This window comes from Cinclus cinclus, chromosome 15 (assembly GCF_963662255.1).
Source record: "Cinclus cinclus chromosome 15, bCinCin1.1, whole genome shotgun sequence".
Taxonomy (NCBI): domain Eukaryota; kingdom Metazoa; phylum Chordata; class Aves; order Passeriformes; family Cinclidae; genus Cinclus; species Cinclus cinclus.
Window position 1 is genome coordinate 8,116,187 of NC_085060.1, and position 60,948 is coordinate 8,177,134.

At 43.6% G+C, this 60,948-nt stretch overlaps 3 protein-coding genes across 14 annotated transcripts in view; 1 reads left to right on the forward strand and 2 right to left on the reverse strand.

Annotated features, from left to right (window-relative positions):
* Window positions 1–1,290, reverse strand: part of SLC9A6 (solute carrier family 9 member A6) — a 19,798-nt gene extending 18,508 nt beyond the window's left edge. The window contains exon 1 of the mRNA XM_062502843.1: window positions 1,008–1,290. Within this exon, the coding sequence (XP_062358827.1) occupies window positions 1,008–1,275 (268 nt within the window). The 5' untranslated portion in view covers window positions 1,276–1,290. The remainder of the gene's footprint in view (window positions 1–1,007) is intronic.
* Window positions 1,291–2,393: 1,103 nt separating this feature from the next.
* On the forward strand, window positions 2,394–7,136 carry MMGT1 (membrane magnesium transporter 1). Its single transcript, XM_062502806.1, has 4 exons — window positions 2,394–2,475; window positions 2,989–3,041; window positions 3,886–3,989; window positions 5,010–7,136. Exons 1-4 carry the CDS (start codon window positions 2,394–2,396, stop codon window positions 5,170–5,172), a joined length of 402 nt encoding a protein of 133 aa, XP_062358790.1. The 3' UTR covers window positions 5,173–7,136.
* Window positions 7,137–16,981: 9,845 nt separating this feature from the next.
* LOC134049912 (integrator complex subunit 6-like) lies at window positions 16,982–56,621 on the reverse strand. Of its 12 annotated transcripts, none has more exons than XR_009933643.1 (19): window positions 56,392–56,621; window positions 56,231–56,308; window positions 38,322–38,471; window positions 37,793–37,882; window positions 37,295–37,478; window positions 36,365–36,493; window positions 34,377–34,540; window positions 33,141–33,293; window positions 31,430–31,562; window positions 25,536–25,630; window positions 24,667–24,777; window positions 22,790–23,005; window positions 22,191–22,314; window positions 21,501–21,643; window positions 20,924–21,155; window positions 19,902–20,294; window positions 18,414–18,507; window positions 17,684–17,985; window positions 16,982–17,247 (listed from the first exon to the last, which is right to left on the reverse strand). XR_009933643.1 is itself a non-coding variant. In XM_062502660.1 (18 exons), the coding sequence occupies exons 1-18, from the start codon at window positions 56,500–56,502 to the stop codon at window positions 17,886–17,888; spliced, it is 2,700 nt and encodes an 899-aa protein (XP_062358644.1). In that variant the 5' UTR covers window positions 56,503–56,621; the 3' UTR covers window positions 16,982–17,885. The 12 variants fall into 12 exon arrangements, 8 of the variants coding, with proteins under 8 accessions (XP_062358644.1, XP_062358645.1, XP_062358649.1 ...); XR_009933642.1 differs by having other exon boundaries at window positions 17,609–17,985; XM_062502660.1 differs by having other exon boundaries at window positions 16,982–17,985.
* Window positions 56,622–60,948: the final 4,327 nt, after the last annotated feature.

A 60,948-nucleotide genomic window follows, 5' to 3' on the forward strand; every position in this document is an offset into this window, starting at 1 on the left:
CACTCTACAGATCCACAGCCTTGCTCCACTTGCTGTGGGAATACATATGGGGCTCCTCTCTGAGAGGTCCTGTCACAGCAGGAGAAGGAACTCTAAAGGTTCTAGATGTGCTTGTGCACGCAGGTCCCCAGGCAGCAGGATAGAAGGCTACTGGCTCTGCAGGTCCCTGAGCATGGCAAGGGGTGGGAGAATCCCCCAAACAGCCTCTCCACTCTTCTTGGGTAGCTTCTGGAAATCTGGATGCTCTAAACACACATCAGAAACACAGCCTCTGGCCCCAGTATGTGGGATCACAGGATCACAGAATGGTTTGGCTCAGAAGGGGACCTTGATGATCATCCAGTTCCAACCTCCCTGCCATGGGTAGGGGCACCTTCCACTAGACCAGGTTGTTCAGAGCCCCATCCAACCTGGGATGTAGAGCTCCTGACCACTGCAACAATTGGTCTGCGCTGCCTCAAGTCCCCACTCCCAGTCTGGAGCAGGCAAGAAGGACCTGCCAGTGCTTGGTGACGTGGTAGCCCATGCCCCTGCCAGCTTCACTTTGTGAGGCCGTCTGGAAAAACCCAACCAGTTCCTCACTGCCAGAGATTTGTGAGTAACTCTGCTCTGGAGAGCCCTCCATATCTAGGGTTTGGAAAACAACCAACCCTCCCTCCAGCAACACCCAGATAAGGCTCAGCACAGGACACAGCAGGACAGGGCTGTCCCGGCGACACAGCAGCGTCCAGCTGCACCCACGGGAGGATGCATCGTGTCCCCCCGCATCCCTGCACCCACCGACACAGCCCTGCCGCAGCCCCTCGGCCAGGGGCCTCCAGGCTGGTACTGACCGACAGAACGACGCGCTGCTGGTCCCCACTCGTGCTGCCAGGGGAGTGGGAGCTCGGGCAACCACCCAGCCCCGCAGCTGGCCCAGCGCAGAGCCGGGACCGGCCGGGATGGGGCTCCCAGAGCTCCCGCACGGCATTCCCAGGGAAGGGGAGCGCGGGGCGGGCGCCGCTCACCGTAGATCATGGCCAGTCCGGTCTCGTGGAGGAAGCGAGCGCGGCGGTGCTTGAAGAGCCAGATGGTGAGGATGGTGAGGGTGAGCAGCAGGATGAAAACCAGCAGGTTGGCGCTGTCCTGACGGTGGCTCTCCTCCGCCGCCTTCTCGGACACGATCTCCTCGTCCAGCGCCCCGGGACGCGCCGCCGCCACCTCGGCGCCCGCCGCTCCCCGCGCCCACAGCCCCGCGGCCACCGCCAGCACCGGCACCGGCCCCGGCCCCGCCATCGCCCCGGCACCGGCCCGGCCCCGCCGCCACCAGGAAGCGGCTCTGGGCGCAGGCGCCGGGGGCGGGAACAGCGCGGGGAGCCCGGATAGGGACGGGCCGGCAGCGGCGGAGCGGGGAAGGGAGCGAGGGCGGCGCTGGGGGGCTCGTAAGGCGAGGTTTGGGAGGGAAATGAGTACTTGGGACTGCCGTGAGCCCTGGGGAGGCTGGGACGAGTCCTAGGGGACGGCATGCGAGTGACGAAGAAGGGTGCGGGACACAGCGCAAAGGGGTTTGCAAGAGGGAAAAGAAATCCCCAGACTTGGTGCGGGGTGGATGAGCGCACAGCAGCGGGTGTTGTTCGTGCGCGGGGTGCTTTGGAGGGATGTCCTGCAGGACACGCCCGGCCCCGGCTCATGCGGAGATCCAGGGGGCTCCTGGAGCCCGGTCGTGCCTTCACACCGTGCCAAGGCTGTACGTGGTGCCGAAAGCCGCCGTCAGCCGCGAAGTGGGATCAGGGTCAAATTCCCACCTTTTTTTACCAAGAAATAGGGGGGGGGGGGGGGGAAGGTGCGTGGAGCCGGTGGGTCAAGGGTTGCAATAAACGCCACTGATCAACTTAAAGGTGACTTGTAGCAAGCGTCCTCAAAGAATTGCCTTGGTGGCTTGAAGGAATGGAAACCCAGGATACTTGGCTGTGTGGGACCCTGGTGTTCCCTCGCTTTGCCCCAAGCCCGGCTCGGCCAGGGACGTCCCTCCTGCATTTTGTTGTGTGCATTCCCTTTGCCCTGTTTTTTCCTGCACCGGTTTCTCAAGCTTTGAGGTTAAAAACGTGGAAAGCGGGAATTACCTCGGGCAACACTAGCCCTGCGCTCTGTTTTCACTGGAAAGGATCCAGCCTGGCCCGGTGGAGGGAAAAGGCTCTGTTCGAGAAACCCACGAGCCCACTCAGCCGCCTCGCAGGGGCCGCTCGCCCCCTCGCATTTTATCAATGGCCGCGCGTGGGAAAGCGGGGCGTAGCCCCGCCCCCTCGCGCTAAAGCCACGCCTCCTTTGCACGCCCGCTCTCCTCGGGCGCGGTCTGGCCCCGCCCCCTCGGTGACGCCATCATCGCGCGCCGGGGCGCCCTGGCGGCGGCGGCTATGGCGGCGGGGTCGGTGTGGAAAGGGCTGGTGGGGCTCGGCCTGTTCGCCCTGGCACACGCGGCCTTCTCTGCGGCGCAGCGTAAGTCACCGCCGGGGGGCCCGCCCGGGGCACTGGCACCCCCGCACGGCCGATGGGGAGCTCCGGGGGCGGGGACGGGGCCGGGCCGGCATCATCATCGTCCAGAGCCGCGAACCGGCTGGCGGGGCCGGCCCTGCCCTTGGGGGCCGGGCTGCGGGGAGAGCTGAGGTTCGAGGAGGAACTGCCCAGCAGCCGGGAAGGCACGGAAAAACGAAGGGTGGGAAAGGGGAGCTGCCGCCCGCCAGGTCGCGACTTCAGCCTGGCTTGTGCCGTCCCGGTGCCTCCCGTCCCCGTGGCCCGCCTCCCTCCCGCCTGCTTGGGGTAGGGCCAGCCGTGCTGAGGAGCAGCAGAGCCTCACAGCGGCACCAGGGGCGGCCCAACTGCCCGGGCAGCGTCGGGGCTGACATGTGTCTCTGAAGCAGAAACACCTTTCTCTCGGGGTTTGTGTTGCCGGGTTGTTCCTGTGCATACTCACCAGAGTGTTTGATGCGTGCATGTGTTTCTGTTTTGTAGATCGTTCTTACATGAGGTTGACAGAAAAGGAAGATGAAACGTTGCCCATAGATGTAAGTTTTTGCAATGTGTGAAAAAGTGTAACTGTGGGGTGGTTTGGTCTCTCAATTCCTTCCTTTTAATGTGCTAGGCAAGCATAAAGTGCAAAGTAGTTTTTAAGCTGCGCTTTCATCAGAGCTCCCACTGTTGAAAAGAACCACACTTTTCATCCCAGCTTCCTGAGTGTGTTGTAGCTGTCAGTGAAACCAAACCCCAGATCCAGATCTTCGTCTATTTTAGAACTACCCTGGAGCATCTTGTCTAGGATTCCCTGAATGTAGCTCAGAGAGCTTTTGCATCCATCACCTCTTTTGCAGCATAAACATCCTGCGCCCTCTGGCTCTGGTTGGCTGACACATCTATCCAGTGTGACTGGATGTTTGATCCCAGCACAACCTGCTTCAGGAAGGGTGCTTTTATTTACTTTATTTGCTTGCTTTTCAAATTTCCACTTCAGTTATCTCTTCCCCCTTTCCTTAATCAGAAGGGCAGGGAGATCAGGTGCCCAGAAGAGCCAAGCACGGTGCCTGGCCCAGGGCTCCACGGCATGTTCCTGGCAGGAGTCTAGATCCTGGAGTACACAGACCACACTGTTTGTCTCAGGCTCTTGCTGGGGAGCCGTGTGATTATATTCAGTTGGTGCAATCCAGACCTGTGCTGGGGCAGCCGGAGTTCTGTGGTGCCAATAGGAGGGATTTTAATTCTCCTGTACCTCAGTTTCCCCACTGCTGGATTTCCTACCACTATTTGCTGTCACTGGATGAAAAGCACAAGATACTGTGTGAAAGCTGAGGTTTTCTGGTAGAGGTGCAGAGCACTTGGTAATGTGTGTGTTGCACTGTGCTCCCTCTGTTGCAGATAGTCCTGCAGACTCTGCTGGCCTTTGCAGTCACCTGCTATGGAATAGCACATATTGCAGGAGAGTTTAAAGACATGGATGCCACTTCAGAACTCAAAAATAAGTATGTTTTATTTCTTCTTTTTGTATGCATCGGTATCTGCTTCTCTGTACAAGCTAAAATCACTTGTCTTTAGCTCAGTCCTTCAATGCATGCTGTAGGCAGTGACCTGAGGAGAACAGCCACATTTGCGAAAGCCAACAGTGTTTTGAGTTTTAGGGAGAGTTAGAAAACAGGCAGAAATCAAATAAACCTTTTGCTTTTCCTCATCTGAAATCTTGCTGTGCAGAGTTGGTAGAGGAATGAAATGTGCAGGTGGGAAGTAGAGTTCAGGAATCACCACCTGCTGTCATGACATGGTCTCAGACTGCAGGGTCTGGTTCACACCCTGCTTGTATTTGCTTCCTCGTGACAGTCTGAGTCACTTGAGTCTCACACAGTATATTCAAGGCAGGACATTTGAAAGACTTTAAGAAAATAAGGGATTTTGGATCAAGATTTTGAAGAGGACAGTTGGTTAAGAGCATGCCAAGGTCATAGGTTCCACTGCTTTATGAGCCGTTCACTTCAGAGTTGGACTCGATCTTTGTGAGTCCCTTCCAACTCAGGATACTCTGTGACTGACAGAAAATTGGATGAGCAGACATTGCCTCTCTGACCATTTCCAAAACTACAGGGAAGTATGGGAAGTGAAAAAATTGATGTAGTGGTATTTCAGAGTGTTCACCTAAGGCCTTCAGCAGGAGGCACCCAGGGGGATGGAAAGCTGAGTGTCATCAGGGTGTTAGCACAAGTGACAGCTGAACAAAGGCTGGCACGTGGTGTGTCCGCAGGCAGCGTCCACAGGCTGCCCGTGAGCTCCAGAAAGGAAGGGGAAGTTTGTGATGTGGACATCTTGTGGTCTTTTTCACAACTGGCTGTGTATTTCCTCAGTGTTTTAGTTTAGGAAGCTTAAAAGCAAGCAAGAGTTTTGAATTGAAAACTTGTATTTCTGTGTCTAAAGTCAGTATGCCCCTGACTGACTGTTAGAAACTCCCTGCTCTGAGAGAGTATTAACCTTGGCTTTTTACACTTATTTTGAAGGACATTTGACACATTAAGGAACCATCCATCTTTTTATGTATTTAATCATCGTGGTAGAGTATTGTTCCAGTCCCCAGACACAGTGAATTCTTCTTCAAACCAAGATGCTTTGTCATCCAGCTCGGCACTGAAATTCCGAAAACTTGAACCTCTGCGCCGCTAAGACTTTTACAGATGATACCAATAACCCAGGACACTGAGATGTAATATTCAAGTCGGGGATGTAAACACTTTTTTAATTTCTGGAGCAGTATTTATATTGATCTTCCAGACTTTATAAAATATATATATATAAATATATATATATATATATATAAACTAATGACCTTCTTTGTACACTGTTAATGAGAATGACCGAATTGTGGATTGGCAATGCAGTGTAAATTCTACAGTTATGCTGTGAAACACATCTTCAAAAGTTTCAGATATTAAAATGAGTTGCAGCTAACTTAACTTCAGTTAAAACAAAAAGCAAGCTAGTTTTTTCTTGTAATTAGTGTTCTTTGACAGGAGGGAATGTTTGAGTGTATTTATTTTTCAGTTTGCTTGCACTACAGTCTATGGACCCCCTCAGAAATGCTGTGTGCACTGCATCACTGAACAGCAGGAAAAGGGGCAGCATCTGATCCTAGAATGCCTGTGGGACACCAGCACGGTGTGGCAGGGGAAGTCAAAGAGACTACTTCCATTTTTATTTTTTTGCAATGCTGACAAACAGTTGTGTGAAGGGTTATTCTTTTTTTCCTGGTTTTTCACTACCACGTTATTTCTTCATTGCCCTCCTCCTTCGTTTCATGTAAGTTGCCCCACGTTGCCTGGGCTGTGGCTGTGCATTGGTGCTTGTGTGGGGGAGGCAACTCACGTAGATAATCTGCCACACTCTGTGTTCTCCAGCTCTGAACTGGGGAATGTTGAATGTCATGTATGTGCTGAACATGGTGTACCAGGTACAACCTCCAAGTCATCTTCATATTTAAGTATCAGTAAGAACTGTCCCTTCTGTGAATGATCCAGGGGTAGGGTCCAGCAGCTTGCTCTGTTTTCTGGCACTAATCCAGGACAGCTACCCCTTTTCTGCCAACAGAGCCTTCCACCTTGATTTTTCCAGCTGAGCCCTTTGTTGATTTAAGATTACCTTCTTGATTTCATGTATTAGAACTGATCATCATGTCCTTAACTCCTACTTACGTCTAAATTCTAATCTCCCCTCAGGGGCTGAATCAATGCTGAAGTCTCTCTTGGTCTGGCTTTTCAGCTCCTTGACACAGCAGAGAGAGGGTAGGTCGAGATACTGGTGGGGCCAGTGAGAATTTGGCCAGGTTGGGGGATGGAAAGTGGAAACTCAGCCTTTTGTCCTGGCATCTGTTGTGTTTGGTATTTTTTTAACTGTTAGGAACTGTCAAAGGCAAAAAGCTTGGCAAAAATACTGTGTAAACTGAAGCCTCTTTTTCTAGCTCTGCCCATCCTATGGAGTGGGTGCCCCAGTGCTCGAGCAATATCCATGGCTGCTGCTCTACAATCACTCTTAAGCATCTGGGTTTGATTAGAAAGGGTTACTCTGCCAGCTGAAAGCATCTGAGTTACAGGATTTGTTCCTAAAGTGTCCTGGTTCCCCTCTTGCTGGTGTCACAAATCGGCTCCAGCCAGCACCAAAGGCCCCGGAAATAGTATTGGGTCATCTCGCCATTGCAGACAGAGCTGGTCCCTTGGGAAACAGGGCTGCTGTGCTGCAGCTGCTGCACAGAGGGGAAGCTGAACATGGGCCAGGTGACCCTGTGGGGCAGAGGAGACACAGAATTAGCAGAGAGACGGAGAAGCACAGTGGGAGCTCAGTAACCACTGTAGTAGATGGGTTCTGCAGCTGTGGTTGCACTGAGCCCTTTGCAGAGCGTCTTAGAGCAGAGCTGCTCACACGGAATGTCTGAGAAGCCCTGTTTGTGATGCTGGAAGGCTACAGGGACCTGCCCGAGGTGGGAGGTGCTGCTGGGAGCAGGTCCTGCTGGGAGCACCCTGTGACTGTGTCAGGGCCCTTCTCCTGAGGAGCAGCCTCACTCTGCAGCAGCAACGGTTCTATCACAAAGCTGTACAAATTATTTTTTCTTATTGATCTCACAATGTCAAATAAAAATTGATATCCTTAGAGTGTTTGTTTGTTTATTTCTGACCATCTTTGAGTCTGCCGCAGCAAATCCCTGGTGAGTGACTATTTAAAAGTGACTACCCAGCAGTGACGTGAAGTGATTGCATTAATTATGGCAGTTCTTTGTGAAAGCGCTCTCTGACCTGGTGTTTGTTACTGGGAGATAAGATCTGAAAGGGGGATCAAAATAGCTGCGAGTAGCTGAGTAAAACACTTGGGAATATTACCAGCCCAAGGATCTGCTTGCTTGTGAGGCTCCTCGTCATCTTCTCTGGCAGAGCTGACATATTTTCTGTCTTCAATTTAACCACAGTAAAGGCTTTTCTACCATGTGTTAATCCCCTGCCAGCCCACAGGACAGGCTCCTGCAAGGTCTGGTGTTGCAACAGTCACTGGGGGAAACACTCAGGCTGCTCCCGGGGCTGGCGATAGTTAAAATCCTGGACTTGAGCAAGATCACTTTTCACTCCTTGCTCTGCTTTTCCACTGGGGGAGGTTGAAAAGTTAGCAAAGCATGGGAGGAGTTTGTTCAACTACAGCATCCATCAGGATTGCACCAGAGAGTGCAGCAGACTCATTCCTCATCTGCTTTCTGTGCTGCTGCAGTTCTGCATCCAGCACAGAATACAAGGGGAAAACACCATTAAAGATGGTGTTTTGGGAAAGGGCACATTAACCAGCTCCCAAAGCCACCTCATGCTTACCTTGCAGCATGGGGTTCTTCACAAATGAGCTTCTCTTCAAAAGCAAAGCAAGAGTTGAGCCAAGAGTTTCTTGAATTAGACTGGAGTGTTTCCAGCCTTGCCCAATGCACATTTACAGCCATCACATCATGAATTGCTTTGGCTACGAGCCATGATATTTCTTCTACATTAAATAGTAAAATAAAAAAATATGTGCTGGTAATTTCCATTCATTGCTGGCAGGTGAAGTGGCAGGTTTAATCTGCATCAGTTTTGCTGGGTTTTTGAACTATTCCAGTGAGAGTTCAGTGGGGAATTGCTAAGGAGGGCAGGAGTCATTTACACCCTTGCAGGTGAGGGGATGGGGACCGTGGTTTGTGACACAGATGGGTCACTTGTGCAGCCCTTCTTTGTGAGGCTGGAATGGCAGTGTGATGGCAGAAGTACTTATTCTAGAGGTCAGTGAGGGCTGACCTGCAGCACCATGTGTGGAAATCCCTCCTGGTCACACATCTGACATGTCCCCTGTGCATGTCCCAGACAGAGCCATTGCTGCAATCTGGTACCAGGACCCATGTGCTCCATGCCCCACTGCTGTCCAAAGCTGGAGCAGAGCTTTCCTGGGAAAGCTGATGGCAAATGGCTCCTTCCAGGTGCTCTGGAGCACCCACACCGTCCCCCTTGCTAAAGAAAGCCGGGAATGACAATTACTTTCTAGCCCTAAAATGAACTTTGGCTTCCTTATCACTTGCTTCCCATGGTTCGGGTTCTCTCACGCTTCGCCACACTGCAGCAGATCTGCCCTTCTCCATCTCTGACACCTTCAGCAAGGACATTACTGTGGGGACATCCTCCAGCTGGATACAGCCCCTCCCCACCCCAAGAGTGGCACCATTTCTGCTCCCTTCTGCCACCTGCACCAAACAGCAGCAATTTTCCACCAGACATTTTGGAAGGCTGAGGCTCACCCTGCAGCATCCAGGGCCACAGCGCTGTCCCCGGGCTCCCTGTGGGAAGCCCCCCAGCCGAGATGGAAGCTGCAGCTCTGCAGTTCCCTGCTGTCCCAGCCATGCTGTGCCAGCCTGGCAGGCTGCCTGCAGAGGGGAAGGGCAAAGCAAGGCCATTTTGAATGTTAAACAAGCAGAAAAGACTTTGGTACCAGCTTTCCACAGCCAGCACTAACAGCAAAGGCAAAACACTCCTTGGATTTGGCCTTGAGGTTCACCTTGAAGCCATAATCACCAGGGGCAGAACCCCAGGAGAAATAAATCTGATACTCTGGCAGGTAAAAGCCTTTTAATCAACCCCAGGTTGGTCTCAGTGACACAATGCCATTTCAAAACACTTCGGACTGCGACGAAAGCTACATCCTTAAAATGGCAGCTAATTAATTTTCCTGTCCTGCTAACTTAATCCTTTTTCCATCCAAGAAAGGCAAATGGGAGTTCACAGAGCAGCAAGGCAGCCAGGAGCCTGGCAGCATGAGCAGGAACACAAGCCCCAGGGCTCCTTGGCAGGGGCCCAGGCTGTATGGTGTCACAGCTTCTCAGGCCATTTTAATAGGAAGGGAGATGGGGAAAAAAAAAAAAAAAGGTGGCATTTGTATTGGCTCACCCTATACCAGTGGTCCTGGGGAACCCACAGCTCCCCATACACAGAGATGCAGCTGTTTATTCCCAGTTCATATCCCAGTGCTGCCAGGCAGAGCACCCAGCACTGGCAGTGCCCACCCTGTCCAGACTGGTGCTGCTGAACCAGTTTCCCCAGGATCTGCCAGAGGCAGACTGCTGCAGGGGCACTCCACTTTGGATTTCAGGGGGAAAAAAAAAAATGAAAGAAAATATTCCCCTCCTCCCCCAAGGAATTTCTGCTGTGTATTTTAGAGCAGTTCAGGGCCAGCCACAAAAGGCCAGTGCTGATGTCCCTGAAGCCCCAGGCTGCTCCAGAATCCCTTGTCCCTGCCCCAGGAGGTCTCTACTCCAGTGCAGGATGCAGGAGGAGCATCCTGTGTGCACAGCAAAGGCTGAAGCAGTGACTTATTCCCCATCCCAGACACAGAAGTGCACAAAACAGGACACAGACCAAAGCAGTTCTGGGGTGGCCAGTTTGGCAGGCAGACCAAAGAGGGCTTCCTCTTCCCCACATCCACACCAGGCTGTCCCTCCCTGGGCCATTACCAAAGCCTACAAAAGCACCCACAGGCCTGGGGGAGCCCCCAGTGAGGGCAACCCCAGTGAGGCACCACCTCCCCAGCACAATGCAAAGCACATGGATGGAAGGGGCCAAATAATGTCCCCTCCCCGCCCAAGGCCACCATGCTGCTCTACAGTCTCTGGTCACACACAGATCTCTGCTGAGGGAGCTTGGGGATGATGGCACCATTTCAAAGTCACCACCACCACTCTGAAGCTGGAGCTGGCTGCTCCTTCCATACCTGTTTAAATACAGCAGCTTCAGATCACCAAGGAAAAGCCAGAGCAGAGCAAGGCCCATGTTCATCTCCCATGGGAGGGACCCACATATCCTACAGGATGCACCAGGGCTGGTTAAAAACCCAGGTCTGCTGCTGGTCAAGCACAGCCACGGCCATGCTGCTGCCTAGGGTTGTCCTGGCAGGGAGGACAACCTTGGGAACAGCCTGAGCAGTCTCCCAGCATGGCAGCAGTGGGCAGGGGAGCTCTGCAAGGTACTTTCTTGTGTGCCTTTCCTTCTTGTACTCAGGCAGCAGCTGCAGAGCTTGAAAGGGGCAGACCCGAGGCTCAACCACACCACATTCGGCGAGCAGAAGCAATGGGATACTCCACAGAGATGAAGTGCAAGTTAAAACAGGAGCAGTGAAATAAGGAGTGAGTCACAACAGATGAGCTCCAGACAGAGCAGAGCACTCCATCAGCACAAAACCACCACGCAGGGCCCCACGCTAGCCTCACACAGAGCACAGCACCAACCTCCCAAATTCACCACTGGCCAATCCCTCTGAGGAGCTCCCACCTCATGCCTGAGCATGAACAGGGAAAGGTTTTCAACCTATTTCTGGTTTCTTATCATAGCAAGAGCTGTCCCTTTCCTTATCTTCCCAACCCCTTCTCCCTTCAACAAGGGGTGCACTTGGTGGTACACCAAGTCCAGGGGTGCAAGGCAGACCCTGGGAAGGAGAGCCTGTTGTATCTACCTTTGTAGGAATTCAGCTTTGGCCACCTGGAACCCAGACAAAAAACAGCTTTCGGCTGCCCCATGAGGTCAGAGCCTCCTCAGGGTCCTGATGCGTGAAGAAAAGCCACCACCATCGCTCTACCTATTACCCAGCAACCATTTCCCATCACAGCCTGGGCCGTGACTCACCAGCGTGCCTTTCCTGCGGGGAATTCACAGACAGTTCCCAGGAGTCGCTCTGACCCCGTTTCACCTGCTGGTAGCCGCAGGTGAGAGCCTTCCCCGCTCGCCGAGCCCCGGCACGTCCTGCCCACATCCAGCTGCCGGCGAGCCAAACGCCGCCGCCGCTCAGCGGCATTCCTGCTGACAGAACTCCTGCGGGAGGGGAGCGCTTGATGCATGCGATGCACTTAAACCAGCCTCTTCCAGAGCTCCCCAGTCTCCCACCGGCTCCTTTACCGCTAATGATCATTTTGGATAGCGGCTTCTAAGCTCTGCGTGCGCAGAGGGAAGAGCCCTGAACCCACGGATGCCAGCGGAATTTGAAAATGTGCTTTCACTGAGCTGAGAAAGGAAAGGTGCTGGAGCAGCTCGGGTCAGAAGCCAAACTCTAACGAACAGGCAGTACCACCACAAGCGACTACAGGCTTGGACTTCTATGCAGCCCTTCTACCTTCCTTTCCAAGCTCCTGTTTTTTTCCAGCTGAAAGGCACCCACTGCAGCCACATCTGTGTGGAAGCAGTAGGGAGCCTGTCCTGTCTCCACCTCACACTGCTCCCGTGCCAGACCCAGCTGGCAGGTGGGAGACCACGGGAAAAACACCCACTGACACGTACAAGAGCCCAGCAGCCAGTGTGCTGGTCTGTGGTGGGCTTGTCCACACCAGGGAAACAATTCAAGTGTGCAAGACCAAATTAGGGCACAGATTTTGTAACCATCTTCATTAGTGACACACTGTATGACCTTGGGTAAGTCCCTCCATACATCTTTAAAGACTCTCTCAGAGGAGAGCCACAAGACTTTAATTAGCAGCCCTAAAAGTGCTCGAGATAGTTTGTCTCTCTTCCAAAATAGCCAACTGCAGATGAATTGGAACAATCTTATTTTCAAATTCTACAAGCAACTGGGATCCAGGCTGCTCTCAGATCAGTCACTTCAACAACACAATCAAAGTTAAATGTGCCAGCTGTGCATGGAGGGTTTTAATATGCTGTGCAGACTAGAAAACAGCTCAAAGAATCAATGTTATTTTTCCATGGCTGGGATGTCACTGTCGAGCAGCTGCATTATAATCATCTACAATCAGCAAAATGCCCTTTTTTTTAATTAATCACTTTCTAGTTTTGGGGAACTGGGCTGGTTTTTATTTCTGTCCTACTTAGGAAAGCACCCTTGATCCCCGAGACACTCACTGCCAAGGGATCAGGCAGCCACTACAGCAGCGTGCCCTGACCAGACCTGTGGCCGCTCAAACCCCAAATAGCCCAACAGCCTCCTCAGCTCTGAAAGCTGTGTCCAGACAGGAACTGCTCACACTGCTACCACCACCTCAAGAAACAGTAAGTGCATTTCCACAAACCCAGCAAAAAACAGCTCCAGGTGCCTATTGTCACTGATCCAAGGCCTGGGAGGGTTCCAGGCAGTCCCTCCCTGCAGAAAACCTAAGCACAGCCCAGCATCCTTCTCTGCAAGGGCCACCTCTGCACAAGTACATAGGTCACAGCTGCAAGATGAAGCAAGGGGGGACATCCCCCAACTCCAACCTTCACAAAAGAACCCCTCTTTCATATATTCTAAGTATTAAATATTTACAAATACAATTTAACATTAAAATATACACCTGCTCTGGAGTAAATGACAAGAAACAGGCTGACCACACAAAAAGAGCTTTGCCCTAGTAACTACCAAAATGCTTTGTAACCCTCTCTTCCTGTTCAGCATCCTGCAGGGCTCTAAGCACTTTGTAAATGAGCACACGCAATGGGGATCGTTCCCAAAAAACTGTTCTTCCTACCAGCTGCTCAGAAGTGGAGAGTGGAGCATGGGGATGTAGCAAATTGCCAGAGGTGTCCCAGTATTTTTAGGGACATTATGCAAGACTGTTTGCATTAGAGGAGTGACAGTGATTGAGATGACAGCAAGCATATACAAATGCCAGGGATCCAGCTCTTCCACTGCAGCTGGAGCTGGTCCAGGACTAGGAAATAGCTGTCAAATTCCCACTGCAGATGTAAAGATAAAACTTCCCCAAGCTCTCAAGAACATTGGATCTCCAGCAAAAATCTCATCTGAGGTTTCTATTCTACCATCTTTCCCAGGCTAAATTATTCTCCTGGACTTCAATATAAGTTGTTAGAGAGCTTCATCACGAGCTCAAAATATGAAGAAATACGCAGTTGCTTTGAGCACTTCCCAGCTCCTGGTAAAGGGCAATTTTCCTTACATGGTAGCAGCAGTCCTTATTCCTGGCAAAGCCATGTAGCTGAAGGCATGTGCAGCTCAGTTCTTCCACTGCCTATAGAAATATCCTCCAGCATTTACCAGAGAGCTGTACAAGTCTGTACAACAATTTAACTCCTGGGGTGCATCCATCCTCTAAATTCTGAGTAATCAGCTGCTCAAGGCACCAGATCTGAGCTCTCAGCCCTGAGAAGCATCTTGTGCATTTTTAAAATGAAGGCTGTGACATGGAAGAGGTGAAGCTGAACCACCTTCCATAGCACACAAGCAGCAACTGCCTTTTTCACCAACTCCTTCCACAGCCCCCTCTGCTCCCAGCTCCATGGACAACCACAGAGCTCCCCTGCCACGCTGCTTTAGCCACTACCAAAAGACAACACCACATCACAGACTGAGAGAAGAAAATCACCAATGCCAAAGCCAAGCCAACAGTCTTTCAGTCATGAAACAAGCCAAGCTGCAACTCAACTGAATGGATAATTTCAGGAAAGTTCAATATTTTTTGTTTAGTCCATCCTCTTTGAAATTATTTCAAGATTCAGATTTAGAATACAGCTTAACAATTCCTGCAGGCCAGAAGATTTTTGCTAAATCCCAAGGCATTCTTTTTCTCCAGTTTCTTCCTTTTCCACTTAAGATAGACTTCAGCTTGTTTTTGCAGACCTGCAAGCAGCAGCTCCTTTTAATTCCAGTGACTAACATCCTTCCTTCAGATCTCTGCCAAACCTCCTGTCTGCCAGATCTGCTTAACTAGGTTGCACATTCTCAAGACAAGCACTCTCAAGTCCATTTGCTAAAGGTGTGATGTTGCCATGTTGCTGGTATGAAACACTTTAATTGAGCTTTATAGGCTTTTTTAATAATTTGTTTCTGTTAGGTAATGCATTTCTTGTATTTTTACATCAAAATTTCTTAGCAGATCCTAAAGAACAGACCAAAAGAAATCAAACTCAGCAGCCTACGCTGCTACCATTTCAGGCAGGCAGTTTAGAGGAAGAACCAGAAGAAAATTACCAGATTAAAAAAACACCCAAAAAATAGGTTTTGTGTTTTTGTTTTTTTTACAGTTCCTTGCAAAAGGAGACATACAATTGCTTGACCACAGCACAGTCAAGCACAGCCTCCGCAGCTACTATTATGGAAGATGACAATCACTCTCTGATGCTGGTTAAACCCAGGCAAGAATACACAAGCCCACCATAAATACACAATGCCCCCAAACTGGGAACAGCAGCACCCAACAGACACCTGCCACAGCGGAAAGACTAGGAAATAGTGCTGACCAGCCTGGAGCTGCATGGCTTAGGAGGAAAACCCCTCAGTATCTACAAGGGAAAAAATAAAAGTAACATGCACTGAGGAGGCCTAGTTAAGAGAGGGTCAGAAAACAGATGCAGCAGAACTCACACAGGTATCTAGACTCCAAAGCACCTCACAACCCTTCCACCCAAGGAAGGCAAGTGCTAAATTTGTTAATTCAGATTGTTAAACAGTGCTCCTTACAGCAAACACAGAGCTGTATTTCTTCCCTACTTCCCAACATTCAACTCTGCCACATTATTTCAACCTTACATAAACAAAGGCTCAAAAATCTAAGTTTGAGCAAAGCACAGATGGTTTCCAATTCCAGATTGTATCACTGGATCCATCCTCTCTTCTAAGCCCTTGCTGAGGGACACAGCTGTGAGAGGTTCACCTGTCACACAGGTCACAGCCCTGGTGACTCAGCTCTTGCTGCTGGACCATGGTCTGTACCAGAAAAGGCAAGGCTTGACACCAGTGTGGCCCTCCTGGCTGTCCCTGAAGTGTCGAACAAAGTCCCAAGCTGTGCTAAGGCAAGATGCACCCACATCCAGCAATGGGGTCTGGCTCACAAGGAATTCTCTCCATTAAGAATCTTATTAAACCAGTTGTGGAGCATTTTCTGCTTCCTAAACAAGCAATTTGCACGTGGAATTCAGGGCTGTGTGTGCTCTTCATCAACTGGTGTTGCTCCTTTTTCTTCATCTCTGCACTGCCACAACCCCTGAGGACATCTTCCTTCGTTCCTTCTTATGAAGACTCATGTCCAGTTCACTATATGGTTTCTGCTGCTCTAATAGTCTAATCCAAATTCAATCTATTCAGACAAAATAATGGTGAGGGGTAAGGGAAAATTCACACTGCTTGCACTTGAGTATTTTGTAGCTTCTGAGGTGCAAGATTCCAAAGGAGTGAATGGAAGTTACCAGCTCCCTACAGATGATTTGGCAGCCAACTGCATCCCACCAAAAGAGCAGATTTACACACTGACAAGGTCACTAGTTAAAAATATGGCCCCTGCTCAGACATGCAATGATCAAGTGAGTGTCTATGGAACTGGTGATGAAAATTGAACAGCCATTAACTATATGGAAGAAATCTGTCTCCTCTTATCACCTACTATTTCAAGAATAGCACATTACATGCAACTTGATGCGTTTAACCAGGCCATTTTACAACAAGGTATGCACAGTAAGTATATCTGACCATCTGTAAATAAAATCCCTTCTAAGAGTCCATTTGGCATGGGAGGTCCATCACAGTGACAAACAGCTGCCATGTGAAATTCAAAGGAATAAATTCCCCTTTATGTCACTTCAAGGTGTTTGTGGGGCTTTAAAAAAAATCAATTTTATTCATCTGCACAGATGAATAAAAAAGTTACTTCTAAGAATCAGGGCACACTTGTAGTAATGCCTTCCTCTATGTCACTTCATTCATATACACCATGACAGAGACTTGCTGTTGCTGTACTTAATCTCCTTGAATTTAATTTCCTTCTTGGATTTCACTGGTGCCATTCCAATGGTCAAACTGCATCTTCCAAGGAAATCAAGGCCACTGTTTCAGAAGGGATGGAAATGATGTCTCACAGGCTGGTTTGTACTAAAAATAACAGCAGGAACAGAGTACAGGCTCACCACAAGAACCTGTTTCCCTGCCAGGCCAGTCCACTGGAATCCCTGGGATATTTCCCATACGAGGCCAAAAGCACAGGTCAGCATGAGCACAACTTTAACCTGTCTCTTAAAGAAAGCTGTTAGAGGATCAGAGGAGGTTATGAGTGAACAACTGAAAACACACACACATCCCAAGAACCACTTAATACTGGCAGATTATTGGTACTGCTTTAAAGAGGAAAAAGAATTCACATGCAGGTGGCTTCAGTCTTCTTTGTATGTCCTGTCATATATGGAATTGCCTTTTGACAAAATAGTTAAGAGGAACAGAGGAGAGGACACCAGCTCAGGTAACCAAGGGCTTGGTAAACTAGAAATTATGGCCCTCAAAACTTGTGTAAAAATGTGCACCCCGGAGGCCAAGCTGAGTGACACCTGGACAGGTGCTCCAGGCTACAAACACATTCTGCAGCTAGCACCACAAGCTGTGTTCGAGAATGTGAAACACCAGGTTCAGCTGGTTTTACAAAAATATCCTCAGTCTGCTGCTAATAGACAACTGGAGGAACTCAGTGCTGCCCACTACAGACTCCTCAGATTAGCACTGCTTAAAAATTAATAAAATGGTTTATTTTATATATACATATGTTCCAAAAATTTTATACAGTTAAAATATCAAATTAGTGATCTGGTAACAATACTGTTCAAAATAATCTCTTTTGTATGAACATTAAAATACACGTTTTTAAAAGCGTTTCCTTTTAGTGCTTCCAAAGCACAGCGTGTGCCAAGGCCACCTGAAGAATCTCCGTCCTCCTCACAGGATGAAAGAGAACTCAAGTCGGGGACCTGGGAAGCCTCAGGTGCACTTTCATAATGTCTGCAGACAAAACAGAAGAGAGTCTGAGGTAGATTGTTTAGTGACCATCAGGTGGTAACAGTCACAGGGCTGTCTTTAGCTTTCATTAACACAATAGCAGTTTCTTTACTCTCAATCTACACTGAATCTCAAGTTTAAAGGCATGGCTAGCAGTTCTTGGGAACAAGACCCTTGTCTCTGTGGTGGCAACATGCAATTTTACCAGTGCAGGTGTTTCTGGGAGGGTTTTTTTGGGAACACACGGGCTCTCTCCACGATGCAGACAGTGTGTGCATTTGACAGTGCCCCATTTTAGTGCAACCTGCTGCCTATAGCACGTAAATGTCTAATGACAGCGTTCAAATGAGTAAATTCTCATCACCTGCAGGAGGGGCAGCAATGGTTATTTTCTTCCGCCTGTTGAGCAAAGAGCACCCTCCACAGGAAAAAGCCACACCTTTCATAGCAAATCCTTAAGGTTATAGCCCAGCTTCTGCTGAATCAGGCTCTTAAAGTTAAAGCTCCACTGCTTCTTCTCAGACTGTGACAGTAAAACCACTTGACTGCCGAGATGGTGAGGGCAGCAGCTACATCCTCTTCCACTCTTCTGTGGCACAGCAAACTCATTCCTGGTCCACACTCGTCTGGCTGGTACATTATTATCTACTGTTGACATGATTAACTCTGTTGGGTGGGCTGGTGAAATCTAGTTCCTCTAGTATTCTCTCTAAGTGTTGTATTAAGACCCGCTTTTTAAACCTGCAGAAGAGAAGCAGAGCAATATAAATTTCTTCTTCCAAAAATACAGTTGAACAACTCAAGAATAACCAGCCATGACAAACTGTATTAGCGGAGGCTCCCTGTTTCCAGCAGGGAAGAGCTTGCTTTATTTCTGGCATTAGAATGGCTAGAAAATCTAATTGAATACATCTGGCCCTCCCCAACCCCCTCATATTTTGAGTTGGTCTTTAATAGCAACCCGTTACTTCTCTAATTCATATTTAAACTTTGCATAAAGACCACTTCTACATAAAAATGTAATGGTAGTTTGACCACTAAAACAATTATAATTTAAATATGTCAAACCAGAAAAATCAAAATACTAGCACTGATAAAGTTTATTATGTACTACCCTGATCTAAATTAATATTTAATTATGACTGTGAGTAATTTTTATCTATACAAACCTTGCTGCCTCCTTGATAGCAAATTCAATGAAATACTTCTGAATTTCCATAGGTCCTTGCACCTCCTCAAGAAGAGAAAATATTTTTTCATAATCTAAAAGAAAGAGAAAAATTCAACCATGTATTAAAAATGAATGTTGCAGATGCAATTTCAGAAAATCTCAAGAGCCAAAAAGGAAAAAATAAGTCCAGTTTCATGTATCTCTGCATGATAAAACACATAAGGCAAGAAAACCACCTGCATTAGCTTTAAGAGCAGAACACAGGTGATAGAATAATTTAATGTAATACTGATGGCCTGAGAATTCAAATGTGGTACCAAAGATTAAGTTTCTCTTTAAAGAGCAGCAGCTAGGAACATTCATCCTCAGAAAATGCAGGATGGGTAGAGAGAAGCCTCCCATTCCCATGATCACAGTTAACATGCACAGGGCCACCAAACCCTGATCTGGCCTGGAGCCATCATTTCTGAAAGCAGAGGTTGCCATCAGATCTCTGGAAAGACAAATTGTCAACCCTTAGTGTGAGCACAACACAACTGTTCCATTGGGAAAAGGTAAATATGTCCACTGCAAAAGAACAAACTGGACACGTTAAATTGGAAACAAATTTAAAGCCAGCATTGTTTCACTATTTCCCATAACTGACTCTGCTATGAATACATTTATGGTGCTGTGACCAAGAGTCTGCTCAGAATGATGCAGTAGGCAGAGGAAGCATAAATGGTCAGACCTCTGAACAAACATACATATTCAAGCCACTAACAATTTAGCTTCTTTCTTTGACTGCTTGAATTCTGCAGCAAGACAGGTAGCTCACACTGAACACACAGTTTCACTCTACATCACCATTTACTAGGCATGAATTTGGTAGAAAACTGGATGAGCCTACCTTTTTTTTTTTTTTTGCAGGATGACACTTTTAATCTTCAGTTCTTAAGAGTTTGCAACTCTTAAAGTGTTTCATCACTAATTAGTTGCACAAAATTAAAAAAAAAAGCCACTCTGCTATAAATTGTTACTACTCCCTTTCAAGCATATTCCAAGATGCACCCTTTGTGCAAGAGATGTGCCTTTGCCCTGAAAAGGGAGTTTTGATGGACATAGAGCAATAAGTACATTTTGTGTGCACCGGAGCAGTGCAGCCTAAGGCAGAGCATTCAGTCTCATTAGAACACTGGTAACAAAACCAATGCCTCTGAAAGGTGCTGCTTTCACAGGGCACCTCTTACACCAGTTAACCTGTCTTCGAGGGCTAACAGGGTGACTTGGCACTGAACATCCCAAGCAGAAATCTAAACTTCAACTCACCTCCCCAGAATTTCCTCCATTTTTTCCCCTCTCCATTGCTCATCTATGAGCAACCAGAAATTACTCAAAATCTGAAGTTGTGTGTATATTGAAAATAGTTCCTTCCTTCCAGGCAAGTCTTCTCTCTCACACCACATGTCTTACATACTACTAAAATAAAGAAAGCCAAATAACTTACTTCTTCCAGGTTTGCGAACCTCTTTCATCACTTTAATTTTGATGTCAGCATTGCTTCCCTCCAACATGGTAGGTGTTATTTTAAATGAATTTGGCACAGATTCAGAAGTAGACTCCATGGCCCGCTTTTGGTCATCTCCACTCACACTGTAATTCAGAGGTCCTCGAACAAGTGCGTTGGTACCAGGTTTATGATCCAGCCCATCTTCACTTAAACAATTGAATTCAACAGGTAAGGAGTCTAAGTCGTTGGGTAACATCTCATCCTCTCCCACAGCAGCTGGAACCACAGGAGCCATTTGCACAGGTAAGCCATCAATTTGCTTCTCCACTGACTGACAATTTTCTGCTTTCTTCTCTCCATTGCCATCTTGGACAACACTGTTACTGGTATCTACAAGTGAAAAATACATACCTTACTGGTGCATCAGTGCAGCACCAAAAGAACCAAACAGAAGTAGTTCTGCATCCTTTCTGTCTGAAGTGCTGTGTAGCAATCTGACAGCGCTGGACAACACTCCAATACTTTTATTCAACTGTGGGTGTGACCATGGGAATACTTTCCCTTTGGACTGCTACATCTCCTATCACTACTGTGAAACCACCATGTTCTGTATTCCTAGTGTAATGTCATGACTCCCAGGTGAACTCATGTCTTCCCTCTCTTCCCCAAACCCAGCTAATGGAGTTTTCTTCTGACTCCATTTGCTGCGATAGGTGGGAATGAAAATTCCTATTTTTAGAAACAAAACAACCGTACTTTAACTTTCCTTCTTTACCACAGAACACACAAAGAAAAACTAAAAGCGGATCTGAGATACTTTCTAAACCTGATCTGAGATACTTTCTATTTCTGAACATTTTTTTTTTCAACTTCAGATTTCATTAGCTATAGCGGCAGCCTGTTCATCTTGGCCAACAAAAAACCCACTCCTACACAACAGCAAAACACAGACGCGGCGGCAGAACCTCTTCCCTTCCTCCCCAGATCCACCCAAGCTGCTGTACCACAGCTCAGTGTACCTTTATTTGCTGGGACACCCTTGAGGCTCAGGGAGGAGGGGGAGCCAGGAGCAGCAGGTGGCCCTTTGCCACCCACGTGGTTGGTGACGACGGGCGGTGACTGCGGGCGCCGCAGCAGGGGGGACATGCTGCGCCGCCGCTTCAGCGACGCCGGCGTGTTGGGCTCCCCGGGACGCTTGATCTTGTTCTGGGGCCCAGCCACAAACTCGTCAGCTTCATCTATCATCATACCCTGAAAAAAAAAAGTAATTATTTAAGTAGCTGTACCGAACAGTGACTGTTTCACCAATCCACTGATGAGCTGAGTGCCTCTGTGTTCGGACTCAAGTGGCTTTCAGAACACCTGACAGCTCTCAGAACAGAGATACCACCCAAAGTAACCAGAGAGGCCAGTGCCACTCTGTGAAGCAGCACAATTCCATACACATTCCTCTTGGACCACATGGGAAACACCCCTCCTTTCCACAGGCTGCACAAGTTAGCAATATATTGTAGTTGTGGGGGAGAAATTGTGCTCACGAATTATTTCAAGCTGCATTAAATATAAAGGCACAGTAGGCAGCCAGGCCCCTCCTACCTTCTTGTCCTGTTTAAATGGATTGCCAAATGTATGGAGTCTTTTTGGTTGATCTGGGTCAATTTCCCGAAGAGGTGAAGGCATCATTTTCAGGTATTCCTGGTAATTTCCCATTTGAGCAACAGGGACACTATGAAGGCAGTCTGCAACAGAAAAGAGACCTCAATTTAGTCTTAAAATTAAGGCAATGCAAACTTCACACCTCAATTTCAAGTGTTAGCATTTAAGAACCAGAACTGATTATTTCTTTTGACTACAGAGAACAAGCTGAAGACTACAATTGTGGAAATAAGCCTGGCAAGAGCTGAGCTTAATTGGCAGAGGCATAAAAAATAAGCAAGTTTAATTTCTATGCTGACAACAGCATCTTTAGACCACCAGCACCCCACAAAAAACAAAGCAAGCTCCACTCTGCCTTAAGCCCCCATTGCTTTATAACAAATGGTAAATGCGAACACTCTCCCATGAAACTTATTTTTAAATTTCAAAGCAAGCATGACATCTTGCATGACAGAAGGCAAAGATTTCCTTCCTTCCCCTTCAGAGTTAAGAAAAGGACACTGTCTGACTCAGCAAGAGATGCAATGGCCATGTCTGCTCCCACACCAGAGACAAAAACCACTACCTTAAGGAACTAAACAAATAGCTATATTCTCTTCAAACAATTAATGAAGAACTGTGACTCCTTACCTTCATCCTGCCCCAAGATGAGCCTGTGTGTTTTCAGAAGATTAGTTCTCATTCTAGTTAGCTGGTCTAGAAGACTGCGACGAGGAATATCATATGCATTTCTGAATGCCTGTGGCTTCAAATCCTAGTTTTGTAACAAAACAAGTAATTTCAGTTAATTCATCAATTCTCACGCATGGAGAAATTCCACTATGAACTCTAATAACATTAACTTTTAAAAGATATTCTTAAGTAACTTTAGAGTTTCATAACTGGCTACAAGCTCAGTGGCTGTCTTTCCAACATGACCTTATTCAGCATTAGCGCTTTCAGCTCCATTAAGAGTAAGCACATTAATTCATGGATGAACAACAATAGCTGTCTTTTGCAGAGATTGGCACTTAGAACACAGTAATTTTCATTTACCACCACAGGATTTTCAAACAGTGTCCCAAAAATCAAGTGCCAAAAACCTGCATTTACTCTTCTCCCTCTGTGCCTATGCTGTACTTATCATGGTTCAGCAAAGGTACTTCCTTCTACACTAAGTCCATAAAAGTTACCCTTTTAAAACAGATAAGACCAATTGCTTAGTCATGCAGGACCACAGTGATGTTTACCTTGTTTAAAAGTCCTATGTGGAATCCAGCAAATTCTTTAACATTCATTTCCGACAGTCTCAGAGGAGATTCCCCAGTGATCCCTTGCAGCAGCTGTTTAAAATCCCTACTGTGTACCAAGGAGAGGCCACTGGAGTGATTTTTCACTTTTATTCCAATTTCTTGTGGAACTTTCTTACCCACTGAACCTATTATCCGTTCCGATTCTATTTTTGTCTAAAATGGAATCATACCATGAGTTAAAGAATCAGCAGGCATTGCACATTTCCAGTACAAAACACACAGTACATTAGCAGAATAAAACTAAAAATTTAGTACCTTACTACCTACCCAGGGATATACTGGATTACATAGACTAGGTCTTAAGCATAAAGAAATCCTAATGCACTAGCATATGGAAAAATATTTAGCCAGTGTATCTAAATTTATATGCCAGTAGGAGGTCTGTGAATATCCCTCATTTTGCTGCAACTCTGACTCTCTTGTGTCCCTGAAGAACCATTTTTAAAGGGAAAGAAAAAACAAAATGGAAGGTAGGATGCCTTAGGTTACAATGAAGTTGCATCTAAAACAATAGTATTATTCAGATATAGTAATATAATTTCAGTTTATTTTTTAAGCAATCTATGAACTTAGGTTTGTCCTGTATGTTTGTATCAACATTAAGAGAGAAAAGTTGTAAAAGAAATCTGTTTTATGAGTACATTTCTAAAAATGTATCACTTCTCCAATTAGAGCAGATTTCTTTTTACAGCTACAGAGAATTTTACTGTATTAAGCTCTAACTGTATTCAGAGTTTAAGTTTTTTTTTCCCAACAGCAATACCTCCAAAGAAAAAAAACAAACACCCAACCAACCAAAACCCCAAACCCACTGTGATTGCAAGCCACTTCCCCCAGATCTCCTCTTCTGCAGAGTTTGCTTCATTATCTGTGGGAAACTGAATTTAAGGACAGCAGGAGCACAGCAGAATTCTGGAATTGCCTGTGCCTATACAGGAGTTTAGAATGCATTCCACACATTCAAACTGTTCCATGTGCTGAGAACGTCTGAGAGAGCCACTGCAGCCATCTCGGGTCAGTCCAGCTCCACAGTGCAGATAAATCATATGAATTTGCATATCATTAGATTACCAAAATACCACAGGAAGTTTTATGTCTAGTAGATTCTCAGTCATTCAGAGGCTCTGGGATGTATTTTGTGCATTCTTTAAGGCGGAGGATTTTTTTTCTTTGTAATTTTAAAGGCTGCACTGCTTCCTCACTGCCTTCTAGATATTTGAACTGCTGTTTCAAGAGCCCCTCATGCTAAGGAGGAAGAACTTCCAGGCCCTTACACCTGGAATGGCAGTCTTAGCAAAAAGATATGTAAGGAGTATTTCCCACCAGGTCACACTTAACACACAGAAAGACTTTTGTCCTGAAGGAAACAGGAAGCTCAGCTGTAAAGCTTGAACTGTGATTTTACTCCCCACGGACAAGAACACACTTTTTTTTCTTTTGGAAAATACACATTGCCAAGGAACACATGTAATTAGAAGGCAAGCCTCTGACTTCAGCTGTGAAGAACAATGGCAAGAGCAGCCATAAAACCAATTAGTGATTATCTTTGGAGTTTAAAGTCTAGCAGATATTTAAAATACAGCTGAAGACGTTTCATTTACATTCCTCTCCACCACTTACAGAAGGCACATTCACTGGCTACAGAACCACACTGGATTCATCCGTATTTGTAGTGGAAATGCTCACCAATCTTCAATTACAACATATGATGCACACCCATATGAACTCCCACAGGGATTAACTGCTTTATAATGAGATTACCACAAACTAAATAATCAACGCACTTCTAATTGCAAAGGTTTCATCAATACTACCTGTTGGCTGAGTTTTTTAAGGTAAGAGATAACACTGTAACTAAGTCCACAATCTAAATTATCTGATATCAGATTTGGAGCTCCCATCATCCTTAGGGCTTTCTTTAATGGCTATAAGGAAAACAAAATACACAATAGTAAGAGAATAAGTATTTAAAAAAGAAATTTATAAGCTCAATTATAGGAAGCTAAGGCACATAGATTAGTGCTCTAGCTTTTCCACTTTTGGCCACTAAAATTCAAGCCTATTCAGATAACATGTGACATGAGTTTGGTGTCTAACTAGCTCACAATGGACATTATGCCACATCACCAAGATACCACACAGCGTGGTGCCACTGGCAATTTCCACTCAAAGGCTCAGGTCCAGAATAGCCGGGATGATGCAAGTCCATATTGAGGTGCATTGTCCAAGCTACATGTAAAAAGTGACTCAGTGCCTCCCTCCACCCTTTATTTGGCCCAGTCAATATCAGCTTCCCAAGTTCTAGCACTTCACCCACATTAACAAAAAACCTAATCTGAATTTTCCTTATCCAGTTACAAAAATAATGCCAAATTTGGTTTCTCTAAATGTTCTGAAGTACTTTTGATAAAAATAGTTTAATATTCAATGATCAGAAGACACATTTATTAAATACTTAAGATATTAACATAGCTACTACTACTCCTCAGTAATTCTACCAATTTATTTTTAAATTCTTAAAAATGTTTCCTCTAATCTACATACCTCTGAAAGGCAAAATGTTAACTACCTAAAATGCCATCATAATTACGTAAAAAAAATTACTAGGAAGAGGTATGATGCAAAGGACTCTGGTCACACCAGCCATTATACCCCGGAGGATGAGATGAGAAGAGGAACATACCAGTAAGTAGTAAGGAGGCATTGTTTTTAAGTAGTTGTCAAAAGCCTGTCGCCACTTCAGATTTGGCTTAAGTTTGTGAACCTTAAACAAGTCATCTGCAACAAGGAAAACAACAAAAGAAGGTGTCATTTATACAGTCCTAGACCTTTAGCTTTGTCCAAAATAGCATGTTCCAGGCTTCCCCCCGTTTTCTACCCCCTCCTACCTCCCAATGGGGCTTCCCCCCAAAAACTGCTCTTAACCTGAGGTGTGAAGGATTGGGAATCCCCAGTCCTAGCTGCAGTAGGCAATCCAGAGCAAGTCCCCATTACAAGCAAACTTACAAAGTACACCAGACTTAAACACTGCACACCACTACCAGCAGCAAGGAAGGTGCAACAGATCCACCTATTAAGAGTTTCACCTCCCTTGCCTTTCTCTTGCACATCAGGTAGTCCCTGTATCTGATTAAACCAAACAACATTAATTTGGTTCAATTTCCATTTTCAAACCAGCTTTCTTCTGTTCAACCTGCATGATGAATTCTGGTCTCCAGTAAAACTATTATTTGGCATCAAAGGGAAAGAATAAAAAACAGTTCAATCAGGGCATCCTTCTGGCCAGTTTTGCTGGACTTGCTGCCATCAGCAGCAGCTGCACCTGGCAGACAAGGGGTTACCTCCAGCCACACCACCTGCCTCATGCCAGGGCAGCAAAGTCTCCCATAGGTATAGACAACAGACAGAAATCAGCTACAAAACCTGCTGTCCTTTAAGAGGGGGGCAACCAGACGTTGCTTTCCTTTGGTTAGTGTTTTAGAAGCACTTTGCTCACTCCAGGTGTGCACCTGGCTGTTTAGGAATGGCTGAGGTAAAGCTTGGGCTTATTTGCTGTGCACACTATATACTGTGATCTCTACAACAAATACAGTATCCTGCAATTCATCATTTGAAATTATATATTATCCACTGAAATAAAGGTTCTTCTTAGTAGGATAGTAGCATGCTGACAAAGTGAGGCTAATGGAAGGATATGCAGTTCTGGAGAAAGGGATGTCCAAAAATTAAGTGGGGAGAGCTGCAGGAGACAGAGATGCACAGAAGGTGTGCAAAAGACAGATGCAGCAAGGAAATTGTTTTCTCCACATTGAGTTTTCAGGAAGACATATTTGGAGAAGAAAATCCGATTTGCATAGTACTGTGCACAAACTGAACAGATGTTATGATACTACCTCCCAAGTTCTCATAGACAAACCACACTCAATTACAAGTATTTTCCAATCTAAATGAATTCTGGATTACATAAAAAAACCGTACTACAGATGCTACTTCTCTTCCCTGGCCTGAAGAAAGTGGGCTGGAGTTGGAGAGGACAAATTAAAATTCAATTTAAAATCTCAATATACTTCAAGTTTAGCACTATTAACAAAAGAATCCTGGGATGATATCATGACATATGGCAAATACAAAATAACATCCATTCTTATCTCACAGACCTATTATCTTTTTGCAGCAAAATGCAAGTTAAACTACACTCTTCTCAAAATTCAACATAAAAACAAAAAAAGAAAAACTTAAGCAACATATTCAGTATTACAGTATGTCCTAATATTTTACAGTCTATGTATGAGTTGGTTGAGTACCCCTCAAGCCCCTTAATCAGCACTTGATTATAGTGTCTCAGTTGGTGCACTGTGAGGCTGTACCAGTAAGAACACACAGGCACAGTGACATGGCACTGCCACTCCTCAGCTCAGCCAGCTGGGGTCCCAATCCACATCACAGCTCTACTCCCAGACATCAAATGAAAAAGCACCTCCCTGATCTCTGCTATCCTAGCTTCAGCTTTTTAAAATCAGAGTCTCCCCACAGCACTAACTCACTGCAGGAACTGCCACCCTCTCAAACACAGCCACAAGTTTCAAAGAGAACTTCACCATCAGTATCTTACCTGCCTCTACCTCAAGAGTTTGAGACACACACTGTCAGCAGACTGCAACACAGGCACTTGGAAGGCACTTTTCCCCTTGTGCCCCGGGCTGCACATGGTGATTTATACAAATAAGCTAACTAACAGTAATTCAGTTAACTATGTCTTTCACAGATTAAACCCTAAACTTTTGCAGATAAAAATCAAGCAGTACTGAAAAAAATCCTTACATAGTTTAGTTTTACTTCTACCTAATTATTTGCACATACTCATTTCTGTACAGTCCACTTAATGCAGAATTCTTTTTACTTCTGAACTCTGAGGGAGTTAAAAAGCACTGCATAATTGGGACCATGGTATTAAAACTCATCAGGAACAGGCTGCAAGCTGCTACAACTCAAGGGATCAGGTCAAGCCACACAGACCAGTTAACTGAAAACTGTATTGCAAAGTCTTTATCCACTTCAGATGAATGTACAAAACAACCAAATTGTGACAAACAGGACAATAATACACACTTTTAACACTCAGTACCACAGAAAGGGGCTGGATGCACCTTTTAAGATCAGTGAATAGTGAAAAAAAGAGCATGAGAGAGAGGAGAGTCAGCAGGTAATTTAAGTAGTTCAGCTGGAGCCTAAATTACAGCAGTTCATGCATCATGTAACCCAAAGTAAAACTTTAGAACTTTTTTTTTTAATTACCACCCACATTAAATTCCACCAGAGAAAGTACACACCGTTCCCTGTTGACTCCTGTAATTCTCCTCATTATGCACTGAGATACCTCCTCTGTTCTAGGTAGTAGATTCATGATTTTACATTCACAGAAAACAGTAACCTTCCCTACAAACAAACCATCTAGCCAAAAATAAGGCACAGCAACGAGGAACAGCATCCATCATTACCTCAGGCATTGTGTCACTGTTTCCCCACTGATACAAAAGGTATCAAAATGTATTTAGCTGTCCCTCCCAGAGCCACAGCATGCTGTGTTCACACTGGTGAAAACATAGCCCTTAAGTTTCCAGAATACAAAATAATCACTTGCAGGTTCTCTCACAGAGCCTGTAAAAGCATCAAAGGAAACTATCCACGCTGCAGTCCTTCACAGGCAGACATGTTCTAAATGCTCATCCTGTTGCATACTTAGACCCACAGAAAAAGGGTATTTAACCACCTTCTCAAGGCATTTCCTGCATGGCTGTTTCACTGCTGCTTCTGCTGACACTCACAATGAAGTCACTCCTACTGCCCAGCAGTGCTTGCCCTCCCACCCGTGCTGCTAAAAGGAGCCAAGGAAAAATCTGAGGCAAGGAAGAAGCATTTGGAAATACACCTCATCTTTACTTAGCTCTCCCTAAAACCCCTCCTTCAACTTCTGCTTCATGAACTTGGCCATACAAACGCCAGAACAGTACCTGAAGTACAACAGCTTTGCAACAATCCCTCAGGAGGAAATTTCATCTGTGGGCCAAGCATTCAGCATTGAAGCACATCAGCATCTGCCTGTGAAAAGCTCTGCCTTCAGCAGCCTCCCACTGAACAGAAAGAACTGCACTCCACCTCCTCAGTTCTGGGAGCAAACTACCATCATGCTAATCAGGACTTGTCTTGAGCTTTCTGAAAGCAAACTGGAGCTGCTCATCCCACATTATCCATCACTGCTGTAAATGGACTAGAGACCAGTGGTTTTGTCAGCCAACCAAACACAGAGCATGTGTCCATTAACACACGAGTCCATTAGCTTCAATGTTTTATCAAGTCCTATCAATTGGCTCCTTTCCCTTACAAAGCTTCTGAATGCAGGCTCTGTAAGTTAAAAGACAGGAGAAGCTACTGCATTCCCAAATCCACTCTTGCAGAAACCAAGACATAAAATCACCAAACATATAGGATGTGGTACAATTTACCTCCTTCAGCCACGGACCATTACAACTTGTTTCTGTTTGCTCAAGCATCACCTGCAAGCTGTCTCATGCCTACCTATCTTACCTGTTTTTAGGGCTTTTTTACACTGAAAGAGAATTAAAACTTAGCCTGCTCAGGAATGCAGGAGGAAAACAAAAATGGAAGCAAAAAAAATTATAAATCCTTAATCATCTTACTATGTATTTTTAAGGTTGAACAAATTTGAGAATACAGTAAAAATATACAGTTGTAAAGTGGTTTTGTCTCTGAAAGTCACCAGAAGGAACAGAGGTAGATTATCCATGGTACTGTCCCAACCAGTCCTCCAACACAATATTCTACCAGTAGGGCAGGAGCCACTAGAACCACACTGATGCACCAGTATGGGAGGCAGTGGCTGAATGGAGCAGACTTCTGGTCTTGGGAGTTCTCACATCCTTTTAAATCTGGGTGAGAGTAATGAAAAATTGGTTTTACACATTCAAATCGGTCCTCTGCTGAACCATAAGAATCCACTATTAGCATGTATGAAGGGGGAAACAATTCCTACCTACCTACAGAGTCAAATACAGAGTCAGTATTGCTAAAAACATCTACAAATAATTTACCAGGTATGCTGCTTATCATCTCACTCATCTTCCATACTGCTAAGTAAACAAGGACCCAGATGTACTTTGGTGTTGAAGGTATATTCCACAGAACTTAATTCTACCATGACTTAGAGACCAAGGATAAACCAAGTCCTGGATGGAGATCTGAAGGTAACACTGTGTGTGTTTGTATGAACAATATGGAATGTATGGGATTTGTGCCTCCAAGAAAACATCCACTTTACAACTCAGGCAATGTGGAAACTCTGCATTTTCCTTTGAAGAGCCTTTAGAAATGTAAGAAATGGATTACCAGGTGAGTAAACTGCAGAACAGCACTACACACACTGGAAAGCGCCTTTCCTCAAAGAAAAGGAAGAGCTTTATACCCCTGTAAAAAGTGAGGCAGGGGGAAGACAAGAGCTTGCCAGGGAAGACACAGCAGAACTGCAAATGTCAACATCAAAATGAACAGGGAAGTTAATTTAGGATCAGAGATGGCTTTTCATCTAGTGGATCTGCTGCAGTATTTCAGGAACGACAAAGCCACCGAAACTCTCATCCTGCTTGCACACTTTGGGACAATTATCAGGTTACACAGATAACTATAAAAGACACATTATCAGCAAGCACAATTTCTTATTTTTTTGGTTATGACCAGGATTATGAAAAAAAAATTCCTGAATTGTGTTCTGATTTTTTTTTTCCTAGAAACAAATAGAAAAATCCTGTGTAAGACAGTAAGACTCAATTCTCTTGGTCACTGTTGTTCTGTATCACTAAACACAAAACACCCACAAAAACCAGAACAAAAAAGCCTTACAGCATCTGCAACTGAAAGGGTTAGTGGCACCTTGGAAACTCCTCTCTGCCATTACGTTTATGCCAGATCCCTACCAACCAAAATTACTGCGGCAGTTGCTCACACAGCACATTTTCATATCATCTTTCTTTAGAAAGTAATTTCATTGTGGGAGTAAAAAAACAAAAGCAAAATCTCGTCCTTAGGGTAGGAAAGAAATGCAGACTGTTTCACTGCTCAATTCCTTCTTACTGCTCTAAACTGCATTAGGGAATTCCCTCTTCCCAACACCCGTGACAAACACTGCATCTCATCTTCCTGTAAAAAATAAGCTGCTACAAGAGCAACTGCAAAACCTGGATACACCACACCCTAAATGAGGGAAAAGAATGGAGGTTGACGCTTACTCCAGGTTAAGGAAGAGGCTACGTGTCTAGGAGGTGAACAGCATCAAACATGCACTGGAAGCAGGTAGCTCTCCTCCTCTGCTGGAGAGAAAAAAAGGGAGAGGGGGTATGAAAATCCTCTCCTCCCAAAGTACGTTAAAAGAGTTTGCAACATTCTCTACTCTCTGATCTCCATTATTTTATAATGTCTCAAACTAAGGCAGAACACCAACCATTATTGTTTTGTTTTTACTCTGAAGCAGCTGCACTGGTAGCCCAGTACAGATGTGTTACCTACCTAACAATGGAAGTAAAACGGGGTAGTTGTAAGGCATCACAAAGAGGTTTACACAGGTTAAAGTAGTGCTTGCTTTTAAATACCCAAACGGGTGGCCAAGTTCGCTGTATTTTCCACTGCTACTCACAAATACCTGACAAAGAATAAGAGAGATCACTGTATTAGAATAAAGAACATGAAGAATATTAAGCATGGGGCATCTAAAAATTCAAATCAATCTGAATCCAACTGCATTAAGACAGTAAATTATCAAGCTCGGACAAATCTGAACACATCAGGGTGAGTATGGACTTACATTCCCCAGTCACAAAACATTTAGTGCACACCCAGCAAGTGTGGAAATGCTCTTCACAGAATAATCTTTACTACCTCAGTGAAACTACTGTGAAGTGATGCCCTGAAGAGTTTTTGAAATTATTCAAAATAGATATGGGGACATCTGTTGAAGGAATGTTAAATAAATAAGCTATTTGAAATAAGTCTTCTGACTCAAAAATAGCACGACTAATATTTACAACACTGTTAAAAAGAAATGTAAGATGTTTTTAAGCATATAAATTAAATAAAACAGTCAACAACCACTCAAGAAATGTCTTGATTATGCCCAGTGCCAACTGGCAATCCTTAAAATTTACTTTATTTTTTTAAGCACACATAGATGAGGGTCTTAACCCTGGAAAGCAATACATGCAAACAATATTTCAACAGGATAAAAATGGTAGATGTTCTTTACTGAGGCTAGCAAAATAACCCACATCTAAGTCAAAAATAGTTTTCCTTGGAAAAAAATAAACCTTGCAGCAAATAGCAAATGGTTTTCCTCTGTTTTTTCAGGGCATAAGGAACTGGGTTTGTTACATGGTTTCTATGACAATGAGCCTATTTCTCTGATTTGTAAGGGTCTGATGCATAGCTGGGAGAAGAAAAGCAGTTTTTTAAAAAAGCAGAGTAATTTTAGTAACTCAAGCAAATAATGTACCTGTGAATGTTTGAAGAACATTTCTGAAATTTTTTTTAAAGTAACTTTAGCTTTTCTTCTGAAAATGCATGTCGTATTTTCAACTAAGTCGTAGTATTTATTAGGGATACAAAAACAAGACACCTCCAAATTCACCTTTCCAGCTGAAGTAGCATACTAAGCAGACCCCAGTGTACACATTAGGCTAACATTTAAAAGAACACCACCAACAAGGGAGTCTGATCTTACAGAGGACATAAAGTTATAAAAAATTACAAAAGGAACATGTGCCAAAGGATTTCAGCAACAGCACTTTGACCTCTTCAATGCCAATCTAGTCAACAGGATCAACAGCTTTCATTCAATTCCCATCAGCAGCTTCAACCATCTAGTGAAAATCATTTGCAGCTGTTCATTAGGTAACATGATGGAAACTAGTGCTGGGTTTTCACTGTAAGCAAATGGAAGCCTGCAGAGAATTTCAATTTAGCCAAAAATGGAACCTGGGGGGCATATTTCTTAGCAAAATGACATGGACCTAGAAAGATAATTAAATGAGATTACAAAGCCTGTGGAAGGAACACTCAATTCTGACTCTTGATAATTCTCTTAGAAAGGAGGTAAGTGAAACCTTGACATGTTTCTTCTCTTCTGGTGCAGAATTTGAACCAGACCCCAATTCTCCAGGCTTGCAAAGACTGAAGTACCTCAAATCACCCATTACATTTCTAGAATCAAATAAAGGGGAAGTACCTGCCAGCAGGTATGGGGAGACTTTCGTTCCAAGATGTACTGGGTGAGGGGTGAAGGCTCAAGCTCATACTTGTCAAAAGGAAGCTTGTCTATAACCATGGGCTCACAATCCACACAGGAGAACCTCACCACGGGGTGAGCTGTGCGTGGAGGCTGAAAGGGGGGAAAAGGGTATCAGTTTTCATATATTTATGGTAAACAAACCAATTCTGTTAAAAACATCCTTAAGTAGGTATTTCACCATCCTACACGTCTTAAAACATTCAGTTTCTATAGTATTCCTTCAAAGAGAATAAAATACAAGTTCCCACAACAGAATATAGATTAACTAAATATTTATCTAACTGAAAAAAAACGCTCACACACTGATACATTCTTCCCACCAGGAGAAAAATATGGTTAATATGCCACTATTTATCTTTATGTTAGAAGCCTTCACATCAATCAAGCTTCAACAATACAGATGGGTTTAAAGGAAACTTCAACTCTTCTTCCCAGCTTGAAGTTCACAGAAAAACAGCTGTGAGATGGCACTCAATTCACAAAGAATTCTCTACAAGTATTTATCCTTTTTTTTCCCCCTCCCCCTCTTTAATCAGGAGGTGAGAACAAGGGGAATGGACAGACAGTACCTTGTGCACTTGCAAAGTGCAGGAACAGAACATGCCTAACAAAACAGAGATATTTAGAAAGGCTAGTAAGGCATGCCAAATATATCATCGCTTCAGTAAGAAAAGGAGAAATTAATACTGTTTTCTCCTCATTTTCTGCAGGGACTAGCTCTTCTGTTTCAGTTTTAATTCTTCCTACTAGTAAAAGAAGAGTCTCCACATAAAGTAATACTAAGGAAAAAAACCATGGTTGATCATCTTTCCAAAACAAATACTCCTTCTTCCATGTAAATGAATTTTATAAAGCTTTGATTAAAATTTAATAGGCTCACTATGATTTGTGGTATGTGAAGTAACTTACAGCTCATTTTTATAATCTTTAAAAACCATTCAGCAAATTAACCATACACATGAAGTGAACATTATGGATACAACAAATATCACAGGTTGCAGTATCCACATTAGATTACACGACTCTTGAAAAACAGTTTTAACCTTTTCAATCAAAGTCACATCATATTATAAATAGAGAAAGTAAAAACTATTCTATCCATCCATTATCAATTTTCAGTCTGTTCAACTATTAGTGTAGAATCCTTTTTTTTTCAGTTCTTATTTTACTTACCAGTGTTGGTGAATTCTGATCAGGCCAAAAAGATTCTGGGATTGGCCAGTGCCCCACAGGAACACCCGTTTTAGGGTTAGGTCGTACATAAATGAGTTTATGACAACTATGCCACGGCTGAGAAGCAAATGAATTGATGGGCCTGGATGAATCAACAAGTCCATCTAAAATTTAAACAAAGCAAAATAACAAACAAAAAGAAAATGAAAAGCTACATGCATGTATTTGTCTGCTAGCAAAATTTCTGTATTAGCAGCCAGTAAGGCATTTCATTACTCTTGTTCCAAAGACATACAGATCTTTACATCAGACACTGAAATAACCTATGCATCCAGATGTATCACAGAATCATCCGAGAAATAAATACAGTATTTGCCCTGATCTCCTTTCTGCTCCTGTGGCACAGCCATTACACAGTGAGTGCAGCGAGGCATACGCACGTATTATGGAAAATGTATTTGCTTAAGCTCAGTGTCTGAGCTCCCACAGGCACCACCAAGCTACTGCTGCTGGTTTTGCTGCACCTGCAAAGGTTGAGAATTGGCATTTTCATCTTTACATGGGCTTCAATTCTCAGTGACTGATGCTGCCACTACTGTAAACTCAAAGAGGAGCAAAGTTTCTTGGAGAGGTTGGACCCATCTTGCAGGAGGCAGCTTTTGCCACATTTTTAATTACAATTCACAGACCACTTAAACCCCACAGCCTGCTGCAAAGGCCAGCATTCCCTACCAGTCCAGCAGCACAGACACCCCTGCACACTGAGAACAAAGAACTCATCTGTTCTAGTTTTCAAAGACTGCTCTTCAAAGCAAACAGTAAAGCAGAGATCACCCACTTAATCTTCCTTGTTTCATAAAAATTTTACACTACTGGTTTTCCTTGCTTTAGAGAACTGGCCAGTAATATTGCAGAAAACACATTCCAGTGCCACATCAGTTTGGTTTCTCGGCATTATAAAAACAGTGATTTTTGCTGTTTGGGTAAATCCTATTGTATTTCTCTCTAATTTAGGACTTCCCCAATTCCCATAGAGATGAGAAGTCCTGATATTTTTATACATTCATATCCACAGTCCATTACCATTCAAATGTGACAAAAATTAACACTTCCCCTCCTCCCCACAATTTCACCACCAATTGTTTTGCCACATAGGAGAGAACATTTGGGCCAGCAGAGACATGGGAATTTGCTGCTGTGCTGGACAGCACAGCATTATAAGAAGGCCTTCTTTCAATAAGCAAAAGGAGAAAACAAACAGAAAAAGCTGATTCCAGAATGAAAGCAGGAATAAAGTCGGCTTTGCTGGAATGTTCAGGTGATGCTAAAAGCTATTATGTTTTCTGGTATTCCAGGATCCTGACTTCCTAAACTGGAACTGGTCAGCCCTCTCCTCTCCTCTCCCTTGAAGCCATGAACTTGTGCAAATCTGAAGATCAGCTTCTCATTTAGAGTACACTTTCCTCTTTCCTCTCACGCACTTGACTCACAGGGAACAAAGTAATTCCTAGTTTTTAGCACAGTTTTTCATTCCCAGCTAAGACCATTCACCTGAAACTTTTTTTACTTTTCTGTGATCAATTAGCTGAATGAAAATGTACAGAAAATTAAGTATTGAGATTGCTTCAGATATGTTTAAATACACTACTGCTAGATTTAATTATTTTAAGTACAGTCTTGACAACACCGTAATTCAAATTTAAATGCTTCCTGCAAGCATTCACTTCCCTCAGCCATCCAAAAAGAGGTAAAAGGAGTGACACAGAGCCAGGCAGCAGTAGATGATCCATACAAGCATGTGCAGACATATGGCATCATTTAACTTATACAAGTGTTAGCTTGATTCTTGCTAAGGTGCATCCTGTACACTACAGGGAAAAGGTGGCAGGAAGGACATGGAAGACAGGATAAGGATATCTACAAACAAACAAAACATTTTGCCTTAAACCTAAGGAGCAGGGGGGAAAAAAAAACAACAATCACTGTACCTTCTCCAATAGGAGCTGGGTCTGGTCCTGACTTCTCAAAGTTAATAACAACTCCACTTTGGACTTTTTGAACTAAAGATTCTAAACACTGATTCAACATTCTTTGTGTCCGAACGCAGTACGAACGACCTATGCAAGAGAGAAATTACACGGGGATACAGAAAAGCAAATTTTGAGTAATCTCAGTTAAGAAGGGTATTTTATTACCTATGTCACACTGCCAAGGCTTGCAATTTTATCCAAAATAACAGCAACAAACTCTATACAAGTTTATGTAAAAGGCAAAGTACTTTGCAAATGCAATACAACCAAGAAAAAGCACCAAAGCCCCACAACCTGCTGAGATTCTATTTGTTACTAAAATGACGTCATTAAGGCTTCATCAGGCTGGACCAAGGCCAAGTTTATAGAGGCCCTTAGGAAGGCCTGATTTCACCAAGACTATATAATCTATCTGCTTTTGTCTACCCAAACCTCCTCCTCCCACACAACAATTTCTCCAAGCACCAATTAAAAAAAATTCTAATCAACGTATCAAGCAATAGGCTCCAGAATTAATTTTTTAAAGATTAAATTTAGCTTATCAGCCCCACAGTAGAATTAATATCTTAGTAATAGCAGTCCTGCCCAATTAAACTATTAAATTAAAAAAAAAAAAATTAAAAACTCCTCCCAATGAGCAAAGCCAACCTCCAGAATAACCAAAGAAATTTTCCAAAACCTCCTACTGCATTTAGAAAATGCTCTCATGTCTATATCTGAAATAAGAATAAGTTCTATTGTGCTACTGGAATCCAAGAAAGCACCACATGGATTCACATGGACACAGAGCAATCCAGAGAAAACAGGAAGAGGTGAAGGTGAAAAAGGAAAATAAATATTTCAAGGCAAATGCCAAACATGAAGCAAAGCAAAAAAGCATCCAGTTACCTCCTGTAACCTCACACATCTGTGTGATAGCAGATTCATCAGTAGGCACACTCCCAAGCTGCTCTGGTTCAGCAGATGCAGCTCCTGGCAAACGCAGTACCAGAGCAAACAGCCTTTGATCCCAACGGAATGGTTCTTTGGTTAGTTCACTTCCAGGCAAAGGAGAATTCAATGGAAGATGAAGCTGGTAAAAAAAGATTTAAGAACATTTTCCAGTATTTGACAAACCAGCTAAAAACATCGTATCCAAATTCATTCATCTGTCTGTAAAAGAGCCTGTTTCTCTCCAACCCACTAATTTATCTGAAGTTCTCATCTCAAAACCCTTACAGACTATGAATTTAGGGGCTGGGTACTCACAAGATAGCTGGTTTCTATTCTCCATAAAAACAGGTCAATGATGAAGTACAATTAGCAGGAAAAAAAACTATTAATATGCATCTCACCACAGCACCAACTTGCATAATCGTAACTTGAAAGAACTTAATGCAAGCTTACCTCCTCTTGGACTCCAGCTGTATTTGTCAGTTTGTTTCCATCTGTGATGGTAATCAAAATAGATGGCTCCAAAAAGAATGGATTCCTTCCCTACAGACAAAAGCACAACAATGGCAAAAGCAACCTTAACACACAGGCTTAGAGGTTTGTATTTTCGTCACTATAAAATAAACAGTAAGATAAGCAATCTTTCAAAATAATCCTGTAATTTTTTAAATAGATGTGGAGCCACACAGAACTACACAGAATGGGCTAATCCCGTGTGTCTGCAGTTGGGGAATTTATACTCTCCTTCTTTATATTTCAGTAAGGGAAAAAAAAAAAAAAAAAAAAAAATCAGCATTTTCCAGGGTCTTTTGAGTAGACATAGTAAGAAAAGAGCTCCCAGTTCAAGCTCTTACACAGAGTTATCCAACATTTAAAAAAAAAGTTAAATGCAAAGACAAACCTGAACCACCAAAATCCCTCACCAACTACAATTTAAAAAACATAGAAATATAAAAGACAAAAGACTATAAATAAATCTTACCTGTCCATAATTGTCTATTCCAGACACTAATCTATTGAGATTTAACAAGTCAAACGATGACCTGAGTGCCTGACCAAGGGTTGTTAGTCCTGAAGCCTGAAGGTTTTTCAGTTCATTCATGAATGTTGCATGGTTCTCCTTCCATCCAGCCTGTTACATAAAACAAAAAAAGCTTATTAGTTATTCTAGCAGCAAACTGCAATCAACTGCAAGCTGGCATTTATCTCTCTTCCCAACAAAAATTAATTCTATTCCTGATTAATGGATGCACTGCACCATTTACATGCTGCACACACCTAATCCAGGTATGCACAGCTTGATGTGAAACATGGTTACACCTACAGTGGGAGGCTCAAGAAACACACACACTGCCAAGCAATGGAAAAACTTTGTATTACCATGAAAATCGCTGTAGAGATGATACTGTTAATAGTAGTATTTGGATTTAGCATGTGAGTGTTTTTTTAGGAGAAACTGCCAAGTTTGGAAATCAGAAATGCAGCTGCCAAAGTAACAGCAAAGGTAAAACCAAGATAAAAGCAGCATAATGTCACTGCCTCTTCTGGCTTATACCTGTTCCCTTTTAGTCCTTTTTTCCATAAATTAAGTCTGTAAGGAAAAAAAAAAAGGAGTGGCTGCCTATGCCTATTTAACCCTATATAAGAGTTAAATCACCATTTAGTGTCTCAGTGTAACAGCTTAAAATTTTGGAAGTATTTCAAAAAAGTTATTGCTGACAAAGCCTAGGGATCAAAAGAACAGCAAGTGATAAGGATGGATCAGTCCAACCAAGCACTCTGGACCTGCTGGTAAGCAGGCCCAACAGGTATGATTCACACACCCTTCCCTTAAAAGTGGTTTGCTGCACAGTTGGGAGGCTATTTTAGAAGAGACTAGCTTACAGGGAACTGGTATAGGATTTAAAGATGCCTCAGCTAAAACAACCAAAGCTTGAAAGTGCTGGATATTCCCGTAACTCTCAGCCTTGCTATTACACCGTACTCTCCAAGGCACTCCTGCAGCAGACAAGCAGTTATTCACCTAGGCTCACTATCATCTGGCACCAGAGACATTCCTGTGCTCCACCAGGAATCCCAGCTACGCAGACATGGAGAGGATCACTTCAGACAGCCTGACTTTTGCTGGGACAATCTCTGAGCAACACATCCTCCAGCAGGTTCTCCTCCCCAGTGAGGGCAGGATTTTCCTGTGCTTTTTTTTTTTTAAGCAGCTCTATCCCACTGCAAACCTTTAGTAGACATTGAGGGCTCTGTAAATGGTCTTAGGATAGACATGTTCAGAACTGTAAGAAAATATAAGAATCGAGTAGAAAGGACAGGTGATAATCAATACTTCTGTTGAGTTGACAAGCCTAAGCTGGGTGGGTTTCTTTTCAGAATGGAGAATTATCATAAGATGATACAACAAAAGCATTTTGGTCACATTTAGCTCCCTTAACCAGTTCTTCAAGCTTGAGATTAATGCAAGGGATACAAGAGAGAGAAACCTGCAATGGGGCAAAGAAAAAACAGACTTTCAATGAGACTGGTTTAGCTTTATGATTAAACTGCCCTGGAAGCTCAAAAGAACCAGGTAATTCTCAGTAAAATACCATCAACACTCACACACAACCACAACTTTAAAAAAAAGGATCTCATCAGCAGAGCCACAGCAACCTCCCACACCTGTGGTCAGCTCAAGGCAAAAATTAAGTGCAAGCATAGGGTCACTCTTTTGGAGTAAAAGTGACCTGGCTAATGGTATTTTTTCAGAATGAAATAGCACCAAATCAACAAGATGATTTGTCTTATCCTAAAAAAGCTTCTCTTAAACAATTTTAAATAAACAGTTGCCAAAATTATTTTGTTGGAATTCTGTGGACTCATAAGTACAGGTGAGACTACTCCCTTTTGTCTAGCAAAAACACTAATCAATGTTCTTCAGAACAGCAAGGCTGGAGTTCAAAAAGTGTTTTCCAGCAAAGACCATTTGTGTTACATTGTTACAAAAGCACATGGGGGAACAAAACATTTACAAAAGAAACACTATTCCCAGTCTACACTTCTTGATTTGAACTCCAATGAATATTAAGAGTATTCTTTATAAAATAAACAGTAAGAGTCTTCACTGATATTTGGAGATTCTGATATTTTCCCGTTGTGAAAATGTTTGCTCAGCTTCCAGCTCTCTGTCTGATCTTGCTGCAGTGTGGTCAACTGCCTGCAAATTAAAACATGTACCATTTCCCCAGGCAGAAGTAGGGAAGCTGAAGGTACAAGGAGCAACAGATCACCACAGGTTGACTGTCCAAGAAAACTATTTTTCATCCTACAGCTCTCACTGGATCTTTAAAGATAAAGCCAAGGAGAACTGTACCTTTGAAATAAACAGTAAAATGGAAGAGCTTCTCATAATGAGAACAGGAGCAGCAAATGCAAGATTTCCATATCCAGCTCTAAATAAAAATCTGATTAGTAAATGTACTGCATTCTCTACCTTATCCTCAAAAAGATTCTTGAACCAAAAACACTTAAATAAATGACAAGAAGGTCTATTTCTGTAAAATATTTTTCTCTAGAAAGACTCAAGCCAATGTATATAACAAAACATGTATTTCCAGCCCCAAAGAAGTTTGTACATTCTCCTTTCCATATATACAGTAGGAACATTTTTTGGGCAAAACAGTCAAGTACCCAACACCAAGCAGATGCACAATGAGTTCATGTTAAAGTGATTAAATGCTAATCCTTCCTAAACTCAAAATACCACCACTAAAGCTGCTTAAAAAAAAAAAAAAAACAAAACAAACAAACAAAAAAAAAAAAAAAAACCACACCAGCAACAACACTGGTTCTATTTGCCAGGAGAAACACTAATAAGTAAAAAAACCCGAACCAAAACCCCACAGCCTTAAAGGACTAAACACAAATATATTCCACAAAACTGTGTATCCTCTACAGGTCAGTAACGAAGCAGTCAGAACTGAATATTAGTTATTTCAGTTGTTTATGAACCAATTTGAACAGTGAGAGCAGTTTCTTCTAATCTTCAATATTACATTCTGTCTTAGTCACTTTTATGCCCAGAATTTATTAATAGCAATCTGAGCAGCCTTTACCTTGCCAGTATGTTACTGGCCTTTCCTTTGATAATTTATAGGAACAAATAATTTCAGACTCCACCCGCATACCAAAAGACTTTCAAAGACAGCTAGGAAATAACAAGTACTAAAAATCAAAAATCTCACCTTCTTTGCTTATGCCAACAACAGGCAAAAATGCACTGTCATTTGGCCTTCTGCAAGCTCTGGATATCATCCTACAAACCAGCCAGAGATTTGGAAGCATCACTCAACCTTCCAGCCCCCGGCTTCTGCCTTTGGGAGCAAATCATGCTGACAAGAAGTAACACACTTAAAAAGTAACATTTTTCTCTGGTGACTTGGTTTTCAGACAAATCCATGGCCTGCTCTATATTTCACCACAGCTACTAAAGTATTTCAGCTGCTTCAAGAAGCAGGTAAGGTCAAAACAGCTTATTTCAGCAGGAGAAAGGCACAGATTATCGAGAATTCAAACACCAAGGTGAAAAATCCAGTGAAGAAAAGGAGGCCTTACTTAGGCCAAGAAGAATCAGGACTAACTGAGCATCAATCAAAATAACAGAGCTGAGCAGCAAAAGAAAATCTTGGTCAGAGTCAGTATCTTAAAAAGGCCTTCAAGACTTAGGATAAACAGAAGATTTTAGCTGCAAGACACTCAAAAGAAATCTTATAAAATACTGTAGTGGGTGTTAAAAAACAAAAACAAACCACTTCACCCCATCTTTATCACATAGAAGGGGCAATATTGGCATGCAAGTAAAACAATACCAAGGTTTGAATACCTGTAAAACACAGATCTTGAAATCTCAGCTACACTGACTTATCTGTCAAGTTTACATGATCTTACTGTAGGGTTTTTTTTTATTATTATTATTGGTTTGTTCTGGCTTTGATTGGTGCTGTGCTTATTTTCTTTTATTCTTTCCAACTATTTTTTGGCACAGTTCAGTCTGTTGGTAAAAAAAGGGGCAGTACCAAAGGCTGGGCATTAGAGCACAAGAATTTCAGGTCCAAAGCAGTTCCCAGTTTCACCAGCTTCAGGAAGTCCAGGGACGTGGTGCTTTGGAGGTTCCAAGTCTTTGTCTTTAGAGCTTCTAATAAGTAATGCTGTAACACTGAGCTGCACAGTTCATTGTTCACTGGATTGCTTTCAGATCTAATTCAAAAGCTGCAACATTACCAAAAATAATCTTCCAAGACAATTTGCAATCCTGCATGCCAATCACAACAGCCTGGGTTATAATAAATACTCAGTATTTAGTCAAACAAAGATTTTGAAGAGTTCTGCTAGAAAGAACAACTGCATTTCAGACATTACAGCTTGAAGTATTTAAGCTTCTCAATAATTCAAGCTATTATTAAATGCACCAATCTTAAGAAAACAGACTACCCTAAGACAATATGCCTGTGGCACCCTAGCTTGTCAGTGGCAATCATTTGGTAAAAAAGGTGAGAAAAAATTCCAGCTGTTGAAATCAGAAACCACTCCTGCTACAAAATTTCCCAGTACCATAGAAAGACAGTGAAACCAGCAGGGCATTTTGCCTCCCAAATCACCAGAATGATTCATTTTTAAATTACCTTTCTGTTCACTGGTGACTGCGTACACATGATCACAACTCAGACCTGCTCATGTCTGAGCCAAAGTCAAGCAGGTGTCTTGTTTTGTACAGAAGTGGATTATTCTTTTGGACACCCTACAATGCAAGGGGGGCTGCTTCCCAAATGCTGAAGTATCTTCACCTCTTGGTAATCCCCTGAGCCCAGCCCCAGCACTGCTCAGTGGGTTCTGCAGCAGGGAATAACCTCCTATGTAGCCTTGAGCTTCCCTGCCTGAGCACTGGCAACTTTGGGATAGGAGTTTTAGCAAGCCAAGACTGTCTTGGTCACTCCAGTTCTGCCACAATAAAACCCAGCAAACAGGGAGAGGGAGAGGAGCTGACACCATGTGTCCCCCTGCCCATAAAGGACAGGGTAAGGCTGCTTGTCCCTACAGAGCGGCCAATGCCCACACTACCCCCACGTGTTTGATTTGTTGTTCAAAGATTTGCCAGCTAGAAATAGCACACAGGAGAAGAAAGGCACTGACTACACTATGAACACCAAAACTATTTTTATTTAACATTTTTCTTGTCCTAAAATAATTCAAAATCATATGACTTACTAATCACCTACTAATTTCATCCTCACAATTGTCTGTGCAAACGGGGCAGAAAAACAGCTCTCAAGAGACTCTTACAGACATTGACTCCCCTCCAAATACTTATGAATGCCATTTTTGAGGCAACAGAGCTCTCAGGATTTCTGTACCTTTGACTGCAAACTCTGCTCTAGTTTCAGTATTTCTACCCTCTAGTTTGTTCTGTCAACACACCAGGTCCTGTCACTGCACAGCATCAAACAGCCCGTAGCAAAGAAACTCCCAAGATCAATTCTGTTTTGTTCCTGGCACAGGGGAGCAGCACAGCACCCAGCTCTGGTATCCGAGATCAGCACAGCTCCAGCACAGCATGATACTGGCACTCAGGTCTGAAATCAGCTTAGCGCTGGGGCAGTGCTGAACTGCTGGGAGGCCTGCCTAACAAAGACCCTCCTTCTCACCTCTCCTCTGAGCAGTATTTTAGCAGGTAACCAATTCACAGGTTTAAACTACTCCCCCGGTAATTCCACAGAGCAGTCAAGTACAGTGAAGAGTCCACAGAAGCATCACTTGGTCCTCCTTACATCAGAGCTAGTGACCACCAGATCAGAGTGTTAAGGCTAAGTATTGTGAATAGTAAGTTAATTATTTCTTCCTGTAAAGTTATTTCTGCTGCTTTTCCAGGACACTCAAACTGAAAACTATCCATCAAAAGTGCTCCTTTAAATCCAGTGGGGACTTACGAAAATTTCATTTTCTAAAAGGCACTAAAATTCCAGTCAAATAAAACATGATAAAAGCTTAATATACATAAAATGTCTCCAAGAGACCAGGGAAGCATAAATTGCTTTAAAACATCTTTAGGAAAAAAAAAAATCTTAAAAAGAGAAGATACTAGAGTGGATGGTTCCTTTGATCCCACACAGCTGATACACTCTGACATCAGATTTTTAGCAGAAAGCTGTCGCTTTGCACACTCCTTTAACTCCATGCAGCTGCAGGCACTACAATTCTTCCTTTTTCTCTGGGTCACACTATGTACCTTGGTAACACAGAATCTCTCCTCTCCTCACCCATCCTTTTTCCCTACACAGCTGGAAGCAGCGCAGGGAAGGTGTCATGCACCTCCAGGCTCGTGGTAGTGTAGGTAGACAGGGCAGCTGTCCCTTGGGACACAACAGTCACACCATGGCCCTTCCTGGACACTCATCACTCAGTGCCTGGGGAGCATTCTCCAGTTTCACTTCCCCTCAAAGCAATCCAGGCCTTGCACTCCAAGGAAGGGCTGCTGTGAACTGAGATGCCCAGGAGATCCCCTTCAGTTGCACATTCCTAAGATGAAGTCTCCTGTACCCACACCCATCAGACTTAATAATTTCTAAAGACAGATCAAACCAGTTGGTTTTCTAAAGCACGTTAGCGAATGTGAACTGCATTCTGGCAAAGTATGTAAGTGCCAGTCTTTATTACAGGCAGTCAGCTAGACAGAAAATTATTTAATCTTGTATGGGAAGTATTTCCCCATGAAACCTTAAAATTAAAAAAACCCTAAGAAAGTTCAGTCACTACATCATGTGGTTCACTGTCCTTTCAAGATGACTTCACAATTAAATAAGATAGAAATGCTTTTCCTTCAAGAAGAATTCAAGATGTTTATGGTAAGAATAACTCAAATAATCTTTAATCACAGCACACCTGCAAAGCACTAGCACAGAGGCTCTTAAGCTCCAGTTACAAAACAAAATACTGGGGCCTTTTGTTAATATCAACATTTAGAGAGAAGCAGCCCCTTCTCCTATAGGAATGCCAAATGCAGATGCTGTATGAACAACTCAAAGCTGGAAACTGCTTGGAACCAAGGGATAATAATCAATGCCAAGCAAAAAGAAAAAGTCTACACTATCATTTTATTTATTACCTGCTGCTCCTGCTTCAATCCATCTCTGAATTTAGCTTTTTGGTCAACAGTAGTTAATATATTTTGACAGTTACTCTCACTGTACTTTTTCCTTTACACAGATAAAGATAAAAGGAAACACATAAAAAATGGAAATATAAATACCAAAGAGATCATGGTATAACCCTGTTCCAAAAAGCATTCTCATTTAAACAGAAAAATACTATCCAGTTTAAAAAGCACCTATTTCTGAGGAACACTCAAGAAGCCAGGAAATTTCAGTACAGAGCTGAACCGGAACAAGCTACATTTCACACAACAGCTTAATGGAGAGGGAACACAAAAGTAATCACAGTCTGCAGCCTTAGCACAGTAAGCTTCACAAAGAGGCTCCATGCTCCTGTTCAGCAGCATAGCAGTCATTTCAGAAATACCATTATAGGTGCATCTTATCCAAACACTGTAGAAGGGGCAACTGCTGAAATGTGGAGGTTTCAATCAAAGACTTTCAGCCCCTCACAGAGCCTGTTGCTCTTTCAGCCTATCAAATACACTTGCAATAGCAGCCAGCCCCCACCTCTGCCCTTCTCTTGGTCCCTTTCTACACTCAGCATGGCTGGAGAAGTCAGGAATAAAGTCAATAGCTAAGAGGTTACAGAGTAGGTGCTATCGGCACAAGGGATTCCTCACTGCACACTTTTTGAAAATCAAGTGGAAAAGCATTACTGATGATACTCCAGCTTTACAGCCCAGAGCTGAAACAACACAGCGTGATTCATGTTTATTTTGCAAACTGACACATTCCTTACTTCTTCCTTCCAAAAGCACATCACAGAACTAGAGCAGCACACCAAAGTGCTACAGGTATTGCAAATTTACTTCAAAACTCAAGAATATAAATCTAGAAGGAGTCATCTAATCACCAGCTTTCCTCAGTTCATCTCTAGAATGGTGTTCAAGGAACTGCTGAGGAAATTAAATACTTTAGATGACCATTAAGTTCATATACTCACTGAAATATCAACTAGCCAGTCTAGCAAATAACTTCACCCTGACACAGCCAAAAATATACAGGTGGCCCTGGGAGCATTACTGTTGGTCAGATTTTTATTTCAGATGATGGCAAGGCTGCATTTCTTTATAATCCAAGAATCATCTGGACAAAAAGTAACTACCTGAGTTTAAGCTCTTTTGATTAGAGAAGGCTCCCCCAGGCCAGGCTCTCTGAGTGCAGGGCACATGGTGCCAATCCAGCCCTCTGGTCCCTCCACATCCCAGCCTGGGAGCACCACTGGGGGCCTGGCAGCAGCTACAGGCACCAAGTGTTCTGCCTCAACAGATGCACATTCTCCCACAAAGCAGAGCTTAACTTTTTTTTTTTTTTAATCAAAACTCACTGGCTGAACCATGAACAAGCTATGAAGACCAGTGCTAATGCATTATATTCACTTAGAAGCAGAGCATGACAACACCAGCTTAACCACACTGTAGATCTTTGTTTTCTGTCCAATTAATTGCTCAACAACATCCATCTTAACAACAAGATTCTTACTTTTTAAAATACTATTTCACACATTTAAGATCTTAAAATCATCTGTGAGAACACAGACAAATTAACAATCGCCCTATCTTTAAAAAGTAAAATTTAGGAGTTCTGAACTGTTTGTTTTTTTAGTCTAGAATAACATTTAACAAATCTAATGCTGCTTATCCTGAAATTTGCATAAATACATAAGGAAAGAATCATAACTGGGTAAATTGTGAGATAGAAAATGATAACAAAAGAAGTAATAATAATAGCTATTTAAAAATAAGACTTGTTTGCTTATCTAATGATAAATTTCAAAGATCCTTGTCAATCTCAGTTCTTACACCAAAAGAAATTTTGTTTTTTCAATGCTCTGCAGAGTGAATATGCAGATCAATACAAGTCTGTGGGCAACTACAGATTCTGATCTGCACAATAACAGTCTCTTTACAAGAATGTACTTTTTTCTTGGCACATTCCTAAAACCTTGATCCTAGAACATGCTGCTTACAGCTGAAATTGATTGCTACATGTATTCTAAGTATTCTAAAATCAGCCATAAAAAACACAAAGCAAAAAAAAAAAATTCTTTCATTTATTGCCTGCTATATTTTTGGGCCGTGTAAAAGCACTGGAGTTACATTATTAAGAGGTACACTTTAAGAATAAAGTTTCAGAAAGAAGAAAAAATTCCAAGACTCAATCTACAGGAGTGCATTACTTAAGCAACAATCTGTATTTAAAATTCAGAACATCACCAGCTGCTCTTTCCATTGGGTTTTGTTGGTTGGTTGGCTTTTTGCATTGGTTTGTTTTGGGGTTTTTTTTGTTTGTTTTTGTTCTGTTGGTTTGTTTTTTTTTGTTTTTTTTTTTGTAGCCTGTATTATTAAATGAAATCAAGAATACAGGCATTCAAAATACAGACAGTGAAGAGACTCACTGAGGCTGAAGCCATCTGGAACCTTCTGACAGGGCCCTTGGAGTTGCACTGCTCCCCCCCAGAAGCACTCAGCTCCCACAGGTGCTTTTTCCCACTGGATCCCAGCTGCCTAAGGTATGAGAACACCGCAGGAGACAGCACCAAGTTACATCTTTTCTAGATCACAGCAAGCTCAAAACATCATTGTTGCACCACCACTTTAAATTACAGTTGGTCCTGGCAAGCTCTTACAAAATACGCAAGGGTGAACAAGGTAGAAGTGTCTGCAATCTTAATTACCTTTTTCCACTGTTAAAATGTGAGCCAATCAGCCCTCAACTCTCATCAAGCTAAAAAAGAATGAATGCCCATTCTCATGGTATCACAGATGTACTCTGTGCATATTTTTAGTCACACAGCCAGGGTGCAAGGCCCAGGTCCTTTTACATATATATACACCAACAAAAAAGACATTGTTCAAAAACCTCCTAAGTGAAACTGAAATAGCAACAGCAAAAAAGTGGAAGAGGCACAGCACAAAGATTCCATGTGCCAGGAACCACCAACTTCACAAAGCACCTCACCCCTTACAGAACATCTCCCTATAAAAATACAACTCGGGAGATCCAACTCAACTGTCTGATTCTACATTTTAAGCTTCTATTTTTATTTTAAAAGTGACCTTTGCACTGAGGATAAGTAAAGCCTCTTAATGCAAATATATCTACTTTTGTCTAGTTTATCCTGTAGTCTTAAGGGTTTACATCTATGAATGTGTCCAAGCCCAAATAAAGAACCAAATAAAAAGATGAAAATATAAATTACTACAGTGGCTATGAATTACAGATGATGGTTTCCATTGAAGGCCTCGGGCACCTCATCTATTGCACAGTACAAAGCAGAAACTCACCCTACACAAAAAAAGCAAGCTTTTACTTGGCAGATTCCTGTAGGAGCAAAACCAGTTAAAATATTTTCATTAATTAACCCAGTGACACATACTTGCCCTTCCATGAAGACAGGCAGTAGGTGAAAGCACAAGTTCAAATATTTAACTACTTCAAAATTATAATAATAAAAAGGATAGCTAAGCAGAGTTCAGTCCCTCATAGCTATCAAGAAGTTAAGTTTCTGAACTGTCCTTCCATTTAAATACATTCCTTTCAAAATCTTAACCACCAGTTTTAAGTTCTGGCATGAATTTGATGTTTTACAAAATACCTCAATTTCAGAAGGCACAAAACTACCTTTCAGAAGAATGACTCACCCTGATTACTACTACTTTGTCGTTTTTTTAAAGCAAAAGGTACACTAATTTTCACAGAATTCGTCATTATAATGTTCTGTCCTCATTACACCAGTTCCTGGAAGAGGTTGCTTACTACAACTCACAACCAGGACACGAAGAAGTAAGACAGCATGCTTATGCATGTTTAAAAGCATTTTTAACACGTTTTACACTACCCAATATGATGTTTCTCAGGAATAGGAATATGCTTTTTAAAGGGCACTATCTTACAGGAATTAATTTAGTACCTTTATAAGCTCAAAGGGGCTACAATACTTCCTTGTTTGTTGCAGGGATGCCAACTAAGGATTCCTAAAATTTTTGTAAAATAGATTTTTAGGTGTATTCAGATTATGAGACACATACACTGCAGTATGTAAAATACAAACCTACCACCTGCATCAACAAGAACTTTCTGCCTATGGTCTTACTTATCCCATTTCAAAATAGAAGCGTAATTTTAAAAAAGGAACTTTTTCATACACATTCTTCAGTAAGATTTAAGTGATAAGGCCGTTAAATTGAAAGGAGCATGTCAAAACTGTTTGATGGTTATTCCCAAACAGTATTAAGTTGATTTTGTTTTGCCCTCTAAAAAAACCTAGACAATCCAATTTGCATGAGTGTTCCTTAAACAGTTGTCAGTGAAGTCAGTTAAATCAGTTGACTTCTGTTTCTCTTCCTTAAGTCATTGTGTTTAATAGAGGAAAAGCAATTGTTGGCTTTAACCTGCCAGTCATTTCTGCTCCACGACAGCCTTGTGAAAACACACAAATTTCACAACAAAGCCTCAAACAAGCACAGTGGAAGATGTGGAGGAGAGGTGTGTGTAGTATTTCCCAGGCAATGGAAGATGTTGGTGCTCAGAAATAAAAATAAGTGACCCAAAAAGCATATAGAGAAAGAACGGGAATAGTTATCTCTTCTCCACTAAACAAGTACAGAATATAGTCTCCTGAATTAGTTATCAACAACAGACACTATGTGTGCTGTGCTGCTTACATTTCATCTAGCCCCTCTACATTCAGCACCTTTTTTCCCCTTTTCCAGGGCCTGGCTAGTGGGTTCACTAAACGTGTACATCGTATCTGGAGAGCAAGATAGGCCTCTCCCACTGACTTCAGCTTGCTTTCCCTTTTGCACCTCTCGGATAGCAGCTTCCCTGCTGCCCCTGCAGCTGCTATCTGCCTTGCACCAAAAATTCTGCCTGCACACCCCACTGCCAGCTCGCAAAGCTCCAAGTGTATTCCCAGCTGTCCACACTACTCCTTCCACAGCACAGGCCAGACCACCAAGTACTCGTGCTTGCCAAAAGTCAGACCTTTCACATATAAAACCCAATGATTTTCAGTGTCTCAAGATTCCCGTAAAATATTAATTAACTTGGACTTATTCTGTGGATCTGCTACAGTTAAGTTTATTAGGTATTCCTTTGGTTTTCTTCACAAAATTGAAAAAACACACTAATGCACTTCCTACCACCTCAGGCAGCATTACTGCAGATCTTTGCCTCACACCCAACAGGTCTCACAGTTGGGTTTCTCTTTCTCCCTGCAGCTTAGGGTCAGAAGTCTGAAATTTCTTCCAGAAAAAGACAACTAGATATCACATCTGTCTTTCTGTAGTACAACCTATTCATTTGCCTCTGCCCTGTGCAGGGTGAGTGGTAATCAGTTCCATTCTGCACCAGCACAGTTCCTCCATGAAAGCAAAATTTGAAAATGCCAGCAGAAGCTTCTGTGCCACTGAAATAAGACGGCAGAGTTAGTCTCCTCAAGTGTGACCTTATGAACTCCCAGTTTTGAAGCACTATTTCAATGTCATTAATAAAACAGTTATTTACATACAAAAAGTACTTCAGCCTCTAAGATAACCCAATCCAACTCCAGAATTTCAGGGGAAAAAAGAAGAGGTTGCTCAGAGTCCATCACAAAGAGCTGCTTCCACAAGGGAGCTCTTCAGCACTGAAACATATGTTCAGGCTAGCAGGGAACAGCAGTGGAACTGGAAGGCATCCTATCCATCAATCCCAGTTTGCACATATACACTGTATAAAGTAATTTGAGCTACTTCTTAGACAGCTACGTACATATTTCTGCCCTCAAATTCGTGGAACCTATTTCTGCAGTGCAGTCACAGCTGACTCTTGAATTTGGTATAACACAACAGAAGGAGGAAAATATGTATTTCAGAATATAACTTATGTTCTCTCAAGTCCTCTGACTTGTGACCAGATCACTTATGAAGGTCAGACAATAGAGTCTCACAAGAACATAAAAAAGAAGTCATATTTCTGTGACCAGATCATAAATAATATTCCTTGAGCCCTGAGGAAAGGCCGTATCACTGCCAGCAGCCAGATATCAGTCACAAGGGAACAGGGCAGTCCAGTTAATCAATAACTTCACATAAGGCCACCATTGTGTTTTTGGTCTGGGCCTGAACTCGCCATTTGCAGACCAAGCCCACAAACAAACCATAAACTGCAGGATGAGAGGTTCCACAAAAATCAAGAATGGAAAAAAAAAAAATTAAGAGTTAAGCCATGCTTTCATTTTCAAAAACTCCTTAAATTAAAGATTTTGGCGTGAGCTCCATTTTCGGACAAATTTAGCTAGATCTTGATGAAACACCACCACTGGAAAATAGGAAAAGCTTGGGGGAAAAGGGCAGGTGAGAAGACTGTTCACTTTTCCCCATACTTTTACTCTAGCACCATTACTTCACAAAAAACCCAAACAAAATGGCTTAAGATTCTGCCCATTTACACCATGGCATGTGCTTACATAACGAGAAACATCTATATTTGACAGAGAATGCTGAAATTTATGTGGTTTAAAAAAAAAATCAACTGAGTAAATATATGAAAAAAGCCTCAGAAGGCTGTGAGGGCCATACCAACAGCTCATCACAGGCCCCTGACCCACAAACCTTGCAGAACTGTCAGTATCACACCTGACCTGTTCCCACCCTCCTGCCCAGGTATTCCAGATCAGCCACGTTCTGCAGGAAGGGATGAGAAGGGTGGGGCTGGCTGGCACTCAAGGCTTGGAGGTGCTGCAGCACCAGGTCACAACACTGCTGCGATGGAGCAAGATCCGGGTTCCTCCGGGTTCCAGCCATCCGTGGACACAAAGTCCTCAAAACAAGGATGCATCAGGAACTGTATTCTCTGACTAGGACAATGCACTTCTCTTAGCCAGAAGGCCATGAACATCAAATACCCTGCCAGGAAGCAAGGCTGTTCTTGAACCCATTTTTCTCGCCCAACTGGAAATAAACTCCTTCCATACCTTAACTTAAGCACTAATGTTTTAATAGTAACAGACACCTTTTACAAAGGTGCTTTACTATACATATTATTACCTTCCCATGCATGCCAAATGCCCAAAATCAGATACCCTAATACCAGAACGGACTAGCTTACTTCCATGTTAACATGCCACTAACCAAGACAGACTCACTTGACAGCATCCTACCACAATTTTAATCTAAAAAATACACTACAAACATTCTTACTTCATGAAATAACATATACTAATTTTCACTCCTAGTTCATAAAATGAGAGTTTGACCAAACACCAATGGAATGTACAGGTATTTTTCCACTGACCTACACAGAAGCATATCAGTCAACAATTAAGAGGTTAATAGACTTCATAACATGCTTTTAAAATATTAAATATTTGTCTCTTATTGTAGAGTACTTTGGGGAAAAAGTAGGAGTTATAAATGGTTGCACCATAATTGCTGTCCTACCTGTATGTTATATAACAAATAGAAGCCAAACAGCTGACAAGGTTCCAGAGGCATCTGCTGCCAGACTGGGGCTGAGATTCCTGCCATCCCATCTTCCCGTCCCCACCTTCCCAGAACAGCACCCTGACTCCTCTTTAGACACTCGTCATCACAGCTCTCTGTAGAGTCCCAGTGCAAACTGAGAGACTAAATAATACCATTTTTAAAAAATGGCAGAGAGCTGTAAGCCTTCAAACAGAAGCAACAGGTCCTGTAAATAATTTCAAATCATCTATACTAAAGATGGTTTCAAAAACATCATATTACTTTCACAGAATTTTGGCAAATAGTTTGTTCAATAGTATGCTCCTTCCACTTAGCAGGATACAATATATATGAATAATACTTTCTTGATACATTTTTGTCCATCAAAAGTGAACCAATGCTGTTGGTTTGAATTACTTGAATGCTGCAGGCAAACAAGTTCTGAAACAAACCAAAGCACCTATCTCAGCTACCTCAGCTCCAAAGCTTTAAGTTCCTGTAATTCTTCTGCCACCTAGGTGGTCTCAACTCCACCACCAGATTATTTCCTTTTAAGTGCTTCACTGGTAAACTATCTGAGAGGCTATGTAATTTAATTAGTATAAATCATAAAGAATACAAGAGGATAAGGCAGCCACTGCTGCACATACTTGGAAAGCAAGCCTGCAAAATGCATTCACTTACCAAGTTTGTTTTCATCTTCTCTAAATCAAGAGAAATAAAGTATTTAACTGCAGTAGCATTAACAAGAAACCACATTTCATATCTTTTACAAGCATGTTCTGAAAGACACAGAGAATCTGGCCTAGACCAGGAAGTTTCCCTGGCACAACTGTGATTGTTAGAAAATACAACGGAGGGAGTATCATAAATACCAGTGCAGGTCTTGAGAACAAGTCTTCAAACAGGGAGTCATCACTGCTGTGAGGCTTTCTCTGCTCAAGGAACAGACATGATGACAGCCCAGGAACACTCATTTATGCCATGAAGTCTTTAGGCAATAGTCGAGCTACACTTGTGATCATAATTACTATAATTGGATATTTATTGAATCTGCAACCTGTTCCTAGAAAAGTTACTACTTTTTTAAAAATATATTTTAAGATTAAGGTCCAATTTAAAAACCAGCATGCTAAAGGCAGAAATATAAATTTATAAGAAGAGGCATTAGCACATTACCCTTCCTTTCCCTTGGCTATTTAATGTATATTAAATATGACTGAATGCCATATGCTATGACGGATATCACAGCCCCATTTATTTCAATTACTATTTACTAAAACTGTGAACAGTCAGATGCTCATTAGCACATCAGAATGCACAAAGATGCTCATTAAACACAAGAATCTTCCTCAGCAAATCTGAGTATAGATGTGGTAATAACCTGTAGCATTACCACACAGACCTCTAGCAGCAAAGTAATTTTTTTATTAAATCACCAGTATGCTTGCTGTCACTGCAGGGATCAAGTTCATATCTTAAACATGAGATACACTTGTAAAATATTTGACAAAAGACAAGGAGAAAAAAAAATCTAGGACACATGAAATCCAGTTAACACTGGCATAACAAAGACCTGGGGTGTGCATCCAGCCACAAACATGGATGGGCAAACGGTGCATGCATTGTGTCTAAAAAATTTCTCCTAAGCAGATACAGGATTTTTGACAGTAAGTTTCTGTAAGTTAAGAATGGTTCCAATTCACAGAAATTACTTCCACGCCTTCTTCTGAGGAAATGAAAGGTGCAATACCAAACAATACTTACTCCACAACTTGTCACTTCAGAAAGCTGTGTAAATTACTGATGAAATGAGCCAAGATTTATAGCTCATGATACTACATCTCTTCCTTATCAAAGATGTGAATATGAGAATAAGGTCACATCATCAGTGAGCCCACTTATTTTTAAAACGTTTCAAGAAGTTCTAGCTGGGAGTTCTAGAAAATATTTTCTTCTCTAGGATGACCAACAATGTATTTTAACTTCTTTGGCCTTCATAGCCGGGACTACAGTCCAACAGTTATGATTAGTGTATTACTCTGAGCAAATATACTAATCCAGGACTATTCAGGAGGATTCTACTCCCACAGCAATGTTTTCTGTGACACACTTCACCTAAGTATTTTGAGTTAGGACATTTCTAGCAGCAAGCTGCAGGTCCCCAGCATAAGGCATGCAGCACCACCATTTTTTTTTCACTTTTGCCTAAACCTCATGGTGCAGATGATATAAACAGCATGGCTGTACTTCTCTCAAACTCGAGGAATGAGAAAACAGGGACAAGAGGAGCCAGCCAGCCAGACTTGTTTACTCTCAAGGAGGCTCAGGGCAAAGTTCATCATTCCCTACAACTCCTTTACAGGAGGCTGTAGTAAGATAGGGGCCAGTCTCTTCTGCTGTGCCTGCACTGAGGACCAGAGAAAATAGCCTTAAAGAGGGACAGAAGAAATTCAGATTAAATATTAGGAAGAAAATTCTCACAATTCAGCAGAACAGGCTGTTTAGGAAGGTGGTGGAGTCACTGCCCCTGGAGGTGTTTAAGAGGCTGGCACTGGACGATGTGGCTTAGGAATTACAGTGGCAGTACTAGGTTGAGGGCTGGTGATCTTAAAGGTGTCTTCCAACCTTGATGACTCGATGGCTCCACATCCAGCTCACCACAACCCTGCACGGAGTGGCGGCTGCGAGCACCTTCCACAGAACTGCTGCAGGCTGCCGTGCTCAGCAGGATGAACGGGGCGGGGGAAGGAGGACAGGGGGACACACAACCCCAACACCGTGGCTTTTTGAATCGCAGAGGCGGAAACAGCCGCGGGAGCTGTCCCACACCCACGGCCGCGCCAAGGCCGGGGCTCCGCGCTGCCCCTGCCCCGCGGCCGTGAGGGGTAACTCGCCCTGCCCTGCCCGCCGGGGCCGGGCATTGCCTGCCCCACCCTGCCCGCGTGTCCCGGGGGTCCCAGGGCCGCGCGGGGTCCGAGCGCGGCGCCGGCCCCGCCGGAGCCACCGCCCCGCGGGGGGCGGAGCGCGGCCGCCCCTCGCTGCGCCGGGGCGGTGAATCACGGCCCGCCCGTCTCCTCCCCCCCCCCTCCTCCATCTCAGCAGCGCCCTCAGCCTCTCTCCTCCATACAAAAGCAAAATGTCCGCCATCTTCACAAGCTGCTGCTGCCGCCGCCGGGCCGGACGGGGCCGCGCCGCGCCAAGAGCGGCCCCGCCGCGGGGCCGAGGTGGCCGGGGGGGGGAGTCGTTACCTTGATGCAGTAGGGCGGCTCGTCGAACGTAACCAGCATGTACCTGTCGCCGCGGCTGGCCGGGTCCCGGGCCCGCAGCTGCGGAGAGAGCGGAGAGAAGCGGCGTGAGCGGGGCGGAGGGGGCGAGGGGGGTGGTGGCTCCCCCGGCGCCGCGCACTCACCTTCATGAAGATCTCCACGGCGCCCTTGGCGATGTCCAGGTAGCTGGTGCCCAGGTACGCCCGCTGGTTCATGGAGGCGGACGTGTCTATGAGGAAGAGGAGGATCGGCATGGTCCAGGCAGAGCCCCGGCCGGCGGGCTCCCTGCGGAGGAGGCGCGGCGCTCGCCCGCGGCTCGCTCGGCTCTGGCGGCGCTGCCCGAGCTCGCCCGGACTCAACTTCTCTTCCCTGAGCCTCCACCAGCACCATGTGACCAGCGCGCACGCCATTGGCTGGCAATTATACCTACATTTGCATATTCATGGTGGCGCGCGCGCGCGCGCGGGGCGGGGGGGAGGGAAGAGGAGGGGGGGAGAGGGTGACGGCGGGCGCGCGCGCGCCGCACCTGTCACACGCACGCAGCGCCCGACCCGCCCCTCTGCGGGGTCCCCCGCCCCGCGCTCCAGGGGCCGCCCCGCCCGGCCCGGCCCCTCACGGTCGGGACCCGCTCCCGGTCCCGCTCCCGGTCCCGCTCCCGGTCCCGCTCCCGGTCCCGCTCCCGGTCCCGCCGTGTACCCCCGGAGCTTCCCGGTATCCGCGGCTGAGTGACCGCGCCGACGCCTCGCACCTCCCCGCCCCGCCTCGGCCCGCACAGCCCTCGATGGCTGCGGAGCGCCGCGGGGCTGAGGGGAGCGTGCCGGAGCTGTGTGCTGTTCCCGGGGAGCCGAGCAAAGCCTCTCAGCTGCTCACCCGGTGACATAATAGCCCCCGTTCCTGGTCTCCCGAGGTTTCGCTTCAGCACTAAATCCCCAGCCCCCCACGTGCCATCCTTTCCCAGGTCAGGTAACAGCCATCTCCCACAGGCAGTACCTGGATCTGGGCATCACACACTGACAGCCAAGACAGGATGGCAACAGATTAATTGTGGCAAAACTGAAAATACATAAACCCTGCAATATTGCCTACCACTCAGATTAAGGAAAGAAAAAATACATTACTTGAAGGGAGGGATCACAGAATCAATTGGCCTGGAAAGTCTGAGATAGAGTCCAACCTACGGGCCCAACACCACCTTGTCAACCAGACCATGACACCGAGTGCCACGTTCAGCCTTTCCTTAAACAATTCCAGGGATGGTGACTCCACCACCTCCCTGGGCAGCCCCTTCCAATGTCTAATCACCCATTCTGTGAAAAAATTCCTCCTAATGTCCAACCTAAACCTCTCTACAGTTCAAAGCCATGGCCCCTTGGCCTGCCACTGGTTGCTTGGGAGAAGAGCCCAACTTGCACCTGGCTACAACCTCCTTTCAGGTAGTTTTGGAGAGAAATAGGGTCCTTCCTGAGCCTCCTTTTCAAGGTGTCCTGCTCCAAGGGGCCTGGCAGCCACCACCAACAGCAACCAGATAGGGGGAAGGAGGCTGAGGAACTATTTAGCACTATGTCCACTCATAAATGCTTGTTTGTTTCCAGGAGCAAATCCAAAGCACACAAAAGCAGCACTACCAACATGAAACTTACTTTAAAATAATAAAGAAACTGATAATACTTCACAGTGCTTTTAAATTCAAAGGCTTTTTCCAGATATTCTTTTTGCCATCCATTTCAACAGCAAGCAGAATCAGTTTCAATTCTCACTCCATTTTTGAACAATACAGTTGTTGCACAACATCACAGGTAAATGTTAATGCCCCATTATGAAGCATTATGAAATACAGATGTTGGTAAAGATACCATTGCTCATTTTGATCAGAATAATCAAGAGATGTAAACTCATTTGATTCAGGCATGTATTCATCCCTTTTGTTACCAGAAAAAGCCCAACAGCTGTACACAGGACCTGCCATGTCTCTATATTGGCTTTAAAAAGAAGTTTCTTTTAAAAAAACTTCTGCAGATATTTTTCAAATAACATCATCTCATTAATTAATCCTATTGAACCAAAAATAGGTAAATTAGTAGTTGAAAAGCAGCTCATTTTGAAAAAGAATCCTGTCAAACTTGGAGATTCTATTCCATTATCCAAGCCCTCCATAAGTTGTGCATATGTATCTGCAATTAAGGTTTCTGAATTTTAACAATCATAGCAGAAATGCCAGGAGGGATAAACATATAAATATTTTTACGCAAGTGATTAGTGCACATGAATGGAGCCAGACTGAAACAAATGGGATTTGAATCTCTATAGATAAGATAAAAACGCAGATACTGTATTTTTGTACCACTGCATATTAGTCTGGAAAGATAACTCCTGGACAGGAATGGATTAGCAAAGGCCTGAATGGAAAATGAACTATTGGTAGAAGATGCCACCTAACACTGCCAGGTCCTGGAACTCGATGAGGCCACCTATGCATTGCTCTCATGTCAACCAGATGAGGTCAGAGACTCCCTTCTGCCTCCAGCTGACCTCAGCCAATTCCAGCTGGCAACCCAATGCCTGGTGTCCTGCAGCCTCCTTGACTGGCTGTATGAAATGCTAAACAATTACAAGTCGTAGCTTCACCTTTTTTCTTTTTTCAGTTCCAGACCACCAGATACCTAAAAGCTACTTTTTTCCCCCGTCCATTCATAGTATTTAAAGGTCAAGATGAAACTCTTGTTTCCCATTTCAAAGGCTGACCTTTGCGAGGGCAGCAGCAGGCAAGGTCTACGTACTCTCCCTCTTTCTCTCTTGAGGATCTTGGTTTTTGGATCCTGCTCCAACTGGATACTGCAAGAGCTAAAGTCTAGCAATCGTCTAGGAACAATGCAAGACATTTATTTAGTTTGAGACACTTCTTATTCCTGAAATTACAAACATTATGGTTGCTAACCTGCATGAATGAAGCTAGAATGGCTTTTACTCCTTCTCCAGACTGTTTGTTTTTGCAGTGCTGACTACCTGGCAGCTGTGGCAGTGGACATTGATAATCTCTATAAAGTTTAAACTTTTTATGGTTTTTAATTGAAAATATACTCATCTACATTTCTTCAACTGCAATAGTGAAAGACATTGTCTTTATGGGCAAATAAATCACAACAGCTACAGCAGATTAAGCTGTCCTATAATTAAATATTTTGAAATAATTTCTCTGTAGGTACTCTATCCCACAGTAAAAAGGAATAGAATTCTGGATTAGTAATTCCAGTCAGTTTTTGAACCAAATAGATCAGTGGTTTATTTCCCCTGTTTTGCTGATAAAGTATTATTTTTCTGTTTCTTGTCCTAACACAGCTTAACATTTAAGCTGTTGCCTCTAACAGGATTTCAGCACTAACAGTTCATTTCTTAACACTTTTATATTGCTTCATCTTACTGTTTTCTCACCTAGATGCTTTCTGCCCTGAACAAGACATATACCTGTGAGACAGAATGCTGCTTTAGACACTGAAGGTGCTCAGCTTTGGCACTGATAAGCCACCTGAATTTGGGGCACACTGGATATATTACTCAGAAATTATATAGTTAAACTCTGGATCAACAGCTAAACCCTTCAAACATCCCTCTGCTGCTGTGGCTCCCCTATCTTGGTCATGTAATGTGCCTGCCCTGATGACTTTCCTGCTTAATTTAAAATGCTTCCAGCCAAAGCAGAAATGGTCACTGCTAATTCACTACAAAAATACAGATTAATCCATGCTGTGAGCTGGGAGGTACGATCTCTATCACACACACAAAAAGGGGCTGCCACCAGAGCTAATGGACTTGCTTGGCACCACACAAGGTGCATTTTTCAGTACCACAGAGAGAATTCAGAAGGGTTTAGCTCTTAGGCAACCATAGACCTCTGCTATCCCTTTCAGAAAGGTGAGATTCCCCCATTAACTTAAAGAATTTGTGTCCAGCTGGACCCAGGTGTGGAAGGTAAGAAACTGTTCTAAATAACAGTTCCTTCACAGTTATATTCAAGATAGCAGAAGCTGAGCAAATTCAAGTCCTGTGATGTTGGGTGCTGTGTCAGGGCAAAATATTCTCCCCTGTCAGCAGTTAGCTGCTCTTAAGCCAGACACTAGAAAAGGCCAGGCTGCTTCTGCCAGTGTGTCACACAGCCCCTTCTGGAAAAACAAAACAGAAATAAACCCCCAAATCAGTATTTTCCAGGGTATTGCTCAGCAGGACTTTTTTTCTATTTTGTAACTGCATTACAAGCTTCCACAAAACTGTAGCTCACCCTTAAAGATTTCTACTCCTTTTACTTGTTATGTCTCCCTGTCTGCAACGATTCTGCTCAGGAGTTTGGCAGACTGATCCAAAATTTGCCTTTTCACTGCTTTTCGGGAATCTGGATTTGCTGATGGGAGGACAGTAATGGAAGCTGAGGAGCAAACCTTGGTTACTGTGAGCCATTAGACTTTGTATAAGTCTTTGATGGAGATGTGCACCTGAATTTCTTTTCACAGGCTTCAGCAAATTCAGGAATTCCATTTTCAGGTAAAATATGAAGAACAGGCATGGATACATGCCCTGACTACAGCACGTTCTCTGCTGATTTATTGACTGTGCATAAATACTGCACTATAACTGTCATATTTAACTACAAAAAGACAGAGCTGTATGCTCAGGAAGATAATTCAGGGCAACTCATCTGTCTTCCATGT

Coding starts and splice junctions, on each gene's coding strand:
- MMGT1 (XM_062502806.1), top strand. CDS start 2,394: ATGGCGGCGGGGTCGGTGTGGAAAGGGCTGGTGGGGCTCGGCCTGTTC. Junction 3,042..3,885: donor ATGAAACGTTGCCCATAGAT/GTAAGTTTTTGC, acceptor CCTCTGTTGCAG/ATAGTCCTGCAGACTCTGCT. Junction 3,990..5,009: donor ACTTCAGAACTCAAAAATAA/GTATGTTTTATT, acceptor CTTATTTTGAAG/GACATTTGACACATTAAGGA.
- LOC134049912 (XM_062502661.1), bottom strand. CDS start 56,502: ATGCCGATCCTCCTCTTCCTCATAGACACGTCCGCCTCCATGAACCAG. Junction 23,006..24,666: donor TTAAAAAACTCAGCCAACAG/GTAGTATTGATG, acceptor ATTCCATTTTAG/ACAAAAATAGAATCGGAACG. Junction 17,986..18,413: donor GCTATCAAGGAGGCAGCAAG/GTTTGTATAGAT, acceptor TCTCTTCTGCAG/GTTTAAAAAGCGGGTCTTAA.